At 41.2% G+C, this 72,089-nt stretch overlaps 15 non-coding genes across 15 annotated transcripts; 9 read left to right on the top strand and 6 right to left on the bottom strand.

The window, feature by feature from the left end:
* Positions 1 to 8,931: 8,931 nt before the first annotated feature.
* On the bottom strand, positions 8,932 to 9,147 carry LOC140372268 (small nucleolar RNA U3). Its single transcript, XR_011928603.1, has one exon. It is a non-coding gene; the product is annotated as a small nucleolar RNA U3 (small nucleolar RNA).
* A 654-nt stretch (positions 9,148 to 9,801) lies between these two features.
* LOC140372256 (small nucleolar RNA U3) lies at positions 9,802 to 10,016 on the top strand. The gene has a single exon (XR_011928591.1). It is a non-coding gene; the product is annotated as a small nucleolar RNA U3 (small nucleolar RNA).
* Positions 10,017 to 10,613: 597 nt separating this feature from the next.
* LOC140372244 (small nucleolar RNA U3) lies at positions 10,614 to 10,828 on the bottom strand. Its single transcript, XR_011928579.1, has one exon. It is a non-coding gene; the product is annotated as a small nucleolar RNA U3 (small nucleolar RNA).
* A 15,192-nt stretch (positions 10,829 to 26,020) lies between these two features.
* Positions 26,021 to 26,235, top strand: LOC140372277 (small nucleolar RNA U3). The gene has a single exon (XR_011928611.1). It is a non-coding gene; the product is annotated as a small nucleolar RNA U3 (small nucleolar RNA).
* Positions 26,236 to 35,175: 8,940 nt separating this feature from the next.
* Positions 35,176 to 35,390, top strand: LOC140372247 (small nucleolar RNA U3). The gene has a single exon (XR_011928582.1). It is a non-coding gene; the product is annotated as a small nucleolar RNA U3 (small nucleolar RNA).
* Positions 35,391 to 35,988: 598 nt separating this feature from the next.
* On the bottom strand, positions 35,989 to 36,203 carry LOC140372252 (small nucleolar RNA U3). Its single transcript, XR_011928587.1, has one exon. It is a non-coding gene; the product is annotated as a small nucleolar RNA U3 (small nucleolar RNA).
* A 4,651-nt stretch (positions 36,204 to 40,854) lies between these two features.
* LOC140372248 (small nucleolar RNA U3) lies at positions 40,855 to 41,069 on the top strand. The gene has a single exon (XR_011928583.1). It is a non-coding gene; the product is annotated as a small nucleolar RNA U3 (small nucleolar RNA).
* A 602-nt stretch (positions 41,070 to 41,671) lies between these two features.
* LOC140372269 (small nucleolar RNA U3) lies at positions 41,672 to 41,887 on the bottom strand. Its single transcript, XR_011928604.1, has one exon. It is a non-coding gene; the product is annotated as a small nucleolar RNA U3 (small nucleolar RNA).
* Positions 41,888 to 42,541: 654 nt separating this feature from the next.
* Positions 42,542 to 42,756, top strand: LOC140372255 (small nucleolar RNA U3). The gene has a single exon (XR_011928590.1). It is a non-coding gene; the product is annotated as a small nucleolar RNA U3 (small nucleolar RNA).
* Positions 42,757 to 45,494: 2,738 nt separating this feature from the next.
* Positions 45,495 to 45,709, top strand: LOC140372251 (small nucleolar RNA U3). Its single transcript, XR_011928586.1, has one exon. It is a non-coding gene; the product is annotated as a small nucleolar RNA U3 (small nucleolar RNA).
* A 599-nt stretch (positions 45,710 to 46,308) lies between these two features.
* LOC140372260 (small nucleolar RNA U3) lies at positions 46,309 to 46,523 on the bottom strand. The gene has a single exon (XR_011928595.1). It is a non-coding gene; the product is annotated as a small nucleolar RNA U3 (small nucleolar RNA).
* A 653-nt stretch (positions 46,524 to 47,176) lies between these two features.
* On the top strand, positions 47,177 to 47,391 carry LOC140372250 (small nucleolar RNA U3). The gene has a single exon (XR_011928585.1). It is a non-coding gene; the product is annotated as a small nucleolar RNA U3 (small nucleolar RNA).
* A 2,674-nt stretch (positions 47,392 to 50,065) lies between these two features.
* LOC140372267 (small nucleolar RNA U3) lies at positions 50,066 to 50,280 on the top strand. Its single transcript, XR_011928602.1, has one exon. It is a non-coding gene; the product is annotated as a small nucleolar RNA U3 (small nucleolar RNA).
* A 594-nt stretch (positions 50,281 to 50,874) lies between these two features.
* Positions 50,875 to 51,090, bottom strand: LOC140372259 (small nucleolar RNA U3). Its single transcript, XR_011928594.1, has one exon. It is a non-coding gene; the product is annotated as a small nucleolar RNA U3 (small nucleolar RNA).
* A 654-nt stretch (positions 51,091 to 51,744) lies between these two features.
* Positions 51,745 to 51,959, top strand: LOC140372238 (small nucleolar RNA U3). The gene has a single exon (XR_011928573.1). It is a non-coding gene; the product is annotated as a small nucleolar RNA U3 (small nucleolar RNA).
* The last annotated feature ends 20,130 nt before the right edge of the window (positions 51,960 to 72,089 follow it).

The following is a 72,089-nucleotide window of genomic DNA, read 5'->3' as shown; positions in this document are numbered from 1 at the left end:
CAGATACTTCAATAGTACTAAGACAAACTATGTCATTAATGTTGCACTAATCTCATGTTAATAATGAGAGTGTGTGTTTAAATAAAGGTGCAGGTGACTCGTGCATCTTGAAGGCGCTCGAGAGCGGGTCAGTGACTCTGGAGTGGAAGTTCTCCTCAGAAATAGCCCTCAAACCACTGACCATCCTCTGCGACCAGGACCCAGAGACAAATCAAACCTCCAGGAAGGTCTACCAGATGACGGACAGAGAGTTATCTCACTTTCAGGCCAATCACTTCAGAGGCCGGGTCCAAGTGAAGCGAGCCGCTCTGAGAGATGGACTGTTCCAGGTTTAGATCTCTGCTCTCCTGGACGACTCGGGCCTGTTCTCCTGCATCTTCTACAGCAGCGAGTGCCAGCTCTCTGTGACCAGTGAGTGACCACAACCACCTTCAAACTATAATAGACCTCTAATTATTATATCATTTTAAAACTCTAATGCAATAACACATGTTTATACAGACACAGATAGAAGATGTTTTTGTTTTCAACCATATTAAACCTGAATAACCACTGCTGATAATTAAACTGAAGCCTGTCTAACGCTTCTCTCCAGCTGCTCCTGCTAAGACCACTCTGTCCGGACCCCCACAGGGACAGGCCCCGACAGACAGCGCTCAGACCGGGAGACAGAGGCCCGGGAGACAGAGGCCCGGGAGACAGAGGCCCGGGAGACAGAGGCCCGGGAGACAGAGGCCCGGGAGACAGAGGCCCGGGAGACAGAGGCCCGGGAGACAGAGGCCCGGGAGACAGAGGCCCGGGAGACAGAGGCCCGGGAGACAGAGGCCCGGGAGACAGAGGCCCGGGAGACAGAGGCCCGGGCTGTACGCTGCACTCTTCTTCTTCCTGATGATCGTGTTCTTCCTGATGATTGTGTTGTTTTTGAGGGTCAGATTCACCTTCAACTAACTTTCAGCTCCATCTTTTGTCTCAGAAGCGTAGCCCGGTGTCATTAGGCTCATGATCCAGGTTAAATGCATTTTGTAAATCACTTAAATCCTGGACCACGGAAACTCTGACAAAGTGACACCTGAGCTTTTTAGTTTTTTATAAAACAAGCTTTTCAAATATGGATTTAGGTCATATTAAAAAACAGTCCAGGCTGTGATTTGAAACACATTTTTATGAATGTTACAGCTTGTGTAAATCAAGCAAATTATAATGTATTTAAAATGTTTCAAATTGAATAAATGACATTCTGCTTATAAAGATCTTGGGTTTAGTGTTCACTGATTCTTGAGAAGATTGAGACACAGTTCATTCTCATTTCAATATAACTTACTTAGACTTTATACTTTTTGGGCCTGTTTGATGCACGTGGACAAACACCCCGCCCAGAAGGGGGAGGGGCTTGTTGGGGTGGTTTAATGGCCCTGTACATAAGGTTTGGGGTGTCACTTGTAATAGTCCAAAAGGTTGCTTCACGTCACCAAATCTTTTACAGGCTAGTGTGTGAATCTATCCTTTCCAAGCGCCATCCTCTGGCCATAAGTATGTATAGCAGGCGGTGTAGAAAGAGGAACCACACGTCTAACTTGCAGTATAACAGAAGAATCGTGGCGTAATAGTTGAGAATGTGGTTTGTTGTGGTCTGTTCATAAAAGAGAAAACCAGCATGAATGACATTTGAATTGTGTATTGTGAAATGTATATATTTAAGAAAATGCCTTGAATATCCTTTATATGCTGTACTTGTACCGCTCCCTTCAAATTTACTGCATGTCATATTTAGATTTGAGAATTGTGTGTTTTTCTTGCCACGCTTTTGACCTTCAGTGTAAACAGCTGCTACGCAATGCTGCAATGCTGACGGACCAGATTCCCACAGAGAAGTGGTCCAGATTCCCACAGAGAGATGAGGTGGACCAGATTCCCACAGAGAAGTGGACCAGATTCCCACAGAGAGATGAGGTGGACCAGATTCCCACAGAGAGGTGGACCAGATTCCCACAGAGAGGTGAGGTGGACCAGATTTCCAGAGAGAGGTGGACCAGATTCCCACAGAGAGGTGGACCAGATTCCCACAGAGAGGTGGACCAGATTCCCACAGAGAGGTGAGGTGGACCAGATTCCCACAGAGAGGTGGACCAGATTCTCTCAGAGAGGTGAGGTGGACCAGATTCCCACGGAGAGGTGGACCAGATTCCCACAGAGAGGTGAGGTGGACCAGATTCCCACAGAGAGGTGGACCAGATTCCCACAGAGAGGTGAGGTGGACCAGATTCCCACAGAGAGGTGAGGTGGCCCAGATTCCCACAGAGAGGTGAGGTGGCCCAGATTCCCACAGAGAGGTGGACCAGATTCCCACAGAGAGGTGAGGTGGACCAGATTCCCACAGAGAGGTGGACCAGATTCCCACAGAGAGGTGAGGTGGACCAGATTCCCACAGAGAGGTGGACCAGATTCCCACAGAGAGGTGAGGTGGACCAGATTCCCACAGAGAGGTGAGGTGGACCAGATTCCCACAGAGAGGTGAGGTGGCCCAGATTCCCACAGAGAGGTGAGGTGGCCCAGATTCCCACAGAGAGGTGAGGTGGACCTTTGGCAACCAACCACTGCCACTAAAGAGAGGAACAAAGAGATTTCCCTTCTAGCTTCAGTTGAATCTTTTAGATTCTGGTTCTGAAATTTCTGACAGAAAAAATGACTTTGAAGCTGATTTATTATTACTCACCCTTATTTATTCAATTAATACATTTTATGAAGGTAAAAATGAGCATTCATCCATTTTCTACCTCTTGTTCCCTTCATGGGTCGCGGGTGACTTGAGCCTACCTCAGTGACCACGCCTTGGACAGGGCCCAGCTTGTCACGGGGTAAACATGAGCATGACAAAGATGATTAAATAAGTTGTTGTTCACCTGTTGTGACTGTTGTGAGAATTAATGTGTTTTAATATTTCTGAGTAAAAACAGCTGTAAATGAATAAGACACAAAGGTTTTATCTAGCTCCATGAAGCTTTACCCTTGTTCTAAATATATAAATTGATATTTGCGATCAATGCGACCTTCACGACGCGTAACCTTCCGAGTAAATGCAAGAGAGATACGTTTAATACGCTAGTAACCTGCTTCCGAAGAGTGCACACGCTTTTTTGCTCGCTCCGCTTGCTATCGCTGCTTTCCTTATTTATTTTGCTTTTTAATCAGTTTTTGTCTTCCAAACATTTTTGTTTTAGACTTTTTCAAGTAAACCAAGGATTTTAAGAACATTTTTCCAGTTTTAACGACCCATGACGCCAGCGACATGTCCGTGAGAAGAAGGGAGAAAGACTGTGAACGCTGTCGGAAATATCAACAAGAAATTAATGAGCTGAAAACACGGATATTTGTTTTGGAATCTGAAAAAGTTCTTCACGATACCATTCCTGTGTCAACCGACGGTAAGAAGAGCACACTTTTTACAAGAAAAACTGCTACTTTCAACCTAAACCGCAGTGACTCTGTGTCGTTTCCAAAACTGTCTAAAAACCAGAAAGACCAGGCTGTTTCTTGGAACAAACTTGGAGCAAAGCCTAAACGATACAAAGATAACGTGAAGTCACCTAAAATACAGCTCACCAACAGATTTTTACCACTTTCAGAGATGGAATTAAATGAAAAAAGGAAAGATGACGTGGCCAAAATACAGCGAGGAGGATCTGTGCCAGGAGCCAAGGTCACGCAGATTGTTTTAGTTGGGGACGGCGCGATAAGTCACGTGACGCATGAAAAGATAAACACACATTCTTTTCCAAGCGCCACTGTTTCTGAGATAACGTCACTCCTTCCAAATATTATGGCTAAGCATGGAGGAGCTAAACAGCTGATTGTGCACGTGGGTGCAGTGGACATGCGGCGGGAACAGACTGAAGTTTTGAAAAAAGACTTCTTGAAGTTATTCGACGTGCTTGATAAAATGGAAATCAAAACATTCATAAGTGGACCTCTTCCAAACATCGACAGGAGGATAAACATGTTTAGCCGGCTTCTTCAGCTGAACACATGGCTGTCCAAAGAGTGTTCCCCCGAGAGGACTACACTACATTGAGAACTTCTATCTATTCTGGAAACGAGAGGACCTGTTTAAGAGAAATGGCCCCCACCTATGCAGAGGTGGAGTGAGGGTGCTGACAGAGAACCTGCTCCACGCTCTGAGGCATTGGACTGGGCCTGGACAGGGTCCTGAGCAGATAGTTAGAGAAGAGAGGAATGAGAGAAGAATTCCTGCTCCCTCAGCCAGAGACCGAGCCAATGTTTCAACATCAAAAGCACCTCAACCTCAGCCTCCACCAAAGGATTCGTCAGCAGCTGCTCCACCACCACCAGCAAAGGATTCAGCTCCAGCTGCTCCACATTCACCTCCACCGCCTCCAGCAAAGGAACAATCTTCAAAGGCCTTGGACCCATCTGTGACAAGCCCAACAACATCCCTGTCATCGCCCCTGCCTTCACACCCGCCCCGGGGTTCCCCCTGCAACATCTACTCCCACTAAAGATTCATCATTCTCCTTCTCATCTCCACTCTCACCCATGGGCCTTCCCAGCCATTTTGAAAGTCTGATCAAATCAGGCATTAAGATGGCTCCACTCACGCCCAATATAGCAAGGGCTATGCCGACTACACCAACAAAAGCCCCACCACCCATCCCCCCTCGCCTCTCACCTGGTGGATGCACTGGGTCTCAGCGTTGCCGGGACTTATTGTCACATTAAAAATCAAACCAACCCGGGGCCCTATGTAAAAAGAGCCCCCCCTAGTGCTATTTCTGTAGTCACATCATCACACAGATGGAAAAACAAAATGTGAGTCAGGCCCAATCTGAGAAATGTGATTCATATTCCCTGTGAAAAGATAAAGCCCAGTCCCACTGAAACTAGTCTGAAACTTGCTGTGCTAAATGTCAGATCCTTATGTAACAAATCTCTCTTAATTAATAATTTTATTTCTTCTTATAATCTTGATTTTATGTTTTTAACTGAAACATGGCTTGACAAAAACACAGGAAATGTAGTTCTGATAGAATCTGCTCCACCCAACTTTAAGTTTGAATCTGAAACACGAGAAAACAAAAAAGGGGGTGGAGTCTGTGCGGTCTTTAGAGATGAAATAATTACCCGCAGGTTGTCTTTTGGGGTGTTTTCATCATTTGAGTATGTATCCTTTAAAATGGAGCTAAAACGGTCTCCATCCATTCTCTTCATTGTTTTATACAAGCCTCCCCAGCACTGCCAAAGTTTTATTGATGATTTTACTGAGATGCTTTCAGTCATATGCACAGACTTTGATGGTTTGGTCATTACAGGTGATTTCAATGTGCATGTTGATAATATTTGTGACAGAAACGCTAAAGAGCTTGATGCTGTCCTTGAAACCTTCAGTCTTACTCAGCATGTGAGAGGCCCCACCCACAGCAAAGGACACACTCTAGATCTCATAATTACAAAGGGGGTAAATATTTCAAATGTCAATGTGGTCGATGTTGCTCTGTCTGATCATTTCTGTGTCTTCTTTGACCTGTCTGTTTCTCCCAAACCTCCGGTTGGTCCTGCAGTTGTTCAGAGGAGACACATAAGTGATGGCACAGGTGCACTGTTTATGGAAATGATAAACTTTGAAAATGTCTCATGTTCTAATGTAAATGATTTGTTGAACTCTGTTACATCTAGTGTTTTGAATGTTCTGGACACCATCGCCCCTATAAAGGCTAAAATGGTTAAAAATAAGCAGAAGGCGCCGTGGAGAAATGATGATTCGGTCAGGGCACAGAAAAGGGAGTGCCGCAGGGCCGAACGGAAATGGCGCAAGTCAAAGCTCCAGGTTCAAAAAGAGATTTACAAAGAAAAGCTGAACATGAACAACCTAATCTTATGTAGAACTAGGGAAAGATATTTTTCTGAAATAATTGGAAGCTGCAGTAACAACTTGCGTGTCCTGTTTGCCACAGTAAACAGATTAACAAACCCTCCAGCTCAGCTGCCGTTAGAACTCATTTCCACATCCAAGTGTAATGAGTTTGCATTATTCTTTAATGACAAAGTTCAGGGCATTAAAAATGCTATAAATCCCACAATGCAAAAAATTACCCTAAAACCACCAAGACACTTAGAGCTAACTCACTTTGCACCAGTAACTGACAAAACTGTCCATGAGATCATCACCAGTCTGAGTTCATCTACATGCTGCCTTGATGTGTTACCCACCAGATTTCTAAAGTGTGTGCTGAACAGTTTGTTAGCACCATTCACTCACATACTTAACATGTCGCTTCAATCTGGAACATTCCCAATGTCTTTGAAAACTGCGGTCATAAAGCCTCTCCTAAAGAAGAGCAGTCTTGATGCCGCAGTACTGAGTCATTACCGGCCCATCTCTAATCTGCCATTTTTGGGCAAAGTCCGTGAAAAGGTTGTTTACCAACAGCTCACAGATTTCCTCTCAATAAACAACTCATTTGATGTTTTTCAGTCAGGTTTTAGACCTCATCACAGCACTGAGACTGCTCTTGTCAAGGTGACAAATGACATCCGCCTGAACACTGACACGGGCAAAGCCTCAGTCTTAATTATGTTAGATCTGAGTGCTGCTTTTGACACTGTCGATCATGGGATCCTCTTACAGAGACTAGAGGACTGGGTGGGTATCACTGGCACTGCCCTAAACTGGTTAAGGTCCTATCTGGAAGACAGGAAATACTTTGTTGAAATTGGTAGCTGTGTCTCAGACCACATGACCCTGACCTGTGGAGTACCCCAAGGGTCAGTCCTGGGTCCCCTTCTGTTCAACCTCTACATGCTGCCGTTAGGTCAGTTGATATGCAGTGAAAATGTGTCCTATCACAATTATGCAGACGACACTCAGATCTATGTTTCACTATCGGCAGGTGACTATGGACCAGTAGATTCACTCTGTCACTGCATCCAACAGATCAGTTTGTGGATGCAAAACAACTTTCTCCAGCTGAACTCAGACAAGACTGAAATAATCGTTTTTGGCCCACAGAAACAAAGAGAAAGTGTTAGCGGTCACCTCCAGAGTCTCGCTCTAAAACCTACAAACCAAATTAGAAATCTGGGGGTAATAATGGACTCAGACTTGAACTTTAATAGCCACGTCAAATCAATAACATCAGCAGCTTTTTACCATCTAAAAAACATTGCCAAAATCAAAAATATAGTGTCAAAACCAGATTTAGAGAGACTTATCCATGCGTTTGTCTCCAGTAGATTAGACTACTGTAACGGCCTGCTCACTGGCCTCTCCAAACGAGTTGTAAAACAGCTGCAGTACATCCAGAACGCTGCTGCTCGGGTCCTGACTAGAACCAGGAAGTATGATCACATTAGTCCTGTTCTCAGGTCTCTGCACTGGCTCCCTGTGGCTCAGAGAATAGACTTTAAAGCAGCTCTGCTTGTGTCTCTCCATGGCCTAGCACCAAAGTACATCTTGGATATGTTAGTGCCATATGAACCATCTCGGACACTGAGGACCTCAGGGACCGGCCTCTTGCTGGTGCCCAGAGTCAGGACAAAACATGGGGAATCTGCGTTTCAGTTTTATGCAGCTAAAATCTGGAACAGTCTTCCTGAAGATGTGAGACAGGCTTCTACTCTGACAATGTTCAAATCTAAGCTAAAAACAGTTTTGTTTAGCTGCGCATATGACTGAAAGGATTTTTTCTTTGCACTCTTCTCTTTTGTTTGTGATTTTATTAGTTTAGAAAATCAGTTGGATTGATAATTTTTAATTTAGTTAATTTTATTGTATTTCTGTTTCTGTAATTTCTTTGTGATTTGAATGCATTTTTTCCTGCTGTGAAGCACTTTGAATTGCCTTGTGTATGAAATGTGCTCTACAAATAAACTTGCCTTGCCTTGCCTTAATGCCATACTGTGGAGCATTTGAGGCAAAGCAACATCGTCTGTGGAGTCATGCAAGTGGCGGGACGCGCTAATGTCGAGCACGTTTTCAGATCTTGTGAATTAAAGTTAGTTAAAGCCGCGCTCCGCCTTCTCCATTGAGAAATTAGCGGCGGTGGTTGGACCGGTTCATGCTGGAGAGTTTTTTTGACGCTCCCCAATGGTCCGAATCCAGACCGAGACGCATTCTCACAGAATGTGTGCGGGGCTGGCTGGTCAGGCAACCAATAAAGAGCCTTGTGGAATCCAATTTAAGGAATTTAAGGAAATTCCCAATTAGAGATGCACGGTAACCAGATGGGTTAAAGGCCCTGTCAGAGAAACTTTGTGCTTCCTTAAGCTATTTTTCTGTTGAATGTCAGTTTGATTTGTTTGTTCTATAAATGCAGTTTGTGTTTGACTCACTGTGATCTCTGTGAATTTAAACTGTGGCTGTTTGTTGGACTGAGGTCACAGAGTATGTATTTAGTGAAGTATCTCCACAGGGTCATCAGATATCTGACCTTCAGTATTAGATGTTTGAGCCTCTGTGTTGTTCTTGTTTAGGATCTTGGTCAGTGTAAAGTACGAGCTGTTCCTCTGATTCTTCCACCAGGGAATGAAATACTCTGAGCTTTTCTCATGTCAATCACCACTTTGTTCCTAAAGCTTCTAAAGATGGAATTATCACTATTTAGTTTTGTTAAGATAGAATTTTTTTTGCAGCATCTCTTTGTTTCATGAGTTGAAATTCTTGTTAAGTAATCCAGGGAAATTACTGACGTTTTGTCCTCAAGTTAAATCACTTTGTATATTTCTGGTTGATTTAGTTGTGTTATTGTATTATTATTATTTGTCTTTGTACTGCAAAAGATTATATTTACTATTATACTACTAAGTATAAAACAATGATACTATTTTTTTATCAAGGGAATTTTCTTAGTAAACTAATATTATTTTATTTAACAAGTTAATTGAGTTATGCATCTTTATCATTTCTTTAGGTAAATCTTAGCCACTCAGATCATACTTCCTCCTCACAGTGTCAGAGGAAACAGTGAAGAATCATCAAGAGCAGAGAGCATGAGGAGTAAACCAGGTTTCTCTGTCTGCTTCATGTTCAAGAAGAAGTATCACCAACTCTTCATCGTGATTAGCGAGCCCAAACTCTTTGGGAACCACATTTCTCAAGTCACATACTATAGAAATGATCCCTGAAAGTAAAGTCTTAATGTTGGACAGCTCTGCAGCAGACACTAGAGCCTCACACTGTCACTCTGTGTCAGAAGCTAAACATGTCATCACAAGATTCTAACACTTTTGTAGGAAATGCTAAAGGAATTATGGAGTATTTTTTGCGCCAAATCTGAGTCTCATTTCCTCGTGGCGTGAACAGCTGAGTAATCCTCCCACATGTCAATCAATCCTTGGTCCTACTGCACACCTGCAGCCTCTTACGTCTCCCTGGCTGCATGAGTGGTTGATATGTCGGTGTGTGTTTAGTGAGTTCCTTCAGTGTACAGGCTGAAGGACGGCAGAGAAAGACTGTGTTCGAGCTCAGAAGAGACAGAAATCTGCGGAGACGAGAGATGTGATGGGATCTGTCGCGCTAATAAACAAACCCACGTGTAGCAGTGGAGCTGTTGAGTGCTTCTGCACGAGGGTGAGTGTGCGCATGCACACTTTACTAAAAGGGACTAACAGTCGCTTGAGTTCTCAAATCAGTGAAAAATCCTCTATTATTCCATTAACTTATAAAGTCAATCTTCACATTTTCACATGTTGAAAACAACATGGAGGACACGATATAAAAGTGTACATATTGTACTTGACACAGAGTGACAGTGTGAGGCTCTAGTGTCTGCTGCAGAGCTGTCCAACATTAAGACTTTACTTTCAGGGATCATTTTTATAGTTGGTGACTTGAGAAATGTGTTTCTAAAGAGTTTGGTCTCGCTGATCACGATGAAGAGTTGGTGATACTTCTTCCTGAACATGAAGCAGACAGAGAGACCTGGTTTACTCCTCATGCTCTCTGCTCTTGATGACTCTTCACTGTTTCCTCTGACACTGTGAGGAGGAAGTATGATCTGAGTGATGAACATTTGGTTTATTCTAGTTTTTTATTGCTTTCTTGAGGGTTTCATGAAAATTGTCCAAAAATATATCTCTGTTGTACTCTCTGAATTTTAAATGGAAAGAAATTGTGTTAAAGCAAAGTATTTGACGCAGATGTTTTCAGACAGTGAAACACGTCTCCAGAGTGACACATAGTGGTGTGTTTTAGTACTACAACATCCACAGTGGTTTGAACCACATCATATGTGCTGTGGTCACCAATAAAATAGCATCACATTTGAGTTGTATTATTGATGCATTTGTGCTTCTAGACCAGGACTGTTCAGTTTAAGTTTACAGAGGAAGGACACAACACCCACGACTGTCACTACATTTAGCACAATATCACACTTTATAATCCAGTTAATATAATAAAATATATATTTATAGATTTGTGAGAGATGCACATCTTTCTTTCTGACTATGTTGTATAAGTAAGTTGGTAAGCATTTTGTAATTTGCCTTTTACATAAGTAACAAGTCAAATTATATTTTATTGCACTCAATTTATAGACAGTGTCTATTGCACTTATTTCAAGCATTTCAAGGATTTAGATTTTTTTTTCAATCAAGTCTGCCTCACTCAGATCATACTTCTTCCTCACAGTGTCAGAGGAAACAGTGAAGAGTCATCAAGAGCAGAGAGCATGAGGAGTAAACCAGGTCTCTCTGTCTGCTTCATGTTCAGGAAGAAGTATCACCAACTCTTCATCGTGATCAGCGAGTCCAAACTCTTTAGAAACACATTTCTCAAGTCACAAACTATAGAAATGATCCCTGAAAGTAAAGTCTTAATGTTGGACAGCTCTGCAGCAGACACTAGAGCCTCACACTGTCACTCTGTGTTAGAAGGTAAACATGTCATCAACACTTTTGTAGGAAACGTTCTAATCTAACTTTATTTGTACAGAACATTTTACCAACACAAAGTCTCCAAAGAACAAACAGGTAAAATATGTTAAATTTATAAATTAATAAAACGTACAAACCAAATAAATACATATTAAAAACAATACAAAATATACAAAATTATAAAAGACAGACAGAGGACCACACAGTTCTTATGCCGGGTTAAATGCCAGTGAAAAAAGTAAGTTTTTAAACAAATGTAAATGAGGTACATTTCTAAATGTTTTGCACAATGTATTACTGCACTTTACATTGTGAAAACCTTTGTATGTTTGTTTTAAGTTCAAAAATAAATACTGGAAAAAGAGTTTTAAGCTGTCTTTGATGGAAGCACAAGGGTTATTATAATATATATATATATATATATATATATATATATATATATATATATATATATATATATATATATATATATATATATATATATATATATATATATATATATATATATATATATATATATATATATATATATATATAAAATTAGTATCAATACATTAGTTAATGCTTAAAATGATTCAAGGAGCTAAACATTGTGCAATTATTTTTGCTACATTTTGAGTAAATCATTATAAAGAGACTTACACAGCCATAAATGACATGGCCCCATCCGACCTCAAAGATGCTATAGAACAATATCATCCAAACAGAGCTCTTCACTTTCAAAATGCTGGCCTTCTGGTGGTCCCAAGAGTCTCTAAAAGCACAGTAGGAGGTAGAGCCTTCTGGTGGTCCTAAGAGTCTCTAAAAGCACAGTAGGAGGTAGAGCCTTCTGGTGGTCCCAAGAGTCTCTAAAAGCACAGTAGGAGGTAGAGCCTTCTGGTGGTCCCAAGAGTCTCTAAAAGCACAGTAGGAGGTAGAGCCTTCTGGTGGTCCCAAGAGTCTCTAAAAGCACAGTAGGAGGTAGAGCCTTCTGGTGGTCCCAAGAGTCTCTAAAAGCACAGTAGGAGGTAGAGCGTTTAACTCCCAAGCTCCTGTGTTATGGAATCAGCTCCTGTCCATGTTAAAGAGGCAGACACAGTCTCTTCATTTAAGTCCAGACTTAAAACGTTCCTCTTTGAAATCACTTATGGTCAGGCCAGTTAGGAACAGAAATATAAACACAGTTTTTTTTTACAGTTTCAGCTACGCTGCCCTAGGAGCAACTATGTTGGGGGAAGTATGGCAGCTTGAGCACTATCCTCTAGACTACTTTGATGAAGAACTGGTTTTCCTCCTGAGTGGCTCCAGCTCCACTGTCTATCTCACATCCACCTGTCGGTCTGTGAGAGTCGAATCTCTCCTTCACTCTGAAAACTGGTCGTTTTTCCTGGCCGAGAAGGAGGGTCTAAGGACTGGGGAGCTTGGGACATTTGGTTTAAAGACACTGGATGTCTGTTTTCACTGCTGCCCTTCGAGCAAACGGCTGTTGTGGATTCAGATGTTACAAAACATAACTTGAATTGAAGTAATTTAACAGTAATAATAAACATGTCGACATCATTACGTCGCTCTTCTCAGGGAAATGAAGGTTTAGTTTCAGTCGGTTCTGTAGAAATAAGATGCACACGGGTTCAGGACAGTAAACACATATGTCAGACACGTGGGAGACGTACCTTAGACATGGACACAGATGGTGCAGGAGCCACACAGAACAATACCAGAGGCCATCAGGATCATACCGGCAAACATGGAGCAAAGTAAGACTCTCTGAAACAAGCTCAACTCCCGCTCATCACCTGGAAGACATTTACAGGCAAAACAGCACCACAATGTGTCAGAACGATCCGTGAAATCGACCCATACAAGAGTGTTTTAGGCGGCGTTCACATGACAACAACATACCACACACACGACCTATTATTCAAGGAGTATTTGACTAAAGTGTTGAATATGCAAGGAGACGTATTCTGCAAAATGTCCTTTTTCTCATCATTTGTTTTACTCAAGAGTCGTATTTTGATCGATTCCCGCGTGTTCGAGTTCATCCCGTCTCCACCTACCCCCTGGCCCCGCCCACATCCCCGTACTTACCGTATCTGTAAAAAATGAAGAGCGATACACCTTTGTAACAGAAAGCCGATTTCTATTATCAAGCCGTGTTAGATCAATATTACAAGTGAAATCATTATTATGTGTTCGATCATCCAATTCTAGAACTATTTATGGAATCATTCACGAAAAGTCCAAAAGAGAAAGACATACTGACATTTTTTTACAGTGCGGCAACATAAAAAATGCATCGTTTACTTTACCGTTTTACTCGTTTATGGAAATTGCACTTTACATTTCTATAATTGTCGGTGATAGTCTTAAAACGTGAAAAATTACCGGAAGATTTATTATCATTAGTTATATTTTGTTGAGTCACTTTTTTTACCGAACCCCTGTACACTTAGGTTTGAGTAATGTGAATAATGTGTGTATATAGTGTAATAGTACTTTATGGGACGAGGACAATACAATATTTACCGTATTTTCTAGACTATAAGAGAAGGAAGGGTGTTTCTATCCCTTATGTGTCTGGCCTGTCGGAAAAACTGAAGAGAATTTTTAGACAACACAAAGTCCCTGTTTATTTTAAACCAGGAAACACTTTAAGACAAAAACTGGTTCACCCTGAGGACAAGTTGCCGACTCAAAAACAGAGCAATGTAGTTTATTCGATCCAATGCAGTGAAGAAAGCTGTAAAGAACGGTACATAGGTGAGACAAAACAGCCTCTACACAAGAGGCTCTATCAGCACAGAAGAAATACAAGTTCAGGACCACAGAGTGCCGTGCATCTCCATCTTGAAGCCTCTAATCACTCGTTTGAAGACGGTGAGGTGAAGGTTTTAAGCAGGGAGAAAAGATGGTTTGAAAGAGGAGTCAAGGAAGCTATTTTTGTTAAAAAAGAAAGACCTTCTTTAAACAGAAATGGAGGGCTAAGATTCAATCTTCCTGGTATCTATAATGGGATACTGAACCCCTGGAAAGGTAGAGGACCAGGACCAGGACATTTAGATGCTAATCAGGTACTCAGGGTGGTTGAGCCAGGGTCTCACAAAGACAAAGAGGATTCTAATAGCCCATTCAAATTCTGAATAGGCTAGCTCGGTAGATACAAGGGGGGAGTTTCTGTTTCTGTTTCAGTTTCTGGCGGGTCTTACCACAGAACAGTATTAATATCGGAGTTCTCGATCTAAATTCTCTTATTGACAATGACTCTTGGATGAGAGTCGAAACGTCTATTTTTTCTAACTGAGTCCAGATGACTACAACTGAAGCTTTTTCTACTATAGACTATAAGTCGCACTTTTTTCATTGTTTTGGCCGGGGTGCGACTTATACTCCGGAGCGACTTATATGTGATATTATTCGTTATTTTCACTGTGGCAACCGCATTTCACAAGAGGGCGCTCTAGGCTCTGAGCGACGCAAAAGAAGAACCGGCACTTCCTCTACCTCTGGAGTTTGCGGAGTTGTTTAGAAGTGACAGAGGTTGTGATTAATTCTGCAGAGTTACAAGTGCAGTAATGTATTTACAAGTAAAATCGGAACTAGTCAAAACTACTCAAAACAACGTTGAGGCTGCGTTCACACTTTCGCGAATACTGCATAAAAATGGGGCCTAAAACCGAGACTAATCCTGGAACTAAACCTGGACTGGAGCAGGACTAAACCAAAGTCTTCAACAAGGACGATGTATGAGATATGAACGCAGGGGTCTCGTCACTGAACGGAGGAAGAAGAATTCAATGGATTTAGTGATTTGGGGTAAAACTGATGCTTTGGTAAACTTGTTAGCATGTTCTTTATGCTATAGTTATCTGAATAACTGTTCATATGTTACGTTAACATAGCAGACACTTACCACAGTTCTGTCTGTGCCTCATGTAGCTGAAGGTGTTAGCGTTAGCATACGTACACCTATTCACCATGTTCTCTCATCTGTTATTATTTTAAATTGCATTTCAAGATGTTTTTGGTCTTGGATTTCATCAAATAAATTTTCCCCAAAAAATGCGACTTATACTCCAGTGCGACTTATGTTTTTTTTTCTTCTCTATTATGCATTTTTTGGCTGGTGCGATTTATACTCCGGAGCGACATAATCCGGAAAGTACGGTAAGTATCTTTTCTCATTTCCTCATGTCCAGCCTTTAAAAATCCCAGCTTTTGTACCCAATTTAATGCTCTGTCCTTCCGTTTAACCTCAAATTGCAAATGAGCCCGTCCATCTCTTGAGTACTATTGTTTTTAAGTCGTGGTTCTCTTACTTTAGTACAGTTTTGGCTTCACGACTCACCCGTGGTCGCCCGTGAAACGTGTTCTGCTCGTTTGTCTGTCGTCACGTTCAGGCGGAAGAATTCTGCAAAACAAGAACAATGCCTTAAAAAACGTTTGTTACAGTCAATTATTGATTAGTGCGTCTGAAAACACGGTGGTGCTCGTGTGTGTCGGATTAAGTTCATCCGCAGTTTTGACCGTGTTCGAGTTCCTTCACCCATGTCTTGTGTAATCCCAGTTTAGCTCTAAAATATTAACGTTTGTGTTTGTTTTTCAGGCTCACCGGAGTGCTCGGTCGCCCAGCGCTTGCTCGCCGGGTGATAGTTGGCGTACACGGAGAACCAGTAGAGCCCCTGGTCCCGGGCCGTGATCCGGGTCAGGACGATCCGGACCCGCCCCTCGCTCAGGCCCGCAAAACCCTCCCGGAAAACTGCCTGGCCGTCGAGCCGGGCAGCTGCTTCCCCTCTGCCACCTCCAGCACTGCCCTGTGAGCAAAGAGGTTTAAAGATGCACTGTGTAACTTTTACCGAGGCGAGTCCACCACCTGCTCGTTATACGCTTTGCCCGGAATGTTCATTAAACACATTCATTCAATAATTTTTTGCCAGAGAAATACTTGGCTGGTCTCATCTGCTCGTCTCCGTGGAGATGAGTTTTATGCCGTACTGAGGAGCATTCCAGGCGTAACAGTAACATCTCCGTGCAGGTCGGAAGGTTTCGGTCCGTCCACGCTGCACTTTGAACCGGTTTGATTGGGAATGTCGGTTTGGTTTTCAGACGTTTTGTCTCGTTTTTAGATGAGACAGAACTGAGTCAAGGTGTTTCTCAAGTTCTATCGCAAACCGACCTTGAAAGGACTGTTTGTGCTTTCATCAGCTCAAGAACAGACTCTTGATGCACTTTATGTCGGTGTCTCCAAGTCGCCCTCAGCCGCCTTCAGCTCGTGCAGAACGCTGCGGCGTGTTTTCTGACCAACACACCCAGACGTCAGCGCATCACCTCACTTCTTTTTGCCCCTCCCGTTTCTTTTAGAATTGACTTTAAGAGTTTACTTTTTGTTTCTAAATGGCCTGGCACCTTCGTATCTGTCTGCTCCAAACACAGGCAAGGCTGTAAGGCAGGGGTGGGCAAACTACGGCCCGCGGGCCACATCCGGCCTGCAGCGCCTTTCAATCCGGCCCGCCAAGCTTGTCCAAGTAATATTTAAAAATAAAAAAAAACTTTTTTTCTTTTCTTTTTTGCCCTCAGGCATCTGTCTGCACTTGTATCCTTAATAAATATGATGTGTACTGAATTAAATAATAGATTCAATAGCCTATATTTGACAGAAAAGTGATATTTTATTTGATATTTAATTTTTGGGATTTTTTTTTTTTCACACCAATGATCGCGGGCCGGCCCTCCGCTACTTGCCTGGATTCGAATATGGCCCTCGGAGGAAAATAATTGCCCACCCCTGCTGTAAGGTCAACAAATCAGCTTCGACATGAGCCCCCCCTGACGTGCGCCCCCCCGACGTGCGCCCCCCCGACGTGCGCCCACCCCCGACGTGCGCCCCCCGACATGAGCCCCCCCAACGTGCGCCCCCCGACATGCGCCCCCCCGACATGAGCCCCCCCGACGTGCTCACCATCACAGACTTAAGCCTTTTTAAATCTAGCCTTAAAACATATTTATTCAGTAGTGTGGTGCCCCTTTATTTTATATTGTTTGTTTTTACTTAGTTTTATGTTTTGTATTTGGTTGCCCTGAGTGTTCAAAATAAATAAAATGAATGTTGATTGATTGATTAACTTTTTTATAGCAAGAATATTATATATAATAGCAACATATTATAGTTTTGGATGAAGTAAGCTGTAGCCAAATACTATTGAGCCAAATAACTGAATTTTCACAGAATTAAATATATTTCAATCTAACGCTGAGAGGTAAAGCAGTTTATATAAAAATTAAAAGCAGCTCTCGAGCTTTGTTGGAGCCTAGAATCATAAATCATATTAAAAGGACCGCCAGGACAAGTTCCTATATCCGTGAATCCTGTTCATTGATAAATGGCAATAAACTTATTCTGAAAAGGGCAGTGTCATGACTCTTTTGCCCAACAGTTTGTCTGAAAGCCTCGTTCGCACCTCGTAGAGCCGCCGCTCGCAGACGTGTGGAAGCAGGACAGGATCAGGCCAGAGGGGGCAATGCTGCTGCCACTGTCCCACTGCAGAGTGAGGTTAGCGCCCTCTGCTGCCTGCAACTGGGACAATCCTGGGGAGAAGAGTCACCTTTTAACTTTTAATAAGCGCATGTTCAAATGACTAAAGATCAGAGGAATGTATGATGACAATGCACAACGGCACGCATATTATTACTGCATTAACGGAATCAAATACAGACTAGGGCTAAAGCTAAACGGTTTATTTCATTGTGAAGCTGTGTTGCATCATTTTAATCTACATTTTTAGTTTCTTACGTCTTTCCAATGAAACAGACATAGTTTGTAGTTAAAGCTGCTGCCAATACTACAAACTATGTGTCTTTGTGGATGGATAACTACAGCAGGATGATTCACAAATATCTTAAAATATGAAAATATACAAAAGAATATACAGGGATAGGGAACTGCCCAGATAGATGTGATTTGTTTATTGTTATGGTTTATGATTATTTAGTCTAAACTGGATTACATCAGTTTGTATACATATATTTAATCAGGCCGACCTATTTGTTACATATTATATTTAGTTTGTTTACAGAGAGCTCACCATAGACGCAGGCGATGAGAGGGAAGAAGGCCAAGACCAGAAACATCCTGTAAACACATTAAACATCTATTTTGTGCCCATCTGGGTCACAAAAAGAAACATTAGATTTTCATTTTGTGTGATTTAAAAAAAAAAACAGAGAAATGCCAATAGAATCCAACCTTTTGTCTCCATGGATATATTTTTTTACTTTGCCTAGAACGTTCCACAGTATACATGTATCTGTGATAAAATGTGAATATATGATTATATTTCTGTTATGTATTTTATCTGCATAATAGTGATATTTTATCTGCATCATTAGTCTAAGAGAAGAACGGGTGTGTGACAAACTGCATTTGTGAAGGGGTCGTAAAGATGGGCCAAAGGATGCTTACCCTAGGGGGGTGACAGCCCAGAGGAGTTCGGGTAATGTTTACCCAAGGCTTGATCTCTACGGAAAAATACCAAGTGCCTTGATGTGAGGCTGACCAATGAGAAATGTGACCCGCCTATTCCAGAATATCTAATAAAACCAACCAGCATGGGAAAAAACGGGGTGAGACGCAGGAGGATCACGCAGGCTGTGGTACCACAGCCTGCGTGATCAGTCCCCGCGTTTTCTCCCAAGCTTGCCATACAAATGTCTGATGTTTCTGTGTCGTTTCATATTCTAAGTTGAATTGTGTTCTCTATGTGTTAAGGAATAGCATCGGTGCATGTCTCATCCCAAGGACATGTTTGTCTAATTCCATGACATTTTCTGGTCCTATCGAGCAGGACGACAAGCAGCCCCTTTGCGGAGATTGACGGGTGAATCGGTGAAGTCTGTGCACAGCTAAAAGAAGTCCACTTTTTCCCGTGGCCGCCCATCGCACCTCATTCTCCGCGAGGAGAGCGCGTCGTTTCGAAGCAGCAGGAGAACACAGGCGACGAAGAAGGTCAGACAAAACTTTGTGTGTGAAAGAGTTAGCCATAAAACGTTTTATGCATTTAGTTTGATATTTACTGGAAAAATATTATAGGCTTATGCCCAGTTAGGTGTTACTGAGGAAATGCCCAGTTAGGTGTTACTGAGGAAATGCCCAGTTAGGTGTTACTGAGGAAATGCCCAGTTAGGTGTTACTGAGGAAATATTTTGGGGGTTGGCTTTGTGTAGATAAGTTTCTCACATAAGCAGGGAGTTAAATTGCTCACCACGAGTTAAGTTTCTCACCGAAAGAAAGTTATGATGCCTTATGCCGAGTTGTTACTGACATAAAGATGAGTGAATGTAAGCGCTGTGCACGAGCGAAGTAAGTAAGAGAGAAGTGTGAATGTGTGAATGAGGATTAATAAGTGATTAACTAACAAGTGTGAATCACAATTAATCATACAAGGGTCACAAGGCGTTATTCTGAGAGATCTAAAATTTGCAGTCACGGGTGAATCTTAAACACCACGTTTATGTCCGGAGGAATCTAATAGGAATTTTCTCTAGAAGTTTGACATTGACCGTGACTGTAAAGCAAGTAGCATTTCTCTCAGACGACCGAGACCACATAATGACAGAATTATCACCCCAAACTGTAAAAAGACAAAGGAAAAGTCATAAGAGGATTTTGGAGGGAGACTTCCAGTATGCTCAGATGACGTGGCAGAGAGGGGGAGATAAGGGGGGTCAACAAGGCAGGAGAATGGGAAGAAAGCAGCTCAGAGGACGCTCTGAACTGATGAAATAAGCAAAACTAAACCCAGCTGGTTTTAAATTTTAGTATTTGAGAGCTCTGTAGAACAAATTTAGGGTTTTTGTTTTGATTGACAACAATAAATTATAAAGATTGTATTAAACTTGATAAGAGATGAAGATTAATTCAGATTTTTATAGATGGCCAATATTTTGGGGAATGTGATCACAGACAGGACACTTCCTGTCCCCGACATAGAAGACAAAAGTTGTGTTTTTACGGTATCGTGGTTTTTTTGGAGTGCACAGAACTAAGCTACGTTTTGTTTTGTTTTTGTTTTATTTTTTGGACTTGACAAAAATTATCTTTTTGGACTTAATGCATGACTAGATGAAAGTACAGGACGAAAAGACAGAAGTGTTTTTAAATTTAGAATCAAATACAGGCACGGGCCTGGAAGTGATAATATGGGTAAATTAGTGACTACTGATGTTTTTGGACATAGGAGTAGAACGGGCAGTAAGTAAAGTGATAGTAAAAGTTATATCAGTAACTTATTTATTTGTATTATCATGAGGAAACCTCATATTGCATGTAGACGTAAGTGAGGGAATAAGTTAAGTAGTGATGTGCAAATGCCCTCCCAGTAAAGACATGAATGTGTTTATTAACTAAAGGCAAAGGACACCAAGTCATAAAGATAGTCAGAGATAAGGGGCTATTGACTGGCAAATACTCTGGAGGAGTGTAGAGCAGCGTAATGCAGGAGTAGAATACATTTTATGAGACCTGCAGATTACCTGAAGATAGTGAAAACTAAACAGGGGGATGGGTAATCAATACATGAGTTTAGAAGCAGAATGACAGGGATATTTTAAAGAACAGTGGAATCCCAGGGGATGCAGCGTCTGTTGTTATATCAGCAGCAAAGAGAGAACGTAAAAGCAGGTTACAAGTGAGGGTAAAGAGTAAGTGAAAAGAGAGAAAGAAAAAGCAGGTTTAGAAATTCGGATATGGGTGTTTCCTCCGTTACAAGAGGAAGACAGAGGGAAACAGAGAGGGGAAGACAGAGGAAGACGTGATGACGTGACAAAGAAAGTAGGCAACAAGGGAAAAACAGGTTGATACAATGATGTGCCTTATGGACAAGGGGAAGGGGTAGAATCATTTTGATTTTTAATACACATATAGACTTGCTAGAACAAACTAATACACAATGTTTGTAAAGCACCACATGAGCAGGTGTGAGAGATTGAGTTTGAAACTCACCTGAAGCACATATAGAAGATTAGCACATATTACATTAGATGTGTGACATTATTCAGGCCACACCCACAGAGGAGATGTGAAATTTGATGTTAATACTCTAAGTTGTGAACTGACCCTTAAGGTCAGCTCAACGGGGGAATTATTGAGATAATTATTATTGTTTGATGTATTTGAATACATACATACATACACACACACACACATACGCGTGCACACGTGGACACCAGACAGAGTTTGAGACATTTATAGTTTGAGACTTAGAGTTTGAGACATTTAGAGTTTGAAACATTTAGAGTTTGAAACAAAATTTGGTGGTAAAACAGATTTACAAGTTACAGATTTGGGAAGTGTAGGATTACACACAGACTGATTGACCCACACAGGTGGGGGCCCAGCGCCTTGGAAGGAGGGGCTCAGCCAGGGATGTGACCACTGAACTGTGAAAGGTCAAGAGGTGACATTGCGGAGTGGAAGACAGACGCAATCCATCTCTTCCTTGATTACATCTTGGATTAGTGAATGTTGTAAACTATCTGGATTATTGAATTTAGTTTAAATGTAGTAGTTTGACAAATGGGCAAGGCCATTTATCAAAAGGGGGGATGTACGTGTAAACAAATATTCCGAATCAATAATTACAACAAAAAAAAAAAAATTGTAAACAAGAAAACTGTTTGAAATACACTGAACTGTCAAAGACTTTGTTTATCACCGCAGCAGAGAACGTGTTGGAGATGTGGTATTGACAGAGACGAGCCAAGTGGACGAGCAAAGTGGACGGAGCCACACCGTGTCGTCCTCACACCGACCATTGGAGGGACGAGAACATGGGTGCTCTCATGGGAAAGTGAGAGAAATGTCTGGACAACACAGCGGCAGATCCATAACATCGCAGACGCAGGACTTCGTTTGTATGAGTTTTGTCCAGAGTCTACGGTAGAGTACAATACTTTGCTACAATGGACGGGAGACAGATTCTACAGTACGCAAAGTACTATACTCTGCTACGATGAACGAGAGCCAGAGGCTACGGGGCGCAGAGTACCATACTCTGTGGAAAAATAATCAACAGTTATCATCATCACAAGTGATGACGGTAATATGGGTGCTGAACACCTGTATTATGCAATCGAGACAATCGGGACAATCGATCAACATACACAACTGTGTATACTGGTAAATGAAACATACACAGACCTAAAATAAAGGGAAAAAAATAAGTGATCAACTTGAAAGGTTATGAAATGCACGATGTGAAATGTACAATGTACAATTGACATGATAGTAGCTGAAGAAACACAATGGCATATTACACCACAGCCACTGTTGTTTGCACTACCTAAGAGAGTTTTTTATCTGCTACAACATAACTACATGGAATGTTAATGAGATTATGAATTGAGATGGGAAATGTACCAGTTCATATGTGTCATAGGTGTGACCGAAGCGAGCAGCGGGACAAGGTCTCTTAAGAAACCAAGCGAGGACGTATGGTGATGTGGACACACAGTGCTGAGAAGGCACTTGGAGGCAAAGGGTGTAGGACATTGTGCCTATGTATCCCTTTTGTGGCCAGCCATGGTCATAACAAAGACCAGCATCACCCAGAACCATACCGCAGGGTCAAGGTCGAGAGGTTAGTGGACAATCTGGACCCAGTTGCACCTGATACTACGTATTTGATTCTAATGGGGTGTCCAGAGAGGTCCCTGACGAGTCAAACTGACTGACCACAGAGCAGCGGGTTTAAGGGCTTTCCGCTTGTACATCTATATTTCCCATCACACCGCACAAATTATGGACAAGATAAATTGTCTGTTTGTCAAATTACAGAGATTGACCAATCTGACTCAAAATTTAGGACAGTAATGCTGTAGACATGTTGTGGGCCGAGAGAAAAGGAGTGTGTTCAATGTTGAGAACTGTGCATAAACTTTTTGAGTGTAAAAGTGTCATTTTAACACCTAAATGAAAGACATGTTGAAAACTGAAAAGAGTAATGTGTTTGGCATATGATACAGTAGACTAATGCTTTGATAAACAGGAGGGAAATGTGATAAAATGTGAATATTATAATAGTGATATTTTATCTGCATCATTAGTCTAAGAGAAGAACGGGTGTGTGACAAACTGCATTTGTGAAGGGGTCGTAAAGATGGGCCAAAGGATGTTTACCCTAGGGGGGTGACAGCCCAGAGGAGTTTGGGTAATGTTTACCCAAGGCTTGATCTCTACGGAAAAATACCAAGTGCCTTGATGTGAGGCTGACCAATGAGAAATGTGACCCGCCTATTCCAGAATATCTAATAAAACCAACCAGCATGGGAAAAAACAGGGTGAGACGCAGGAGGATAACGCAGGCTGCTTACCCCAGCTTGCGTGATCAGTCCCCGCGTTTTCTCCCATGCATGCCATACAAATGTCTGATATTTCTGTGTCGTTTCATATTCTAAGTTGAATTGTGTTCTCTATGTGTTACGGAATAGCATCTGGTGTATGTCTGATTCCATGACATTTTCCACCTCCATGACCGAGTTACAGGTCAGAGCTGTGGTGAGGCGAGCACGCTCACTTTAAAAATGCATGTTTTTTCCTCTTTCAGCTCATCCACCTCGCTGTGGAACATTCCAGGCAAAGCTATCACATCGCCACGGAGACAAGAAAGTATCAAGGCCGTACAAAAAAAGTTACATAGAGAAGCTTTCTCTTATTTTAATTCAGACCTTATAATTCTCTGTTTGTTTACCTGTGCTCGTTCTTGTGGCTAAGATGCTAATATGCTAGTTGCTAATTGCTAGCTGGAGCCGCTGCCGTGTCCCTTCTGAAACAGGAAGTGTTCAAACATGCGTCACGTGTCCAGAGTAATCGCAGCGATATCTGCAACACATAAAAATATGAATGAGACTTAGTTAAATCTATTGTAGAAAACATTTGACCTTATTTTTTGAGTTGATGTGCAGCTCACATCGAGGTCAAATATCTCTACGGTAATTTCACCACGTTCATAGCACCATGGAGACAGAGGCAAACATCTCAATGTAAGAATGCGTGTTTTGCAAGTTTTTTTGTAAGTGAATAAATGCAAAATTATTAACTTTAAATGCCATACTGGGGACTATTTCAGACAAAGCCACAACATCTCTATGGAAACAAGAGGTTACAGTGTGACTCATGCGCTGAGATGTAATCGTCTTACAACATCTGAAAACATCTAAAACTCGTCCAAAATATCTTCAACTAAGCTGCTTTTCTACAAAAAAAACAGAAACGAATCAAAACTACAGATATCACGACTCATGAGAAATAGAAATACTAAAACCAAAGCTGAATTATTTGACTGTGGTCCTTTGACCTCTTACACAATCTTGAACAATAAAACACACAATAACACACAGGCACATGCTTTTCTGGTGTTTTCATTGACCTACATTCATTTCGTGACTGATCCTAACCTTAACCGTAGTTACGTTGGTTAACCTCAGCCTAAACTGTAGCCACGACCTCTGTCAAGTCTCATTTGAACTTTAAATCACGCCGTTGCTCGAATATTAAAGGGTTTACATCACGATTCTAGGTCCCCGTAAGTAAAGCGGGGTCACAAACACACACACAGATCTGCAATAAGTTTAAACGGCTCCATTTCCTGTTGTGAACACATCTAAACTAGTCGTGATGTACGTTCTAGATTAAAGGAGTTTTGGATTGTGCGGTGCCAGATCAAAGTAGCCGACTGTTATTGACCTCACTATTACAAAACAGCCACTACTATAGGATTTCTACCACTCCAAATACTTAAAGTGGTCCTGCTGATGGATCAACAAAGCAGGAAAAGAACATCTTGTCCTGCAGAACGTTGGAAACTCAATATTTCCCGCAAAATGTTATATAGAAACGTGCTATTTGTCTTTACAATTCAAATATGTATCAGACAACGTGTAAGTTAACGGCGTTCTAGTGAGAATTGCAGTACTTACAGGTATTCTCAGCTCACTCGGCTCCGTGACGCAGTTCAGTAGCAAATGTGACCTGAAATGAAGTTCTTGCAGATGTTTAAAGCTTCCTGCAGCACATGATCAGTGGCGTGAGCGAGAAGGGGGCAGGTCCAAACAACAACAAGGCTGAAAGTGAACATGAAAGTAAAAGTTGACACTCCAAGGAAAAAAGAATCAAATCATTATGAACAAAATGCGTGTGATAAAGGTGTAAAAAGTGGATGATACTGCACATGGTTATGATAAAAGTGGTGCAAACTTGAGTCGGCTTCAAGTCCACGGAAGGTTGCGCCTGGTGCGACTTCTTAAAGGTTACTGGAGTTCACTGTTTATTTTTAGACACAGGCAACAGATGATTTTGCCTCAGTTTTGTTCCACGTTTTGGACCTGATTCTGTCCAACAAGTTCTGGTTCAGTCTGAGGCCAAAATACTGTGGTGTTTTTAATGTCTCTTTTGATAAATGGCTTTGCAGTATTGTTGAAAAAATACACGTGTCAAGTGTGTGTTTTGAAGGCTGGGGGCGGGGCCGTGAGATAAGGGCAAACGGAGCATTTCAAATTCAGCACAGTATACAGTAGAATTAATTAGGACTAAATCTCTTCTCCATCCGTGTCTACAAACCCCGAAAAAGAGACCATATCCACAACATGCTCAATTAGCCTGCTGTTATTTTGTATATTGCAATATTGGACTTAAGACTTTTTAGATGTATTTGATTGGCCAAAAAAGATTGTTGAGTGTTAAGTCTTGTTAAAGTTGGATGCACTTTGTCCATTTCACGCAATGATCTGGGAAACCGCTAAAATCCCCTCACGAGCCAAACTTTTAGGAATGTTTTGACTTGAAATGGTTCCAATGGTTCACTTCCAACGCTATAAATCACACTCTACTTCATTTCAAAAGGCAAATTCAACTTCACAAATGTTCAGATTGAAATATTTGCCACAATCACAGATCCTGATCTACTTATGTGAGGATTTCTTCTGCCGTAAAGTGTCAAAGTTTAGGTTTCAAACTCAAAAGCCGCATCTACAAACATGTCGTTTTAAGAAGAATTCTGAACATTTCCTACAAAAGTGTTAGAATCTTGTGATGACATGTTTACCTTCTGACACAGAGTGACAGTGTGAGGCTCTAGTGTCTGCTGCAGAGCTGTCCAACATTAAGACTTTACTTTCAGGGATCATTTCTATAGTTTGTGATTTGAGAAATGCGTTTCTAAAGAGTTTGGTCTCGTTGATCACGATGAAGAGTTGGTGATACTTCTTCCTGAACATGAAGCAGACAGAGAGACCTGTTTTACTCCTCATGCTCTCTGCTCTTGATGACTCTTCACTGTTTCCTCTGACACTGTGAGGAAGATGTATGCTCTTTACGGCAGAAGAAATCCTCACATAAGTAGATCAGGATCTGTGATTGTGGCAAATATTTCAATCTGAACATTTGTGAAGTTGAATTTGCCTTTTGAAATGAAGTAGAGTGTGATTTATAGCGTTGGAAGTGAACCATTGGAACCATTTCAAGTCAAAACATTCCTAAAAGTTTGGCTCGTGAGCGGATTTTAGCGGTTTCCCAGATCATTGCGTGAAATGGACAAAGTGCATCCAACTTTAACAAGACTTAACACTCAACAATCTTTTTTGGCCAATCAAATACATCTAAAAAGTCTTAAGTCCAATATTGCAATATACAAAATAACAGCAGGCTAATTGAGCATGTTGTGGATATGGTCTCTTTTTCGGGCTTTGTAGACACGGATGGAGAAGAGATTTAGTCCTAATTTATTTTACTGTATACTGTGCTGAATTTGAAATGCTCCGTTTGCCCTTATCTCACGGCCCCGCCCCCAGCCTTCAAAACACACACTTGACACGTGTATTTTTTCAACAATACTGCAAAGCCATTTATCAAAAGAGACATTAAAAACACCACAGTATTTTGGCCTCAGACTGAACCAGAACTTGTTGGACAGAATCAGGTCCAAAACGTGGAACAAAACTGAGGCAAAATCATCTGTTTCCTGTGTCTAAAAATAAACAGTGAACTCCAGTAACCTTTAAGAAGTCGCACCAGGCGCAACCTTCCGTGGACTTGAAGCCGACTCAAGTTTGCACCACTTTTATCATAACCATGTGCAGTATCATCCACTTTTTACACCTTTATCACACGCATTTTGTTCATAATGATTTGATTCTTTTTTCCTTGGAGTGTCAACTTTTACTTTCATGTTCACTTTCAGCCTTGTTGTTGTTTGGACCTGCCCCCTTCTCGCTCACGCCACTGATCATGTGCTGCAGGAAGCTTTAAACATCTGCAAGAACTTCATTTCAGGTCACATTTGCTACTGATCTGCGTCACGGAGCCGAGTGAGCTGAGAATACCTGTAAGTACTGCAATTCTCACTAGAACGCCGTTAACTTACACGTTGTCTGATACATATTTGAATTGTAAAGACAAATAGCACGTTTCTGTATAACATTTTGCGGGAAATATTGAGTTTCCAACGTTCTGCAGGACAAGATGTTCTTTTCCTGCTTTGTTGATCCATCAGCAGGACCACTTTAAGTATTTGGAGTGGTAGAAATCCTATAGTAGTGGCTGTTTTGTAATAGTGAGGTCAATAACAGTCGGCTACTTTGATCTGGCACCGCACAATCCAAAACTCCTTTAATCTAGAACGTACATCACGACTAGTTTAGATGTGTTCACAACAGGAAATGGAGCCGTTTAAACTTATTGCAGATCTGTGTGTGTGTTTGTGACCCCGCTTTACTTACGGGGACCTAGAATCGTGATGTAAACCCTTTAATATTCGAGCAACGGCGTGATTTAAAGTTCAAATGAGAGTTGACAGAGGTCGTGGCTACAGTTTAGGCTGAGGTTAACCAACGTAACTACGGTTAAGGTTAGGATCAGTCACGAAATGAATGTAGGTCAATGAAAACACCAGAAAAGCATGTGCCTGTGTGTTATTGTGTGTTTTATTGTGCAAGATTGTGTAAGAGGTCAAAGGACCACAGTCAAATAATTCAGCTTTGGTTTTAGTATTTCTATTTCTCATGAGTCGTGATATCTGTAGTTTTGATTCGTTTCTGTTTTTTTTTGTAGAAAAGCAGCTTAGTTGAAGATATTTTGGACGAGTTTTAGATGTTTTCAGATGTTGTAAGACGATTACATCTCAGCGCATGAGTCACACTGTAACCTCTTGTTTCCATAGAGATGTTGTGGCTTTGTCTGAAATAGTCCCCAGTATGGCATTTAAAGTTAATAATTTTGCATTTATTCACTTACAAAAAAAACTTGCAAAACACGCATTCTTACATTGAGATGTTTGCCTCTGTCTCCATGGTGCTATGAACGTGGTGAAATTGCCGTAGAGATATTTGACCTCGATGTGAGCTGCACATCAACTCAAAAAATAAGGTCAAATGTTTTCTACAATAGATTTAACTAAGTCTCATTCATATTTTTATGTGTTGCAGATATCGCTGCGATTACTCTGGACACGTGACGCATGTTTGAACACTTCCTGTTTCAGAAGGGACACGGCAGCGGCTCCAGCTAGCAATTAGCAACTAGCATATTAGCATCTTAGCCACAAGAACGAGGTAAACAAACAGAGAATTATAAGGTCTGAATTAAAATAAGAGAAGCTTCTCTATGTAACCTTTTTTATACGGCCTTGATACTTCGAGATGTGATAGCTTTGCCTGGAATGTTCCACAGCGAGGTATTAAAGTTCATCTATCTAGAATGAGCTGAAAGAGGAAAAACATGCATTTTTAAAGTGAGCGTGCTCGCCTCACCACAGCTCTGACCTGTAACTCGGTCATGGATACTGTGGAACGTTCTAGGCAAAGTAAAAAATATATCCATGGAGACAAAAGGTTGGATTCTATTGGCATTTCTCTGTTTTTTTTTTAAATCACACAAAATGAAAATCTAATGTTTCTTTTAGTGACCCAGATTGGCACAAAATAGATGTTTAATGTGTTTACAGGATGTTTCTGGTCTTGGCCTTCTTCCCTCTCATCGCCTGCGTCTATGGTGAGCTCTCTGTAAACAAACTAAATATAATATGTAACAAATAGGTCGGCCTGATTAAATATATGTATACAAACTGATGTAATCCAGTTTAGACTAAATAATCATAAACCATAACAATAAACAAATCACATCTATCTGGGCAGTTCCCTATCCCTGTATATTCTTTTGTATATTTTCATATTTTAAGGTATTTGTGAATCATCCTGCTGTAGTTATCCATCCACAAAGACACATAGTTTGTAGTATTGGCAGCAGCTTTAACTACAAACTATGTCTGTTTCATTAGAAAGACGTAAGAAACTAAAAATGTAGATTAAAATGATGCAACACAGCTTCAAACTAAATAAACCGTTTAGCTTTAGCCCTAGTCTGTATTTGATTCCGTTAATGCAGTAATAATATGCGTGCCGTTGTGCATTGTCATCATACATTCCTCTGATCTTTAGTCATTTGAACATGCGCTTATTAAAAGTTAAAAGGTGACTCTTCTCCCCAGGATTGTCCCAGTTGCAGGCAGCAGAGGGCGCTAACCTCACTCTGCAGTGGGACAGTGGCAGCAGCATTGCCCCCTCTGGCCTGATCCTGTCCTGCTTCCACACGTCTGCGAGCGGCGGCTCTACGAGGTGCGAACGAGGCTTTCAGACAAACTGTTGGGCAAAAGAGTCATGACACTGCCCTTTTCAGAATAAGTTTATTGCCATTTATCAATGAACAGGATTCACGGATATAGGAACTTGTCCTGGCGGTCCTTTTAATATGATTTATGATTCTAGGCTCCAACAAAGCTCGAGAGCTGCTTTTAATTTTTATATAAACTGCTTTACCTCTCAGCGTTAGATTGAAATACATTTAATTCTGTGAAAATTCAGTTATTTGGCTCAATAGTATTTGGCTACAGCTTACTTCATCCAAAACTATAATATGTTGCTATTATATATAATATTCTTGCTATAAAAAAGTAAATCAATCAATCAACATTCATTTTATTTATTTTGAACACTCAGGGCAACCAAATACAAAACATAAAACTAAGTAAAAACAAACAATATAAAATAAAGGGGCACCACACTACTGAATAAATATGTTTTAAGGCTAGATTTAAAAAGGCTTAAGTCTGTGATGGTGAGCACGTCGGGGGGGCTCATGTCGGGGGGGGCGCATGTCGGGGGGCGCACGTTGGGGGGGCTCATGTCGGGGGGCGCACGTCGGGGGTGGGCGCACGTTGGGGGGGCGCACGTCGGGGGGGCGCACGTCAGGGGGGGCTCATGTCGAAGCTGATTTGTTGACCTTACAGCAGGGGTGGGCAATTATTTTCCTCCGAGGGCCATATTCGAATCCAGGCAAGTAGCGGAGGGCCGGCCCGCGATCATTGGTGTGAAAAAAAAAAAATCCCAAAAATTAAATATCAAATAAAATATCACTTTTCTGTCAAATATAGGCTATTGAATCTATTATTTAATTCAGTACACGTCATATTTATTAAGGATACAAGTGCAGACAGATGCCTGAGGGCAAAAAAGAAAAGAAAAAAAGTTTTTTTTTATTTTTAAATATTATTTGGACAAGCTTGGCGGGCCGGATTGAAAGGCGCTGCAGGCCGGATGTGGCCCGCGGGCCGTAGTTTGCCCACCCCTGCCTTACAGCCTTGCCTGTGTTTGGAGCAGACAGATACGAAGGTGCCAGGCCATTTAGAAACAAAAAGTAAACTCTTAAAGTCAATTCTAAAAGAAACGGGAGGGGCAAAAAGAAGTGAGGTGATGCGCTGACGTCTGGGTGTGTTGGTCAGAAAACACGTCGCAGCGTTCTGCACGAGCTGAAGGCGGCTGAGGGCGACTTGGAGACACCGACATAAAGTGCATCAAGAGTCTGTTCTTGAGCTGATGAAAGCACAAACAGTCCTTTCAAGGTCGGTTTGCGATAGAACTTGAGAAACACCTTGACTCAGTTCTGTCTCATCTAAAGACAAAACGTCTGAAAACCAAACCGACATTCCCAATCAAACCGGTTCAAAGTGCAGCGTGGACGGACCGAAACCTTCCGACCTGCACGGAGATGTTACTGTTACGCCTGGAATGCTCCTCAGTACGGCATAAAACTCATCTCCACGGAGACGAGCAGATGAGACCAGCCAAGTATTTCTCTGGCAAAAAATTATTGAATGAATGTGTTTAATGAACATTCCGGGCAAAGCGTATAACGAGCAGGTGGTGGACTCGCCTCGGTAAAAGTTACACAGTGCATCTTTAAACCTCTTTGCTCACAGGGCAGTGCTGGAGGTGGCAGAGGGGAAGCAGCTGCCCGGCTCGACGGCCAGGCAGTTTTGCGGGAGGGTTTTGTGGGACAGCGGGGTCCTGAGCGAGGGGCGGGTCCGGATCGTCCTGACCCGGATCACGGCCCGGGACCAGGGGCTCTACTGGTTCTCCGTGTACGCCAACTATCACCCGGCGAGCAAGCGCTGGGCGACCGAGCACTCCGGTGAGCATGAAAAACAAACACAAACGTTAATATTTTAGAGCTAAACTGGGATTACACAAGACATGGGTGAAGGAACTCGAACACGGTCAAAACTGCGGATCAACTTAATCCGACACACACGAGTACCACCGTGTTTTCAGACGCACTAATCAATAATTGACTGTAACAAACGTTTTTTAAGGCATTGTTCTTGTTTTGCAGAATACTTCTGCCTGAACGTGACGACAGACAAACGAGCAGAACACGTTTCACGGGCGACCACGGGTGAGTCGTGAAGCCAAAACTGTACTAAAGTAAGAGAACCACGACTTAAAAACAATAGTACTCAAGAGATGGACGGGCTCATTTGCAATTTAAGGTTAAACGGAAGGACAGAGCATTAAATTGGGTACAAAAGCTGGGATTTTTAAAGGCTGGACATGAGGAAAAGATACTTACCGTACTTTCCGGATTATGTCGCTCCGGAGTATAAATCGCACCAGCCAAAAAATGCATAATAGAGAAGAAAAAAAACATATATAAGTCGCACTGGAGTATAAGTCACATTTTTTGGGGAAAATTTATTTGATGAAATCCAAGACCAAAACATCTTGAAATGCAATTTAAAATAATAACAGATGAGAGAACATGGTGAATAGGTGTACGTATGCTAACGCTAACACCTTCAGCTACATGACGTATGCTAATGCTAACACCTTCAGCTACATGAGGCACAGACAGAACTATGGTAAGTGTCTGGTATGTTAACGTAACATATGAACAGTTATTCAGATAACTATAGCATAAAGAACATGCTAACAAGTTTACCAAAGCATCAGTTTTACCCCAAATCACTAAATCCATTGAATTCTTCTTCCTCGGTTCAGTGACGAGACCCCTGCGTTCATATCTCATACATCGTCCTTGTTGAAGACTTTGGTTTAGTCCTGCTCCAGTCCAGGTTTAGTTCCAGGATTAGTCTCGGTTTTAGGCCCCATTTTTATGCAGTATTCGCGAAAGTGTGAACGCAGCCTCAACGTTGTTTTGAGTAGTTTTGACTAGTTCCGATTTTACTTGTAAATACATTACTGCACTTGTTACTCTGCAGAATTAATCACAACCTCTGTCACTTCTAAACAACTCCGCAAACTCCAGAGGTAGAGGAAGTGCCGGTTCTTCTTCTGCGTCGCTCAGAGCCTAGAGCGCCCTCTTGTGAAATGCGGTTGCCACAGTGAAAATAACGAATAATATCACATATAAGTCGGCCAAAACAATGAAAAAAGTGCGACTTATAGTCTAGAAAATACGGTAAATATTGTATTGTCCTCGTCCCATAAAGTACTATTACACTATATACACACATTATTCACACTACTCAAACCTAAGTGTACAGGGGTTCGGTAAAAAAAGTGACTCAACAAAATATAACTAATGATAATAAATCTTCCGGTAATTTTCACGTTTTAAGACTATCACCGACAATTATAGAAATGTAAAGTGCGATTTCCATAAACGAGTAAAACGGTAAAGTAAACGATGCATTTTTTATGTTGCCGCACTGTAAACAAATGTCAGTATGTCTTTCTCTTTTGGACTTTTCCTGAATGATTCCATAAATAGTTCTAGAATTGGATGATCGAACACATAATAATGATTTCACTTGTAATATTGATCTAACACGGCTTGATAATAGAAATCGGCTTTCTGTTACAAAGGTGTATCGCTCTTCATTTTTTACAGATACGGTAAGTACGGGGATGTGGGCGGGGCCAGGGGGTAGGTGGAGACGGGATGAACTCGAACACGCGGGAATCGATCAAAATACGACTCTTGAGTAAAACAAATGATGAGAAAAAGTACATTTTGCAGAATACGTCTCCTTGCATATTCAACACTTTAGTCAAATACTCCTTGAATAATAGGTCGTGTGTGTGGTATGTTGTTGTCATGTGAACGCCGCCCAAAACACTCTTGTATGGGTCGATTTCACGGATCGTTCTGACACATTGTGGTGCTGTTTTGCCTGTAAATGTCTTCCAGGTGATGAGCGGGAGTTGAGCTTGTTTCAGAGAGTCTTACTTTGCTCCATGTTTGCCGGTATGATCCTGATGGCCTCTGGTATTGTTCTGTGTGGCTCCTGCACCATCTGTGTCCATGTCTAAGGTACGTCTCCCACGTGTCTGACATATGTGTTTACTGTCCTGAACCCGTGTGCATCTTATTTCTACAGAACCGACTGAAACTAAACCTTCATTTCCCTGAGAAGAGCGACGTAATGATGTCGACATGTTTATTATTACTGTTAAATTACTTCAATTCAAGTTATGTTTTGTAACATCTGAATCCACAACAGCCGTTTGCTCGAAGGGCAGCAGTGAAAACAGACATCCAGTGTCCTTAAACAAATGTCCCAAGCTCCCCTGTCCTTAGACCCTCCTTCTCGGCCAGGAAAAACTACCAGTTTTCAGAGTGAAGGAGAGATTCGACTCTCACAGACCGACAGGTGGATGTGAGATAGACAGTGGAGCTGGAGCCACTCAGGAGGAGAACCAGTTCTTCATCAAAGTAGTCTAGAGGATAGTGCTCAAGCTGCCATACTTCCCCCAACATAGTTGCTCCTAGGGCAGCGTAGCTGAAACTGTAAAAAAAAACTGTGTTTATATTTCTGTTCCTAACTGGCCTGACCATAAGTGATTTCAAAGAGGAACGTTTTAAGTCTGGACTTAAATGAAGAGACTGTGTCGGCCTCTTTAACATGGACAGGAGCTGATTCCATAATACAGGAGCTTGGGAGCTAAACGCTCGACCTCCTACTGTGCTTTTAGAGACTCTTGGGACCACCAGAAGGCTCTATCTCCTACTGTGCTTATAGAGACTCTTGGGACCACCAGAAGGCTCTACCTCCTACTGTGCTTTTAGAGACTCTTGGGACCACCAGAAGGCTCTACCTCCTACTGTGCTTTTAGAGACTCTTGGGACCACCAGAAGGCTCTACCTCCTACTGTGCTTTTAGACACTCTTGGGACCACCAGAAGGCTCTACCTCCTACTGTGCTTTTAGAGACTCTTGGGACCACCAGAAGGCTCTACCTCCTACTGTGCTTTTAGAGACTCTTGGGACCACCAGAAGGCCAGCATTTTGAAAGTGACGAGCTCTGTTTGGATGATATTGTTCTATAGCATCTTTGAGGTCGGATGGGGCCATGTCATTTATGGCTGTGTAAGTCTCTTTATAATGATTTACTCAAAATGTAGCAAAATAATTGCATAATGTTTAGCTCCTTGAATCATTTTAAACATTAACTAATGTATTGATACTAATTTTATATATATATATATATATATATATATATATTTATAATAACCCTTGTGCTTCCATCAAAGACAGCTTAAAACTCTTTTTCCAGTATTTATTTTTGAACTTAAAACAAACATACAAAGGTTTTCACAATGTAAAGTGCAGTAATACATTGTGCAAAACATTTAGAAATGTACCTCATTTACATTTGTTTAAAAACTTACTTTTTTCACTGGCATTTAACCCGGCATAAGAACTGTGTGGTCCTCTGTCTGTCTTTTATAATTTTGTATATTTTGTGTTGTTTTTAATATGTATTTATTTGGTTTGTACGTTTTATTAATTTATAAATTTAACATATTTTACCTGTTTGTTCTTTGGAGACTTTGTGTTGGTAAAATGTTCTGTACAAATAAAGTTAGATTAGAACGTTTCCTACAAAAGTGTTGATGACATGTTTACCTTCTGACACAGAGTGACAGTGTGAGGCTCTAGTATCTGCTGCAGAGCTGTCCAACATTAAGACTTTACTTTCAGGGATCATTTCTATAGTTTGTGACTTGAGAAATGTGTTTCTAAAGAGTTTGGTCTCGCTGATCACGATGAAGAGTTGGTGATACTTCTTCCTGAACATGAAGCAGACAGAGAGACCTGGTTTACTCCTCATGCTCTCTGCTCTTGATGACTCTTCACTGTTTCCTCTGACACTGTGAGGAGGAAGTATGATCTGAGTGACATAGATTTTGTTTATTCCAATTTTTTATTGCTTTCTTGAGGGTTTCATTAAAATTGTCCAAAATTTTTTATCTGTTGTACTTTCTGAACTTTAAATGTAAAGAAATTAGAGAAAAAGCAAAGTATTTGACCCAGATGTTTCCAGACAGTGAAACACGTCTCCAGAGTGACAAATAGTGGTGTGTTTTAGTACTACAACATCCACAGTGGTTTGAACCACATCATATGTGCTGTGGTCACCAATAAAATAGCATCACATTTGAGTTGTATTATTGATGCATTTGTGCTTCTAGACCAGGACTGTTCAGTTTAAGTTTACAGAGGAAGGACACAACACCCACGACTGTCTCTACATTTAGAGAGCACAATATCACACTTTATAATCCAGTTAATATAATAAAATATCTATTTATAGATTTGTGAGAGATGCACGTTTTTCTTTCTGACTATGTTGTATAGGTAAGTTGCTAAGCATTTTGTAATTTGCCTTTTACATAAGTAACACGTCAAATTATATTTTGCTGCACTCAATTTATAGAGTATATTGCACTTATTTCAAGCATCTCAAAGATTTCAATTTTTTCTTTGATCAAATCTTCATCACTCAGATCATACTCCTTCCTCAGAGTGTCAGAGGAAACAGTGAAGAGTCATCAAGAGCAGAGAGCATGAGGAGTAAACCAGGTCTCTCTGTCTGCTTCATGTTCAGGAAGAAGTATCACCAACTCTTCATCGTGATCAGCGAGACCAAACTCTTTAGAAACACATTTCTCAAGTCACAAACTATAGAAATGATCCCTGAAAGTAAAGTCTTAATGTTGGACAGCTCTGCAGCAGACACTATAGCCTCACACTGACACTCTGTGTCAAGTACAATATGTACACTTTTATATCATGTCCTCCATGTTGTTTTCAACATGTGAAAATGTGAAGATTGACTTTATCAGTTAAAGGAGAAAATGTACCAAAAAGTGCTAATTGAAAATAAAACAATGAAACCAAGTGATGTTGTTAACATTTAAATCTGATAATTAAACCTGAACTAACATTTATCAAGACATGTTTTAACACATTTCTGTTGGATTGACATAATATTCTCTGGATATCGTTATTGGGAGACTCCACACTGCCCTCGTGTGACGAGGAGGGAAAGTACAAGGCAAATTCAACATCACAAATGGTCAGATTGAAATATTTGCCACAATCACAGATTCTGATCACATATTATGTGAGGATTTCTTCTGCCGTAACCACAAGTGTTAAAGTTTTGGATTCAAGCCGCACCTACAAACATGTAGTTTTAAGAGGAATTCTGAACATTTCCTACAAAAGCGTTAGAATATAAAGGGGCCGGTGCAGAGTGATCTGGGCGGCAGTCGACGGCAGTAGTCTTGATGAACAGAGCTCCAGACACAGAGACTAACTGTGGGGACATGGAACGTCACCTCGCTGGGGGGGAAAGACCCTGCGCTTGTGCGGGAGGTTGAGCGATTCCGACTAGATATAGTCGGCCTCACCTCCACGCACAGTTTGGGGTCTGGAACCATCTCCTCGAGAGGGGCTGGACGCTCCACTTCTCTGGTGTTGCCCGTGGGGAGAGGCGGTGTGCTGGTGTGGGCTTATAGCCCCTCAGCTCAGCCGCCACGTGTTGAAGTTCACCCTAGTGATGGCCAAATGAACTTGACTCATTAATCACTGTTGAAAAATGAGTGTCTATTATGCAAAAAAAACCTATAATATGAGGGAATCATCACACATTGACATAATTGGAGCGTGAGTGAAGCAACGCTTTGGTACTCATTCTTTGGCAGGATCTGTAATAATCACCTTAATAAACATTTCTTCTATAATGTGCCTTTTAGATATAAAATTATTAAGGCTAAGTATTTCCTGTTTGAATCATCTAGTGAGCATTTGTAATGTAAAGAAGCATTAGGAATGTACAGATACTTGCTAGGTGCTTGTGCTGTTGGATATAATCAGCAGCTTCCTGTGCTTGTGAAATACAAACCTGAGTAATGAACCTGAAATACTGAACTGAACTGTCATTGTAACTCAACCACTATCTGACACTGACTCACCCACGACACCCACGACGCACCGCGAGAGATTGCGCGCTTCTATTTGAAAGTGACATGTATCCTGAACCAGTCACGTGACCAAAAGCAAAAGTGAAGCCTCGCTTTTGCCGATCACGTGTTTTTAAGCAAAATGACACAAGCCTCAAAGCAGGGCTTCATTTGACACGCCCCTTTTTACTCGGTACAAGCCTCGAAGCCTCGGCTTCAAATGACCCATCACTAGTTCACCCCGGTGGACGAGAAGGTCGCCTCCCTTTGCCTTCGGGTGGGGGACAGGTCTCTCACTGTTGTGGCGGCCTACGGGCCGAACAGCAGTGAAGAGCACCCGGCCTTCTTGAAGTCCTTGGGAGGGGTACTGGACAGTGCACCAACCAAGGACTCTGTTGTTCTACTGGGGGTCTTCAACGCCCATGTGGACAATGACAGTAACATCTGTAGAGGGGTGATCGGGAAGAAGAGCTTCCCCGATCTGAACCTGAGCGGTGTTTAGTTATTGGACTTCTGTGCTTCTATACCCTCCATCGGGTGCTCGAGGGTTCATGGGAGTTTGCCCAACCAGTCCACATGTGCTTTTTGGATCTGGAGAAGGCTTTCGACCGTGTCCCTCGGGGTGTGAAGAAGAAGGAAGAGGAAGATTTCAAGCAGGAGGAGGTCCAACATTGAGCAATGAAATTCGCGCAACTCTTGTGGACCATGTTGTGAACCATGGATTGACGCTGAGGGAGGCTGGACTGAGAGTCCAGCCAAAACTCAGCAGATTCACCCTGGCATCTGTCATAAGGACATTCAGACCGTAAAACAGGTAAAAACAACAACTTATTTACAGCTTCTTATTGTATGCACCTCATTTCAGTACTTTTGATAACCCTTTCTGTGACATTGTACAGTTGGTTGCATGTATTTTGTTCTATATAGGATTGAGGGTCGAGGACAATGAGCAGGAAGGGCTCCCCTTTTCACACCACTGCAGGAGAGGGAGATTGTTAATATGGTTTTGGCAAATAATGCCATCAGGCTTCGTGAAATCCAGGCCAAAATTATTGAAGACCAAATGAGTTTTCATAGTGTGAATCAGGTCTCTCTGTCCACCATAGCTCGTATCCTGAAAGCAAATCGGGTACAAATGAAACAAATGTACCGAGTGCCTTTAGTCAAACAGCTGCGGCATGAGTATGTGGAGGTATGTATTGTTCACTTTAGCACTCTGATGTTGCATACTGCACACAGAACCTTTTTTTTTACATGTAAATTTACTGTACACTAAATATATGCTAAACTACACAATCTTTTCTTTCACTGTATTTTAGAGAGTTTTACAAATGGATGCTGAGGCCAATCAGCATGAGTATATCTATATTGACGAGGCGGGGTTCAATCTCTCAAAGGTGAGAAGGAGAGGAAGAAATGTCATTGGCCCGAGGGCAATTATCATTGTCCCCGGGCCATCGTGGGGGTAACATCACCCTTTGCGCTGCAATCACCCAGAATGGGGTCCTCCACCGCCATGCCAACATGGGTCCATACAAAACACTTCACATTCTTACATTTTTAGACAGAGTATACAACCTCACCATCATAAATAACATGGAACAAATGCAATACATTGTCACCTGGGACAATGTCTCATTCCACCGCTCTGCTCTGGTTCAGAACTGGTTCACGCAGCACCCACATTTCACAGTCCTTTTCCTGCCACCATATTCTCCATTTCTGAACCCAATTGAAGATTTTTTCTCGGCATGGCGGTGGAAGGTTTACGATCTGCACCCCCTGACTCGGGTACCCCTCATCCAGGCCATGGAGGAGGCCTGTGGCCAGATTGAGGCCACAGCCATACAGGGGTGGATTCGACATTCACGGCGATTCTTTCCACGCTGCTTTGGGAATGAGGATATCGCCTGTGATGTGGAGGAAATTCTCTGGCCAGATCCAGCTGGGAGAAGAGACGAACAATAGCAATTTCTGTTCTGTTTTCTTTTTGGGGGGGATTCTTTTTTGTCCTGGATCAAATGTTATGTTCATTAAAAACTGGGATATTTCTTTTTTTTTCAAAATGTTGGTTTGAGTATATTATGGAAAAAAATAAATGACGTTGTCAACAGCATTAGTCTTGTGTCCTGTGTGCTGTTTACAGTAAAGCATCCAAGTGTGTGTAGTGTTCACTGTGTGTGTTGTTTTGCAAAGTGTGAGCAGACATTGTGTTTACAGTTGTGCAAATCCGAGCCATGTTTTGCAAATTCACGGTGTACTTCACCCACACGACTCTGTGCACTTAGGAACAGGATTAGCCGAAGCAGTGTGTAACTGGTGTGTAACTGGTGTGTAACTGGTGTGTAACTGGTGTGTAACTGGTGTGTAACTGGTGCAAACATAGTGAAGTCACATGCAACGTGTGTGTTTCACATGGTAAAAAAATATGTTTTTGATCAATTAGTGTGTCGTTTTTACAAGAGTGTTTCATTTTGCAAAGGAGCTAAAGTGTTTTGATAATTGGGTTTGTGGTTGTGCTAATTGTGTGTAGGGTTTTGCTAAATAAAACAAAACCATCAAAATTGTGTTTATTCAATCGTAAAAAATTGTAATAGTTTTTATGGATAGTATTTCTAGGCGCAGTCGGGTCGGAGGGTGTCCGGTTTGAGGACCACAGGATCTCATCTCTGCTGTTTGCAGACGATGTTGTCCTGATGGCTCCATCAAACCCGGACCTGCAACATGCACTGGGACGGTTTGCAGCCGAGTGTGAAGCGGCTGGGATGAGAATCAGCACCTCCAAATCCGAGGCCATGGTTCTCGACCGGAAAAAGGTGGCTTGCCCTCTTCAGGTGGGTGGGGTGTCCTTGCCCCAAGTGGAGGAGTTCAAGTATCTCGGGGTCTTGTTCACGAGTGAGGGAAGGATAGAGCGTGAGATCGACAGGCGGATCGGTGCAGCGGCTGCAGTGATGCCGGGGGGCTGGGCGCTCCCTTAGAGATAGGGTGCGGAGCTCGGCCACACGGGGGGAGCTTGGAGTAGAGCAGCTGCTCCTCCACATCGAGAGGAGCCAGCTGCGGTGGCCCGGATGCCTCCTGGGCTCCTCCCTGGGGAGGTGTTTCGGACATATTCCACCGGGAAGAGGCCAAGGGGAAGACCCAGGACACACTGGAGGGACTATGTCTCTCGGCTGGCCTGGGAACGCCCCGGGATCCCCCCGTAGGAGTTGGAGAAAGTGTCTGGGGAGGAGGAGGTCTGGGAGTCCCTGCTTGGACTGCTGCCCCCACGACCCGGCCCCGGATAAAGCTGAAGAAGATGGATAGATGGAGTGTTAGAATCTTGTGACGACATGTTTACCTTCTGACACAGAGTGACAGTGTGAGGCTCTAGTGTCTGCTGCAGAGCTGTCCAACATTAAGACTTTACTTTCAGGGATCATTTCTATAGTTTGTGACTTGAGAAATGTGTTTCTAAAGAGTTTGGTCTCGCTGATCACGATGAAGAGTTGGTGATACTTCTTCCTGAACATGAAGCAGACAGAGAGACCTGGTTTACTCCTCATGCTCTCTGCTCTTGATGACTCTTCACTGTTTCCTCTGACACTGTGAGGAGGAAGTATGATCTGAGTGAGGCAGATTTTGTTTATTCAAAGGTTTTATTGCTTTCTTGAGGGTTTCATGAAAATTGTCGAAAAATGTATCTCTGTTGTACTCTCTAAACTTTAAATGCAAAGAAATTAGAGAAAAAGCAAAGTATTTGACCCAGATGTTTCCAGACAGTGAAACATGTCTCCAGAGTGACACATAGTGGTGTGTTTTAGTACTACAACATCCACAGTGGTTTGAACCACATCATATGTGCTGTGGTCACCAATAAAATAGCTTCACATTTGAGTTGTATTATTGATGCATTTGTGCTTCTAGACCAGGACTGTTCAGTTTAAGTTTACAGAGGAAGGACACAACACCCACGACTGTCTCTACATTTAGAGAGCACAATATCACACTTTATAATCCAGTTAATATAATAAAATCACTATTTATAGATTTGTGAGAGATGCACATCTTTCTTTCTGACAATGTTGTATAGGTAAGTTGGTAAGCATTTTGTAATTTGCCTTTTACATAAGTAACACGTCAAATTATATTTTGCTGCACTCAATTTATAGACAGTGTCTATTGCACTTATTTCAAGCATCTCAATGATTTAGATATTTTCTCTGATCAAATCTATGTCACTCAGATCATACTTCTCCCGTCACAGTGTCGGAGGAAACAGTGAAGAGTCATCAAGAGCAGAGAGCATGAGGAGTAAACCAGGTCTCTCTGTCTGCTTCATGTTCAGGAAGAAGTATCACCAGCTCTTCATCGTGATCAGCGAGACCAAACTCTTTAGAAACACATTTCTCAAGTCACAAACTATAGAAATGATCCCTGAAAGTAAAGTCTAAATGTTGGACAGCTCTGCAGCAGACACTAGAGCCTCACACTGACACTCTGTGTCCAGTACAATATGTACACTTTTATATCATGTCCTCAATGTTGTTTTCAACATGTGAAAATGTGAAGATTGACTTTATAAGTTAAAGGAATAATAGAGGTTTTTTCACTCATTTGAGAACTTAAGCGACTGTTAGTCCCTTTTAGAAAAGTGCGCATGCCCACACTCACCCTCGTGCAGAAGCACTCAACAGCTCCACTGCTACACGTGGGTTTGTTTATTAGCGCGACAGATCCCATCACATCTCTCGTCTCCGCAGATTTCTGTCTCTTCTGAGCTCGAACACAGTCTTTCTCTGCCGTCCTTCAGCCTGTTCACTGAAGGAACTCACTAAACACACACCGACATATCAACCACTCATGCAGCCAGGGAGACGTAAGAGGCTGCAGGTGTGCAGTAGGACCAGGGAATGATTGACATGTGGGAGGATTACTCAGCTGTTCACGCCACGAGGAAATGAGACTCAGATTTGGCGCAAAAAATACTCCATAATTCCTTTAGCATTTCCTACAAAAGTGTTAGAATCTTGTGATGACATGTTTAGCTTCTGACACAGAGTGACAGTGTGAGGCTCTAGTGTCTGCTGCAGAGCTGTCCAACATTAAGACTTTACTTTCAGGGATCATTTCTATAGTTTGTGACTTGAGAAATGTGTTTCTAAAGAGTTTGGTCTCGCTGATCACGATGAAGAGTTGGTGATACTTCTTCCTGAACATGAAGCAGACAGAGAGACCTGGTTTACTCCTCATGCTCTCTGCTCTTGATGACTCTTCACTGTTTCCTCTGACACTGTGAGGAGGAAGTATGATCTGAGTGGCTAAGATTTTCCTAAAGAAATGATAAAGATGCATAACTCAATTAACTTGTTAAATAAAATAATATTAGTTTATTAAGAAAATTCCCTTGATAAAAAATAGTATCATTATTTTATACTTTGGTGAGAAAAAAACAATATCTTTTTTGCTCTGCAAAAAAAAAGTAAATATAATCTTTTGCAGTATAATGACAAATAATAATAATACAATAACACAACTAAATCAACCAGAAATATACAAAGTGATTTAACTTGAGGACAAAATGTCAGTCATTTCCCTGGATTATTTAACAAGAATTTCAACTCATGAAACAAAAAGATGCTGCAAAAAAAAATTCTATCTTAACAAAACTAAATAGTGATAATTCCATCTTTAGAAGCTTTAGGAACAAAGTGGTGAGTGACATGAGAAAAGCTCAGAGTATTTCATTCCCTGGTGGAAGAATCAGATGAACAGCTCGTACTTTACACTGACCAAGATCCTAAACAAGAACAACACAGAGGCTCAAACATCTAATACTGAAGGTCAGATATCTGATGACCCTGTGGAGATACTTCACTAAATACATACTCTGTGACCTCAGTCCAACAAACAGCCACAGTTTAAATCCACAGAGATCACAGTGAGTCAAACACAAACTGCATTTATAGAACAAACAAATCAAACTGACATTCAACAGAAAAATAGCTTAAGGAAGCACAAAGTTTCTCTGACAGGGCCTTTAACCCATCTGGTTACCGTGCATCTCTAATTGGGAATTTCCTTAAATTCCTTAAATTGGATTCCACAAGGCTCTTTATTGGTTGCCTGACCAGCCAGCCCCGCACACATTCTGTGAGAATGCGTCTCGGTCTGGATTCGGACCATTGGGGAGCGTCAAAAAAACTCTCCAGCATGAACCGGTCCAACCACCGCCGCTAATTTCTCAATGGAGAAGGCGGAGCGCGGCTTTAACTAACTTTAATTCACAAGATCTGAAAACGTGCTCGACATTAGCGCGTCCCGCCACTTGCATGACTCCACAGACGATGTTGCTTTGCCTCAAATGCTCCACAGTATGGCATTAAACGTATCTCTCTTGCATTTACTCGGAAGGTTACGTGTCGTGAAGGTCGCATTGATCGCAAATATCAATTTATATATTTAGAACAAGGGTAAAGCTTCATGGAGCTAGAAGCAGTCGTTAAATGTAGTTATAAAAGAGAAGAGGAAATACAAAAAACAAGACATTTTATTATAATTTAAAATGCCTTAACATTGACCACAAATAATAATAATATCAATGATGCGAGAAGAGTTTTACTTTGGATATTTTAGATTTGAACAGATTATGACGTATTGTAAAAGTTCTTTGTTTGCATTAACAGTATATTCAATATTACATTCTAATCTTCTACTTATCATAAATCATCAAATTATTTAAGCCCCTTTTACATTTATGTATTAATTGAATAAATAAGGGTGAGTACAAATGAATCACCTTCACAGTCCAGTCCTTTTATCTGTCAGAAACTTCAGAAGTACAATCCAGAAGCATAAACTGCAGTGAAAAGTGGCTGAGTAAACGCTGTCTTGGAATTTATCCAAAACTGTGACATTTTTGGACGTTTCTTGCACTACACCGCCATCTCATCTTCCTCAGACTGGAATAGCCGTCTGTGCGCTCGGTTTGTTGGACTCTCAGGACAGTAAACAGAATTTAAACATCACTTGGAGCCTTGCCACATGTTGTGACTCATTATGACTCTCAATTCGACTTAAAGACTTCTGGATCAACATCGTCTGTGTCGTGAAGGAAACATAAAGAGAAGAAAGCCAAAGAGATGGTTAGCTTGCTGAAAGGCTGAGTCTTATACAAAACGGTAATAAAATAGACCAATTAAATGTCCAGTCAACATAAATACAGACTTTTCTCGTGTGTAGGTGGATTATAACGTTAAACTCAGATCTAAAAGTGTCTTGTCCTGTATCTTTAGGCCACGAATCAAAGTAGTTTAACCATTTAAGACACGACTAAAGCACACTTGAAAAACTCACATGAACTCTTTGTTTTACGTGTTGTGTGCACTTTTCAGCTGTTCTTCAGAAACAGCTATGCAAAGGAATAACATCATCATACAGTAGCTCATTGCACCAACACGTTTTGCTTTTAGGCCTCTCTTTATTTAGACTTTTATTTTGAAATGACCTATTAGAGGCGTCAATTTGCTATTCAAATGTTCCCCATGTTTCCACAGAAGGAGCATGTTTTCTCTCCTGATCTTCATGTTTGGGAGCTGTGTCAGGGGTGAGTCCAGTCTCTGTTACAAACAACAAACAAACAAACAAACAAACAAACAAACAAACTGCACACGCTTTTACAGCTTCTCTTTTTGGACTTCGACAGTCACTAATGCATCACAATTGAATCTTAGTTACAGTTTGATGAGCTGTTGTCGAATCGAGATGGCTACGACAAACCATATTTGTCTTTTAATAACAACTAAATCCTGTGTTTTTAATTTAGACCTCACAAACCAGTGGTGAGGGCCCTGATCTACATAATGTGAGGATTTATTCTGCCGTAACAAGTGTCAAAGTTTAGGATTCAAACTCAAAAGCCGCATCTACAAACATGTCGTTTTAAGAAGAATTCTGAACATTTCCTACAAAAGTGTTAGAATCTTGTGACGACATGTTTACCTTCTGACACAGAGTGACAGTGTGAGGCTCTAGTGTCTGCTGCAGAGCTGTCCAACATTAAGACTTTACTTTCAGGGATCATTTCTATAGTTTGTGACTTGAGAAATGTGTTTCTAAAGAGTTTGGTCTCGCTGATCACGATGAAGAGTTGGTGATACTTCTTCCTGAACATGAAGCAGACAGAGAGACCTGGTTTACTCCTCATGCTCTCTGCTCTTGATGACTCTTCACTGTTTCCTCTGACACCGTGAGGAAGAAGTATGATCTGAGTGACATAGATTTGATCAAAGAAAAAATTGAAATCATTAAGATGCTTGAAATAAGCGCAACATCCCACTGAGCGAGTGCAGTAAAATGTAATTTTACACATAATACTTGTGTAAAAGGCAAAATACAAAATGTTTACAAACATAACTTTATAAAAAAGCCAGGAAGAAAAACGTGCATCTCTCACAAATCTATATATAGATATTTTATTACATTAACTGGATTATAAAGTGTTATATTGTGCTCTCTAAATGTAGAGACAGTCGTGGGTGTTGTGTCCTTCCTCTGTAAACTTAAACTGAACAGTCCTGGTCTAGATGCACAAATGCATCAATAATACAACTCAAATGTGAAGCTATTTTATTGGTGACCACAGCACATATGATGTGGTTCAAACCACTGTGGATGTTGTAGTACTAAAACACACCACTATGTGTCACTCTGGAGACGTGTTTCACTGTCTGGAAACATCTGGGTCAAATATTTTGCTTTTTCTCTAATTTCTTTCCATTTAAAGTTTAGAGAGTACAACAGAGATAGATTTTTGGACAATTTTCATGAAACCCTCAAGAAAGCAATAAAAAAATTAGAATAAACCAAATCTTAGTCACTCAGATCATACTTCTTCCTCACAGTGTCAGAGGAAACAGTGAAGAGTCATCAAGAGCAGAGAGCATGAGGAGTAAACCAGGTCTCTCTGTCTGCTTCATGTTCAGGAAGAAGTATCACCAACTCTTCATCGTGATCAGCGAGACCAAACTCTTTAGAAACACATTTCTCAAGTCACCAACTATAAAAATGATCCCTGAAAGTAAAGTCTTAATGTTGGACAGCTCTGCAGCAGACACTAGAGCCTCACACTGTCACTCTGTGTCAAGTACAATATGTACACTTTATATCATGTCCTCCATGTTGTTTTCAACATGTGAAAATGTGAAGATTGACTTTATAAGTTAATGGAATAATAGAGGATTTTTCACTGATTTGAGAACTCAAGCGACTGTTAGTCCCTTTTAGAAAAGTGCGCATGCGCACACTCACCCTCGTGCAGAAGCACTCAACAGCTCCACTGCTACACGTGGGTTTGTTTATTAGCGCGACAGATCCCATCACATCTCTCGTCTCCGCAGATTTCTGTCTCTTCTGAGCTCGAACACAGTCTTTCTCTGCCGTCCTTCAGCCTGTTCACTGAAGGAACTCACTAAACACACACCGACATATCAACCACTCATGCAGCCAGGGAGACGTAAGAGGCTGCAGGTGTGCAGTAGGACCAGGGAATGATTGACATGTGCGAGGATTACTCAGCTGTTCACGCCACGAGGAAATGAGACTCAGATTTGGCGCAAAAAATACTCCATAATTCCTTTAGCATTTCCTACAAAAGTGTTAGAATCTTGTGATGACATGTTTAGCTTCTGACACAGAGTGACAGTGTGAGGCTCTAGTGTCTGCTGCAGAGCTGTCCAACATTAAGACTTTACTTTCAGGGATCATTTCTATAGTTTGTGACTTGAGAAATGTGTTTCTAAAGAGTTTGGTCTCGCTGATCACGATGAAGAGTTGGTGATACTTCTTCCTGAACATGAAGCAGACAGAGAGACCTGGTTTACTCCTCATGCTCTCTGCTCTTGATGACTCTTCACTGTTTCCTCTGACACTGTGAGGGAGAAGTATGATCTGAGTGACTAAGATTTGCCTAAAGAAATGATAAAGATGCATAACTCAATTAACTTGTTAAATAAAATAATATTAGTATTAAGAAAATTCTCTTGATAAAAAATAGTATCATTGTTTTATACTTTGGTGAGAAAAAACACAATATCTTTTTTGCTCTGCAAAAAAAAAGTAAATATAATCTTTTGCAGCAAATGACAAATAATAATAATACAATAACACAACTAAATCAACCAGAAATATACAAAGTGATTTAACTTGAGGACAAAACGTCAGTCATTTCCCTGGATTACTTAACAAGAATTTCAACTCATGAAACAAAAAGATGCTGCAAAAAAAAATTCTATCTTAACAAAACTAAATAGTGATAATTCCATCTTTAGAAGCTTTAGGAACAAAGTGGTGATTGACATGAGAAAAGCTCAGAGTATTTCATTCCCTGGTGGAAGAATCAGATGAACAGCTCGTACTTTACACTGACCAAGATCCTAAACAAGAACAACACAGAGGCTCAAACATCTAATACTGAAGGTCAGATATCTGATGACCCTGTGGAGATACTTCACTAAATACATACTCTGTGACCTCAGTCCAACAAACAGCCACAGTTTAAATCCACAGAGATCACAGTGAGTCAAACACAAACTGCATTTATAGAACAAACAAATCAAACTGACATTCAACAGAAAAATAGCTTAAGGAAGCACAAAGTTTCTCTGACAGGGCCTTTAACCCATCTGGTTACCGTGCATCTCTAATTGGGAATTTCCTTAAATTCCTTAAATTGGATTCCACAAGGCTCTTTATTGGTTGCCTGACCAGCCAGCCCCGCACACATTCTGTGAGAATGCGTCTCGGTCTGGATTCGGACCATTGGGGAGCGTCAAAAAAACTCTCCAGCATGAACCGGTCCAACCACCGCCGCTAATTTCTCAATGGAGAATGTGGAGCGCGGCTTTAACTGACTTTAATTCACAAGATCTGAAAACGTGCTCGACATTAGCGCGTCCCGCCACTTGCATGACTCCACAGACGATGTTGCTTTGCCTCAAATGCTCCACAGTATGGCATTAAACGTATCTCTCTTGCATTTACTCGGAAGGTTACGTGTCGTGAAGGTCGCATTGATCGCAAATATCAATTTATATATTTAGAACAAGGGTAAAGCTTCATGGAGCTAGAAGCAGTCGTTAAATGTAGTTATAAAAGAGAAGAGGAAATACAAAAAACAAGACATTTTATTATAATTTAAAATGCCTTAACATTGACCACAAATAATAATAATATCAATGATGCGAGAAGAGTTTTACTTTGCATATTTTAGATTTGAACAGATTATGACGTATTGTAAAAGTTCTTTGTTTGCATAAACAGTATATTCAATATTACATTCTAATCTTCTACTTATCATAAATCATCAAATTATTTAAGCCCCTTTTACATTTATGTATTAATTGAATAAATAAGGGTGAGTAAAAATGAATCACCTTCACAGTCCAGTCCTTTTATCTGTCAGAAACTTCAGAAGTACAATCCAGAAGCATAAACTGCAGTGAAAAGTGGCTGAGTAAACGCTGTCTTGGAATTTATCCAAAACTGTGACATTTTTGGACGTTTCTTGCACTACACCGCCATCTCATCTTTCTCAGACTGGAATAGCCGTCTGTGCGCTCGGTTTGTTGGACTCTCAGGACAGTAAACAGAATTTAAACATCACTTGGAGCCTTGCCACATGTTGTGACTCATTATGACTCTCAATTCGACTTAAAGACTTCTGGATCAACATCGTCTGTGTCGTGAAGGAAACATAAAGAGAAGAAAGCCAAAGAGATGGTTAGCTTGCTGAAAGGCTGAGTCTTAAACAAAACGGTAATAAAATAGACCAATTAAATGTCCAGTCAACATAAATACAGACTTTTCTCGTGTGTAGGTGGATTATAACGTTAAACTCAGATCTAAAAGTGTCTTGTCCTGTATCTTTAGGCCACGAATCAAAGTAGTTTAACCATTTAAGACACGACTAAAGCACACTTGAAAAACTCACATGAACTCTTTGTTTTACGTGTTGTGTGCACTTTTCAGCTGTTCTTCAGAAACAGCTATGCAAAGGAATAACATCATCATACAGTAGCTCATTGCACCAACACGTTTTGCTTTTAGGCCTCTCTTTATTTAGACTTTTATTTTGAAATGACCTATTAGAGGCGTCAATTTGCTATTCAAATGTTCCCCATGTTTCCACAGAAAGAGCATGTTTTCTCTCCTGATCTTCGTGTTTGGGAGCTGTGTCAGGGGTGAGTCCAGTCTCTGTTACAAACAACAAACAAACAAACAAACAAACAAACTGCACACGCTTTTACAGCTTCTCTTTTTGGACTTCGACAGTCACTAATGCATCACAATTGAATCTTAGTTACAGTTTGATGAGCTGTTGTCGAATCGAGATGGCTACGACAAACCATATTTGTCTTTTAATAACAACTAAATCCTGTGCTTTTAATTTAGACCTCACAAACCAGTGGTGAGGGCCCTGATCTACATAATGTGAGGATTTATTCTGCCGTAACAAGTGTCAAAGTTTAGGATTAGAATCTAGTAGTGTTAGAATCTTGTGATGACATGTTTAGCTTCTGACACAGAGTGACAGTGTGAGGCTCTAGTGTCTGCTGCAGAGCTGTCCAACATTAAGACTTTACTTTCAGGGATCATTTCTATAGTTTGTGACTTGAGAAATGTGTTTCTAAAGAGTTTGGTCTCGCTGATCATGATGAAGAGTTGGTGATACTTCTTCCTGAACATGAAGCAGACAGAGAGACCTGGTTTACTCCTCATGCTCTCTGCTCTTGATGACTCTTCACTGTTTCCTCTGACACTGTGAGGATGAAGTATGATCTGAGTGACAGATTTGATCAAAGAAAAAATTGAAATCATTGAGATGCTTGAAATAAGCGCAACATCCCACTGAGCGAGTGCAGTAAAATGTAATTTTACACATAATACTTGTGTAAAAGGCAAAATACAAAATGTTTACAAACGTAACTTTACAAAAAAGCCAGGAAGAAAAACGTGCATCTCTCACAAATCTATAAATAGTGATTTTATTATATTAACTGGATTATAAAGTGTGATATTGTGCTCTCTAAATGTAGTGACAGTCGTGGGTGTTGTGTCCTTCCTCTGTAAACTTAAACTGAACAGTCCTGGTCTAGAAGCACAAATGCATCAATAATACAACTCAAATGTGATGCTATTTTATTGGTGACCACAGCACATATGATGTGGTTCAAACCACTGTGGATGTTGTAGTACTAAAACACACCACTATGTGTCACTCTGGAGACGTGTTTCACTGTCTGGAAATATCTGGGTCAAATACTTTGCATTTTCTCTAATTTCTTTACATTTAAAGTTTAGAGAGTACAACAGAGATACATTACGACAATTTTCTCGAAACCCTCAAGAAAGCAATAAAAAATTAGAATAAATCAAATCTTAGTCACTCAGATCATACTTCTCCCGTCACAGTGTCAGAGGAAACAGTGAAGAGTCATCAAGAGCAGAGAGCATGAGGAGTAAACCAGGTCTCTCTGTCTGCTTCATGTTCAGGAAGAAGTATCACCAACTCTTCATCGTGATCAGCGAGACCAAACTCTTTAGAAACACATTTCTCAAGTCACAAACTATAGAAATGATCCCTGAAAGTAAAGTCTTAATGTTGGACAGCTCTGCAGCAGACACTAGAGCCTCACACTGTCACTCTGTGTCAAGTACAATATGTACACTTTTATATCGTGTCCTCCATGTTGTTTTCAACATGTGAAAATGTGAAGATTGACTTTATAAGTTAATGGAATAATAGAGGATTTTTCACTGATTTGAGAACTCAAGCGACTGTTAGTCCCTTTTAGAAAAGTGCGCATGCGCACACTCACCCTCGTGCGGAAGCACTCAACAGCTCCACTGCTACACGTGGGTTTGTTTATTAGCGCGACAGATCCCATCACATCTCTCGTCTCCGCAGATTTCTGTCTCTTCTGAGCTCGAACACAGTCTTTCTCTGCCGTCCTTCAGCCTGTACACTGAAGGAACTCACTAAACACACACCGACATATCAACCACTCATGCAGCCAGGGAGACATAAGAGGCTGCAGGTGTGCAGTAGGACCAAGGAATGATTGACATGTGGGAGGATTACTCAGCTGTTCACGCCACGAGGAAATGAGACTCAGATTTGGCGCAAAAAATACTCCATAATTCCTTTAGCATTTCCTACAAAAGTGTTAGAATCTTGTGATGACATGTTTACCTTCTGACACAGAGTGACAGTGTGAGGCTCTAGTGTCTGCTGCAGAGCTGTCCAACATTAAGACTTTACTTTCAGGGATCATTTCTATAGTTTGTGACTTGAGAAATGTGTTTCTAAAGAGTTTGGTCTCGCTGATCACGATGAAGAGTTGGTGATACTTCTTCCTGAACATGAAGCAGACAGAGAGACCTGGTTTACTCCTCATGCTCTCTGCTCTTGATGACTCTTCACTGTTTCCTCTGACACTGTGAGGGAGAAGTATGATCTGAGTGATGAAGATTTATTGGATAAAATATATATTTGATCATGTTGTAGGTTAAATCATGAAATGAAAGCTGTTAGTATTTGTAGGCAAATTGTCTGAAACAAAGAATTATATAATTTTTTTCTATCTCTGTTCAACACTGTGGCCTTTGACAGTTTTTTACGATTGAATAAACACAATTATGATGGTTTTGTTTTATTTAGCAAAACCCTACACACAATTAGCACAACCACAAACCCAATTATCAAAACACTTTAGCTCCTTTGGAAAATGAAACACTCTTGTAAGAACTATAAACTAATGGATCAAAACCATATTTTTTTACCATATGAAACACACATGTTGCATATGACTTCACTATGTTTGCACCAGTTACACACCAGTTACACACCAGTTACACACCAGTTACACACCAGTTACACACCAGTTACACTGCTGTGGAAAACCTTCAACACTTTGGGCTAATCCTGCGTCTAAGTGCACAGAGTCGTGTGGGTGAAGTACACAGAGAATTTGCAAAACATGGCTCGGATTTGCACAACTAGAAACACAATGTCTGCTCACACTTTGTGCACAACAACACACACAGTGAACACTACACACACTTGTGCATCACTGTAGACACCACACAGGACACAAGACTAATGCTGTTGACAATGTCATTTAGTTTTTTCCATAAACTCAAGCCAACATGGCTAAAAAGAAAACATTTCCCAGCTTTCATGAACATTACATTTTATCCAGTACAAAAAACAACCCTCCCAAACTCCTCCCCCTCTTCCTCCTGCTTGAAGTCTTCCTCTTCCTCTACCTTTACCCCTACCTCGACCTCGACCTCCGGCACCTCCTCCTCTTCCTCCTTCTCATCCTCACTCTTCCTCTTCCTTCCATTGTGGTTCAGTTTGATGAACTCACCTGCTGCATTTTTATAATGCTTGAATTGGTGCGTCTACAATTAAGCGATCTTGTGTTTGGTCACCTGATGACAGTGTTCAATGAGCTGGCACATGGGTGTGGTCATTTGGCACATGGGTGTGGTCATTTGGCAGTCAGTGCTTTAGAATTGCAGAAGTGACATCTTGATATACTTCTGTGTGTAAATGCACAAGTGTGTTCAGTGTTGTAAATCACTGTGTGTGTTGTTTTGCACAAAGTGTGAACTGACTTATTGTGTTACAGTGGAGCAGATCTGAGGCCGAGTTTTGCTCCTGGAGTGTAAGGTTTTGATAATTGGGCAAAACTTTAGATTTTAGTGTTTATTCAATCGTAAAAAACTGTAAATGTAAAAAAGTAGAACCGTTTGTTTCCAGGCTTCTTAACACATTTCAAACACGTCTCCAGAGTGACACATAGTGGTGTATTTTAGTACTACAACATCATATGTGCTGTGGTCACTAATAAAATAACGTCACATTTATTCAGTGGCGTGCGGTCAAGACAATCAAGGCCAGCAGTGATTGACCTGTAAAATCTGAAATGACCGTGTGCCACAACTACATATAAATAGTTCTGAAATATATGCAAAACAGCCCGTTTTCCCCTCACTTCTTTGCCCGACCGGCCACTCCCAACACGTTTTGAGAGACTACTTTACAAAACCGTGAGGGTCTTGGATCCAACCCAGTCGCTCCGTTTTCCAAAGTTAGTGATTGACAGGTGGATTAACCAATCAGACAAACACATTGTCCGTTCCTGTCCAAACAAACATGGTGGATTACCAGGAAAGGAAAAAAATAACACCAACAAATAAATCTGAGCTAAGGCCTTAGTTATTTTATTACTTGGTTTACGGATCCGCCGCACTTAGATTATTGATTTCTGCAATATAAATAAAATACATTATTATCATTTTTTTTTTTTATAAAGTACCGCCGTCAACGCAAAATAGCGTTAAATGAAATATAAAAAGCGATATTAAGTCAAAAGACAAGAACGCGTGAAGCAATTTTTCGTCAAAATCCTGCGTGAGTGAGAGACAGAGCGAGTCCGTCCCTGCGCGCGGCCCCGGGAGAGAATGCGAAGACGCGCACCCATCCTTGTCTGCTACGTGCAAATACACACATTTAGGCTGCACTCTTAGAAGCGTCAGTTCTACCGATGCAAAACACTCTAAATCTACTTTTACACACTCCTGCGCGCTGCGTCTTGGAGTATTTTTTCATGGACCCCAATGGTCTAAATCCAGCCTCTACAGGCCCCTGAGGAGTACTGCGCAGTACAGCAGCTCAGTCTGTGAGGCTGTTCATGCTCTAATATGAGCTTTAAAGCCACGTCCAGAATGCGGCGTCCAAAGCGTCCAGTTTACATTCAAAGTCTTTGTGGACGCGCGTCTTGGGCGTCCTGCGTTTTTTGCAGGGCAAATCCTGCGCCCAGAGCATCGGATGCAGCACGCCGGGGGCGTTAGAGCCTCAGACGCTTTGGACGGGCGTTCAGAGCGTCCGACGCAGAAAAGTTGAACAAAGCTCAACTTTTCTGCGTTGGATGCGGCGCAGCAGCCGATCAGAGATGACTTTTCAGTGACGTGCTACGCATGACCCGGAAAAAGACCATAAACAAACTCCACAACAATGTAGTAATGACATTTACTAAACTCTGCTCACCTCTGGAGTATCTGCGGGTCCTAGACGGGCCCCGGGGCCCATCGCCTCTGTTTTTGGACTTTGTAAAGTTAATGCACCAAAGCCACTTTCTCCACCTGTTCTTCCATCGCATAGCTACAGAGGGAAACACAGCATCCCCTCCACTGAGCATGTGCACTGGACGCCTCGGACACGTGTCTGAAAGTGAGTTTATTTTTCGGACGAGCGTCTGGGGCTTCTGCCTTTAAATGTACAGGCATCCAACTTGGACGCAGCGGTCTGAACGCAGCTTTTAGAAGCAGAAAGCAGCATCTTTTAGAGCTCTTTCACATAAACGTTCTCTTTTCCCCTGTGCTGTAAATACACCCGTGCAGTCTCACTCTCCTGTTCCCCTCAGGGCTCTCTCATGAGGCAGAAGAGGGCCAAGACGTACAACTGCAGTGGAAGAGTCCCCGACAGCTGGACCTGTCCAATCTCGACATCGACTGCACACTCAGGTCCACTTCCACCAAAATGATGCTTTACATGAGGAGTGGGAGACAGAGAACAGAGCACGAGGACGCACAGTTTTCTGGTCGAGTCGAGTGCGACAGAAAGGCTCTCAAACAGGGGCACGTGCTGCTCCACCTCCGCCGCCTCACAGCTCTCGACTCGGGGGAATATCGCTGTGACATGAGAGCTGCTGGCATGGAGGACGATTCATGGAATTTTGTGTATTATGGTGAGCCACCACAAGACTTTAGATGTAAAAAATACAATAAAGTATGAGTTGTGGCCTAAATTTAGCCTTTTTTACCTTGTTTTAGCTTGGCAAGTCTGGAAATTGGGTTTGAAATTGAGCCTAATGACTCTTTTTGCTTTTCCAACAGAGCGGTTTGTAATAAGAGTATTGCACTCTCTGACTCCAGGGGCAAAACCCAAACCCAGTGAAGAACAACCTGGTGATGGTGAGTTCTTCTTCTTCTTGGTTTTGTTTTATGGCAAATGGCACTCAGCATTTAGGTGCATTTACGCCACCTACTGTATTGGAATATGAACCAGAGGTCTCTCCTTCCCAACCCCCAAAACATTTTAAAAAAAAATAACAATAACTAAATTCTATTGATTAGGCTCGACTCCTTCAAGGACCTAATTAATGTCTTCTGCTTAACCCATTTGAATATGTTTTGAATACTGACTTCCACATGCCCCTGGTTGCTCAACTCATTGATAATACACTGCTTTTCTTCTCTGTACTTGTCACACTGAATGATGGCATGCTCGATTGACTCTTCTTCACCGCAGTGAGGTCATGTCTGGACATTTCTTGTGTGAAGAAGACTCTTTCATTACTCTTTCTGGTTGTTCATTCACATTGTTTAAACACAATATAACCTATGTTTCCTCTTTTCTTGTAGCTGTCACCAAAAACGCAGAAAATAATAAAGTTTCCCAAATAATAATTGCAGTAATAATTGCAGTTGTGGCTACCCTTGCCATTGTCCTTCTGATCTTTTTCTGTTCTTGGAAATATTGCAGGTACTGTACGTTTACTTCTTAATTGATTGGTAAAATTCGACATTACTATTTGTTATCTTTTACACAGAAGCACAGACGACAGAGAGGATGTTCCTACAGAGGAGCTACCTTTTTGATACATCTATTCAGGTATGCAGTATTTATTATTCATCCCTGTGGCGTCCTCTGCATTGATTTATTTACCTTTGTTTCACCAGGTAAAAACCCATTGGGGCCGACGCCTCTTTTCCCGGGCGCTCCCAGTGGAACTAAAGCTGTCAGGAGCACATGTGCACCAGCAGCGCTCCGCTCGTGACACAGGAAGAAAGATGTAAACTCCACACAGGAAACCGGGGACCTTCTCTCTCACTGTGAGGTGCAGGTGTTTGCGCCACATCGGGCCACGTCACTTCATCACCAAATGTGCCAAAACAGTCTTTTCACACAACACGGTCTCTTCACAAATGTATAAGTGAACTGCGGAATCTTTGCCTGGAATGTTCCAAAGTAAGGCATTAAACTTGCAGTATTCGGCAGAAAGCAGGGCGGGGCCAGGGTTGGGTGGGGGCTTTGGGGAGGAGAATAAAGTCTTAAGAATAAAGGGCCGCTCACACCGCCGTGTCAAAGCGTCGAGTTTACGTTCAAAGTCTATGTGGTTTGTGTATAATTTTTTTTTTTTCATGTCATTGACAGAGAATGTTGCTAAATCGTGACTAAAACCTGTTTTCAATCAATCTAAAGGGATCTCTCTGCTCTGAAAACTCAAATTCTCATATTTTTGCTGTATGTCTCACTCCACTCATCAGGAAAGACCCTCCACCAATGAACCACAACCAAACTGTGGGCGTGTTCAAATCGAAACCGAAGACATTTATTTAGAAAAGGAAAATGTTATATAAAATCAATGACACACCAACCCTGAAGGACTGTTATTTCATGTGTGTGAAAGAATAATACAGCGTAAAGACTGATAGTGTTTCAGCTGCAGCAGCACTGACGGCGTTTAAAGGATCAGAACCAGCCCTGGGTTTAATAGTCACAGAAACCTTTAAAATATTGCCAAATTGTATATATTAAAATGTGAATAATAATAAATGGAGCTATGTTTACATTGATAAATGTTTATGCTTGACCAGGAAGCGATCTCACTTTCTACACTAAAGTAATGGACCTTATTGCGAACCACTCTGAGGGAACCCTTATCTGTGGCGGCGACTGGAACATACACGTTCAGCCGACATTAGATGTCTCAAACTCACCAAGTGCTGGTAGATTGATAAATAATACATTTAGTAAATGAATAAACAACATTGGGCTAATTGACATCTGGAGAGAGATGAATCCTAACGTACGCCAATATACACACTTCTCTAACCCACATAAGAAATACACTAGAATAGAATATTTTCTCATTTTTAACAAAGAAAGGTCAAAAATCACAGAGGCGGACATTGGTACAATAGATTTAAGTGATCATGCCCCTATCTACCTCACAATAGAGCTGGACCAGAAACAGAAAAAAACACTCAGTGATCCTCACTTTAAAAAAAAAAATTGTCGAAAAACATTGAGACTTATGTAAAGGAAAACGATAGCTGAGGCAAAGGCAATTGCTTTGCCCCTCAGAACAGCCTTTGATGCTTCCCAAATGATGGGAACCGGGGCCCCATCCTGGAGCTGGCCTGGGAACGCCTCGGGATCCCCCCGGAGGAGTTGGAGGAAGTGTTTGGGGAGGACAAAGTCAGGGAGTCCCTGCTTTGACTGCTGCCCCCGCGACCCGGCCCCGGATAAGGCGGTAGAAGATGGATGGATGGATGGATGAACTTGAAAATGGATAAATTCGACATAAACTGGACGAAATGGGCAAAATGGGACTCACATTATGGATCTGGTGTGCTTCAACCTTGTATTTTTTTTTCTTCTGGATGCATTATTCTAAAAACAGTCATCTCAATCAACACACACTTTGTATTTTCCCTGGTACCGCCCACTCCGCACTTATTTTTCTCCCTGCCGTGGCTGTTGTTGACAATGTTACTGGACTGTATCTTTATTTACACACACGTTTTGATTGGTCTGTGTTTATTCTATGTTCTAAAAAGAAAATAATCAACACGTGACATGCGGTTGCCAGTGTGAAAATAACCACATACAAGTCGCTCTGGAGTATAAGTCACACCCCGGCCAAAACTATGACAAAAGGTGCCACTTATAGTCTGGAAAATACGGTATATCTTTCCATGGTTTAAACGACTTTGAGTGGACTAGATTAGATATAATTGCTGGAGCTGAGACATTTTCGCCGCTCGTCGCCTTTGAGGAAAGTGAAGTTCAGGTCCTGGCAAAGCAGAAGAGGAGGCTTGAGAGAAGAGTCGAAGAGGCTGTAACTGTCAGGAACGACCATCCATCTGAAGAGAAATGGAGGTCTAAGGTGCAATTCGTCACCAATTTACACCAGGGCCAGGGTCTATAGCGGTGCAAAAGGGTGCGTTGTGACCTCATTTAAATGTGTTTGCACCCTCATTTCAGTTCAACAGAAGAGTATCATCTTTGCACCCGTTTGAAACTCGGACGCACCCTCAGCCAGTTTGGTCTAGACCCGGCCTTTATTTACACCTCTTCAAACCAAAGTAGGATTCATCAGAGTGCGCTAAAAAGATAGCGTGAGGTAGGGACATAACTAATAGTTGGTTGAGTTATTTTCCGTGTACTCAGCTTCAGACTGACATCTTGCTGGCGTAGTGCCCTTTTTGGACAGCTTCCAAGATAATTGAGCTGCAAATATGAATGTGCCGCAGGTTCAGGTCCAGGTCTCAACATTTGCCGACTGTTTTCCCTTCTCTCCCCTTTCACGCCTCGACTGTCCTGTAAGATAAAGCTTTGGCACAAAACATGATAATCTAGATCTATAATCCATCAGGTAAATAGATATTGCCCTGTCTAAACTACTGAAATCAAGATAACTATTCTCCTTTCAAATATTGGCCACACTTCTGGTTTGAGAAATTAACACGGCACTGAAGAGAGTATATTAAGCATTAGTCAAATGTTTTTGGGAATAAAACCTTCTGCTCCTTCTTTGTACAGAACCATGAGACTTTGTTTTAACTAGTATAAGGCCCTATAATGGCTCATTTTCTGTTTTTAAATGTCATTCTATTGTATCAAACTGAGTGTTGTTTTAATCATTATTATTGTATCGGCTTCAAAATAACTATTTAAAAAATCAAGCTTTTTTTTGTCGCTTAACCTACTGTGCAAAGATTTCATGTTTATTGCAATAATATTAATCAAAATACAGTAGCTTGAAATTCCTTGTAAATGAAACTTGTGATGCGTCTTTGAAAGTGTTGGAACTTTTGTACATGAAATGCTTAATCTTTACAAATAAATAAAATGAAATGTAATATTTTAAGTCTGTTTTTGTGTGTGTTTTTTTAGGTTTTAAGAGCTTGATCTTATCTTTTTGGTCATGTGTTCTCCTGCCAAATAAACAACAGATGAACTCAGCGACCTGTTACGAGATCACGGAACCACACGTTACTTCCTCATGACACACATTCCTCACGCTCCAAAGGCTCCACCACATCCTCAAATGCAAAAACCATGCACAAGATTAAATCGATTCAAAGTACTTAGCTGTTATTTAAACTTTGTCAGACACAACATCTTTGGTGAGGCGAGTTTCTCTGTCGCTGCTTTTGCAATATCTGGGCGGATTTTGTATTTAGTTAACCCGATCAACCTAAAGAAATGCACGTTAAGGCAAAATACTCCAACTAATATACACTCCTGATTTGTCCTGATGTGGGAAATTGAAGGATTGGTTGAATGGAGGTTCATGTATTCAGCGTGCAAGTACTTCTGGCAGTAATTGTGTCGTCAAATGTGACAAGATGCAGGAGATAACAGTGTAAAACCAGATAATCCAGTTCATAGATCCGTGTGTTCACATCCCAAAAAGAAATGTGAAAAACACCTGTGACCTGTGTTCTGTTGATAAGTGGATTACTGTACCTGTAATACTGGATGTGTCATCGGCCATCTCATGTACGCGGAGGACTTTTTGATTTTTCCTTTATATGACAGGATATATCTGCTCTCAATACGGCTTTCATAATGACTTTATTGTAACGTTTGTAAAAGTGATGTTATGATTGGTGCCCTTAATGTCTGTGATGAGGTGAAGTACGCTGGGGATTATGCTCTGAGCGACCTCACGTGTGACAATAAACTGCAGACAATTCAAATGTGCTGATCAGGGGGATTAATGCTTTGCAAGTGTCGAATAGTTTTATATGAAGCATTTAACTTCCATTTTGTCTTCTCAAGATGTGCACAAGGACCTGGACAGTCAGCAGAAGATTTTATGACCCTTGTTGACATGTTTCGGCTGCTTAACTGCGAGCCGTCTTCAGAGCTGTCACGCCGTCGGTGTCGTGTCATTTATCAGCCGATGTTACTTCCCGAGAAGAGAACGACAGCCTGAACGACCGGGCGGGTCTGTCAGGCTGACCACGCCTCGTGATCGCTCTCTCTGTCCCATAAGTGGAAGGCCCAGTCTCACCACGGTTGATTCTGTCAGTGCCTCGTTTTCTGATTTCACCTCCTCGATCCAGAGTTTGAACTTGTTGCTCTCAGATCCAACGACCCGTCCCAGTCCCCAATAACACATTCAGACCTCAGACTGACACAAATAGTATAAGAGAGTCACAGCTTCGTTGCAACAGGAGACTGAACTGTACTTCTCCTGTACTTTTAACATACTGTGAATATTACGTAACCTCTTTGCAGTATATGAACTTTGTCTTAGTTATGAAACCTGTGTCTTTAATAATGATGAAATAAAATGGCAGTTGTAATTTAAAGAAAAACTACCATCATCTTTTTTTTTTAAACATTTCTTTCAACATTTAACTTCATTTGCATAGTTTTCCTTGCCACACAGTAAAGTTCTGTAGTGCAGCTTCAAATACCTCATGGGATAATAATTCTGGAGAACTTGTCTGCAGCGTCTCCAGGAAATAGAAAACGCTTGAATTTTTTCGAAAGAATGTAACTTGACAATGACGATGGAAATTAGTTTATTTCCTTGTCAGTGTCATACATAATATGTAAGACAGTGACATCCTGCTCTTAAAACCTCGCTGGTGCATATGCTTCATCAGTCGCCATGGAGCACCTGTCCGTCCTCCTGCTCGCGCTGCTTCTACTGCTACTGCCGGTCTTTAGTTATCAGAATGACTACACTGGAACTGTGAGCACGTACTACCCCAAACTCAACACGAACGGCTCTGTGACGGTGTGTATATTATGTATATTTGTGTATATTTACTGGAGGAAGTGGGCTCTACAATGCATATAAAATAGCCTAGAGAAGTAATTTAATTGGATATTCCTCTTTGGGCTTTGTTTAATTCAAAGTGCTGTTCTTAAGACAGGCTTAAATCTAAATAAAAATGTATTAAATTCCAGCTCATGTGAGGGTGAGTGACGGACAAAAGGTCATTAACATTTGAAGTGTTCACAATGTGAAGCCTTTCAAAACAGATCTTTAACTGAAGAACTACAAGTTACAAAAATAATGTATCATGTTGTTTATTGTCATGGACATTTAAGCCATATTTAACGACATATTACACAAAATGTACTTTTAATGAGCTTTCAATCATGTTATTATGGTTTTTACTTAAGCTAGACATTTTCATGCATGTTTGAAGAATCCTGCATTGTCCAGGCTTGAGTGCTCTAAAAATGTCAGTTTCTACCTATCCCCCATCCCCGCCCACAGCACTGTGCTTACTTGCGATTACTATAAAACGTACTCTTCCCCGTCCACGCCCGCTCTCCGTACGGACACGCCCTTAAAGCAGACGGGAGACTGTCTGCCCCTAAAATATAAAACCTGGAGAGTAGAACATGAGGCTAACATTAAGATGAATTAATTCAATTCAATTCAAATCAATTTATTTTTGTAAGGCCCAAAATCACAACAACAGTTGCCTCTGAGGGCCACAGGGAGAAATGAATCAACAATGTCTGTGGTGGCGATGGAGTCAGACAATGTCTGTGGTGGCGAGGGACGATGTCCCAGGGTCCTCTGTCCTTAGACTCTCCTTCTCGGCCAGGAAAAACTACAAAAAAACCTCTTTGGGAAAAAAGCGTAGAAACCTGGAGGAGTTCCAGTGAAGGAGAGATCCGACTCTCACAGACGGACAGACGGACACGAGGGAGACTGGAGCTGGACCCACTCTTCAAGCAGATGAGGGACCGACTGAGGCGAACTGGACCCACTCTTCAGGCAGATGAGGGACCGACTGAGGCGAACTGGAGCCACCCTTCAGGCAGATGAGGGACCGACTGAGGCGAACTGGAGCCACTCTTCAGGCAGATGAGGGACCGACTGAGGCGAACTGGACCCACTCCTCAGGCAGATGAGGGACCGTCGGAGGCGAGCTGGACCCACTCCTCAGGCAGATGAGGGACCGTCCACACAGGGCAGGGACCACTTCACCAGGAGAGGGACATCTGGGTCCACAGGTCCTCAGGAGTGAGAGAAAGAAAAGAAGGCGGTGAACAGTTTGCAAGTGGAATTAAAAAATAAATATTGTTTGATAGCATAAGTAGTCAGAAGAAGAGGATAGTGCTCAAGCTGTCATACTTTCCCCAGCATAGTTACTGTGGGTTTATGTTTCTGTTCCTAACTACTCTGACCATAAGCGATTTCGAAGAGGAACGTTTTAAGCCTGGACTTAAATGAAGAGACTGTGTCAGCATATTTAACATGGGTCGGGAGCTGATTCCATAACACAGGAGCTTGGTAGCTAAACGCTCTACCTCCTACAGTACTTTTAGAGACTCTTGGGACCACCAGGAGGCTCTACCTCCTGCTGTGCTTTTAGAGACTCTTGGGACCACCAGGAGGCTCTACCTCCTACAGTACTTTTAGAGACTCTTGGGACCACCAGGAGGCTCTACCTCCTGCTGTGCTTTTCTGGACCACCAGAAGGCCAGCATTCTGAGAGCGAAGAGCTCTGTTTGGATGATATGGTTCAATAGCATCTTTGAGGTAGGATGGGGCCATGTCATTTATGGCTTTGTAGGTCAAGAGTAGAATTTTGAATTTGATTCTAAACTCGACGGGGAGCCAGTGAAGAGACTTCAGCAATTACTGTGTTAACTGTGTGATGCAGTGAAGTGGGACACACAAGAGGCTTTGATGATGTTTGGCTGCATTGTTTGTTTGCAGGTAGAAGTTCGCGTTAAGATGAGCAGTGATCCGTGTAAAGACCCTTCCTGGAGCTGCATCAGTGGAAACTGTGGGACGACTGTGTCGTCACAAACAAGCACTATTGATGATTTTATTTTTTGTCAGTCAGAGAATGTTGTGGTCAAACAGGTTCCGACCAATGCACCGTTTATGTTTCGAGTCCCAGAGTAAGTCGTGTCATTTAAAGGGCCTGCGCACCACTTTTTTTTTTTAGCATTTTAGCTTTAACCATGTTACAATATTCTTTCAAATGCATCAGAATGTAATGAATCCTGAAAGGAGACAACAGGAGACAAAATTAAGTAAAGCAAAACGTATTGTCATTGATTAACTGACATCAGAAAGTATTGATTCTCATTGAATTTGAATTGAAATACATTGTTTAGAATTATTAGTTCTTTTTGAATCCATGTGAAACGTGACAATGTTGTACAAAAATAAAACACCAACTTGTCAATGCCTGATCTTGTCAGATCTCTTAAGCTAAGCAGGGACGTGCCACAGGGGGGCGGTAGTGCACACTGCCATTGTGTCCTTGGGCAAGACATTTGACCCAGCTTTCACACTGGGAATGTGGGGGTTTTAATGCTCTGAAATGCAGTAACTTATAGACAAGTAATATTATAACATGTTGGTACACTTATACTTAGCTCTATAAAGGGAAAAGGTGGAAGGACAAACAAGTCAGTGCAGGGGTCAAAACCAGCTGTTTTCATCTGAGGCAAAACTAAAGCCGTACTTACCTGCCAAGGACGATGAAAGAGTGATTCACTCATTTATTACAACACAACTAGATTACTGCAACTTTCTTTATTTGGTCTGGATCTGACCTCTCTTAAACACATGCGGCCCGGCTGCTCACAGGTACAAGGCGTCACCAACACATGACTCCAGTCCTGGCATCAATGCAAATGTTGATCATGGTTTTTAAGTACAGTTTAAAGTTCATGTTAACAGATGAGCAGTATCACAATTAATTGTTCTTATTCTGAAGTTTTCTGGCAGACAACAACATGTTTTGGTATTCGACGGTGAGTGGTGTGACTGACGTCAGAGCTCTGACTGTGGTGGAGCTCAGAACGCGGTCGGACTCTGGGCAAATCAACAGACCTCCTCACACAACCATGGTGCCCTTTATCATGTAAGAAGAGTTCATTACCAATAGCCAAAATGTTAAACTTAAAGAAACAGTAAACTCCATTGTAAAATTCCCCTCTATTATAACTCACTTGATAAGGATCCGTGGTTGTGTTTCAGAGTCCCTCACAACTGTCAGAGAAGTGTTCGTCTGGTGACCTTTGACCCGGATGGAGACCAGGTCCAGTGCAGATTTGCAGATAACAGTCGACACCCAGAGGAGTGTGCCCAGTGCAGCCCACCATCTGTGCTCCGCCTGCACCCAGTGAGAACCATCAGGCTTCAAATGAATGAACAGGATCTTTATGATTTACTCTTTAATAAGACAAGAGAATACCACATCAGCACATAGTTTGGCTTGTATTATTTACTATCAAGTCATTTTACAAACAAGTCTATGCAGTCATTTCTTTTTGTTCTGAATGGAAACTTTTACTCGTAGTAATCCACATTCTAGATGTTGTAGACGTGTATAACCTGAGCTGTTTCCCCTCCACAGAACTGCACTCTGGACTTCAGCCCGACCACCAGCACGGGCTACTACGCTGTGCAGCTGATGATGGAGGACTTTGCCTCATCAAATATCTCCTTGACATTAAGTAATGGGACACAGGAAACAAGGACGAGCTCTCAAGCCATCAGCCAAATCCCTGTGCAGTTTGTGTTTTATGGTAAAAACCAATCACACGATTTACACAGCACAGTTCAATAACAGAAAGCTAGAATAGAGAAGACACTGTGTGGAATAGATGTAAACACTTTAGCACCATTTACAGAGGAGAGAAGTTTATCACCAAACACTGACAAATAAACAGATCCAGAGTCAAAATGCAGCTGAACTATTAAAGTGCAGGAAACAGCAGCACAATCAGAACTGCTTTTATTATTTCAGTTTTTATATTAAAACATATTTCCAGTGCTGAACGCAGCAACCAAACTCAAAGTATTTGTGACTTATTACCTTATGATTAAATCTATTTTACAGGTACAAATCATGTCTATAATATTATTTTAATTAATATTAAAACACAGTGACGGCTGGTGATACAAACTATGGAGAGATTATTTGACATCACTGTGTTTTGTTTTGTGTTATTTTATAACTTAGAGGAAGAAACCATTTGTGAGAAAATACATTTGACATAAATTTAGATTTTATGCTTTATAAAATATCAGATTGTAAAGAGTAAATCTTAAACCTCAGTGATACTGTAACTTATAGTGCACAGTAGCAATTACTACATGAAGAGGAAAACAAACACAAACATTAGTTTCATAAAACAGACAGTTGTCCATATGCATTTTTGTGTTTTTGTGTTTTCTCAGTCAGATGTTTCATGTCCTGGACACTATTTTCACCCCGAGCCCGGTCTGTAGATGCAGTTATAAAACAGTAAACATGGAACGAGCTAAAGCCTCTGGTATAAGAAGATCCACTTTGGTCCTTTTAAAACTCCTCTCTGACCTCATTAGGAGGCTGGTCTGGTCCACTTTCCTTTATTTGTTTCTTTCAAAATGTTTCTGAAGCAGAGATCGCACAGTTGTGAATGTGAGAGAAATGTGTTTTAGAGTGAAGAGTTTTGTAAATCTGATTTGTTTATGGCCTCTACAGTTTATTCAGCAGCTCCCTCCTGTGAAGAAGGGTTGTACCTGCCCAAGTTTGTCAGTCCCACTCCAGAACATGGAGCTCATCTGTTTTTTACTGCAAATACAACGACTGAAGTTCCTGTAAAAGTCGAAGCAAATCTGACGTAGGTGATAATCAGTGATATTGTTCTGTTGCTGAGTTTAAGTTTGTACTTCTTTGATAAGCATAGCACATAATACAAGACATATATTGGAAAAAATAAAAAGACATAATTAACACATTTTACTCTCATTTGCTTTTGTGAAGGATTATTGGCATGGAGTTTAGCGGGCCGTCCGGATCAAGCTCGCGGTCTTTAAATGAGAGCGAGTTTCTCTGGAGCTGGAAACCATCAGATGAATCTATTGGACAAAGTTATCCAGTCTGCTTTGTGGCTTATACCAGGTACTGTGGACCAGCTAAAGATGCAAAAACTACTATATCAACTTATACTTTCTTCAATAAGTTACTATTTACACATCACATGTATCAAGTTACATTTTAAATCTAAATACACCAACGGCCATAAAGTTGCAAAATGATGATTTGAATAATGTATCTTACAGTGGGTTTTATCAGTCAGACCTTCGCTGTTTCATGGTGGATGTTGTTGGTAAGTTATTTATTCTGTAACTGATATTTCTGGAGCTAAAACATTTATTAACAGAGAAAATAAACTCTAAACCAGTGTTTCTCAAACTCACGGCCCTCTGCAGTTTGCATATTTGTTTTAATGAGGCTAATTAATCAATATTTAGACATATTTTATTCTCATTTTAGTTTAGCTGATAAAGTCCAGGTTTAGATCTGGTTGTTGTTGTTGTTGTTGTTGTTGTTATTTACTCTTCCTCCACAAGTACATCCATTTTTCACGTTTAAAACAAGTCTGAAAGTTATTTTATCAACCCTAATATTGATGAGAGTCAGATTTAATAGTTTTATGTCTAATGTTTGTAACTTTATCTTATTAGTCTGTTATTTAAAGACTTGTTGAGTTTCATTAAACAGGCTCCAACTGTTTTACTGACAATTATAGAAGCACTTTTCTTCAGTCTGTAACTTGTTTTGTTGTTTTCCACAGCATCGCTGACAACAACTACTCCTCCTACTACTACTACTCCTACTACTACAACTTCTACTGCTACTACTCCTACTCCTCCTACTACTACTACTCCTACTCCTCCTACTACTACTACTCCTACTCCTCCTACTACTACTCCTCCTACTACTACTACTACTCCTACTACTACTACTACTACTCCTACTACTACTCCTATTACTACTACTGCTACTCCTACTACTACTACTCCTACAACTCCTCCTACTACTCCTACTACTCCTACTACTCCTACTACTACTCCTACTACTCCTACTACTACTCCTACTACTACTCCTACTACTCCTACTCCTACTACTCCTACTACTCCTTCTACTACTCCTACTACTACTACTCCTCCTCCTCCTCCTACTACTACTCCTACTACTACTACTACTCCTACTACTACTACTCCTACAACTCCTACTACTACTACTACTACTCCTACTACTACTACTCCTACTACTACTACTACTCCTACTACTACTCCTACTACTACTACTACTCCTACTACTACTACTGCTACTCCTACTACTACTACTCCTACAACTCCTCCTCCTACTACTACTACTACTCCTACTACTCCTCCTACCACTACTACTACTCCTACTACTCCTACTACTACTCCTACTACTACTACTCCTCCTCCTACTACTACTCCTCCTACTACTACTACTCCTACTACTCCTACTACCACTACTACAACTACTACTCCTACTACTACTAGTACTAGTACTACTACTACTACTCCTTCTACTACTACTACTACTACTACTTCTACTACTCCTCCTCCTACTACCACCACTACTACAACTACTACTCCTCCTACTACTACTACTAGTACTAGTACTACTACTACTACTCCTACTACTCCTACTACTACTCCTACTACTCCTACTACTCCTACTACTACTACTCCTACTACTCCTCCTACTACCACCACTACTACAACTACTACTCCTCATCCTACTACTACTACTACTACTACTACTACTCCTCCTACTACTACTACTAGTACTACTACTACTACTACTCCTACTACTACTACTACTACTCCTACTACTACTCCTACTACTACTACTACTACTCCTACTACTCCTACTACTACTCCTACTCCTACTACTACTACTCCTACTACTACTCCTACTACTCCTACTACTACTCCTACTACTACTCCTACTACTCCTCCTACTACTACTCCTCCTACTACTACTACTACTCCTACTACTACTACTCCTACTACTACTACTACTACTCCTACTACTCCTACTACTCCTACTACTACTCCTACTACTACTACTCCTACTACTACTACTACTCCTACTACTCCTCCTCCTACTATTACTCCTCCTACTACTACTACTACTACTACTAGTACTACTACTACTACTCCTTCTACTACTACTACTACTACTACTCCTACTACTACTCCTACTACTCCTCCTCCTACTACTACTATTACTACTACTTCTACTACTACAACTACTACTACTATGACTACTCCTACTACCACCACTACTACAACTACTACTCCTCATCCTACTACTACAACTACTACTCCTCCTCCTACTACTACTCCTCCTACTACTACTATTACTACTACTTCTACTACTACAACTACTACTACTATGTCTACTCCTACTACCACCACTACTACTACAACTACTACTCCTCATCCTACTACTCCTCCTACTACAACTACTACTCCTACTACTACTACTACTAGTACTACTACTACTACTACTTCTCCTACTGCTACTCCTCCTCCTGTCACTGGCCCTGAGAATTCAGCTACAACGCAGAAGGTCAGACTAAGCACCATGGTAACATTTATGTGTCTGCTGCACGTCTTTTATCAATGACTCTTGTTACTGTCGCTCATAAAGGAACTGCTGGATTCACTACCACAAAAAATCGGTGTAGAAATTGTGAAAATTACGCCTGTTGATTGAATACATTTGATTTCAATCAACAGGCGTAATTTTCACAATTTCATGTTATTAAAAGGAGACATATTCTGCTAAATCGACTTAACTGGACTTTTAACCTGGTTAGAACTGTGTTTTCCTGATCATTTGTTTACTCAAAGTTATATTTTCATTCCTGCATGTTCGAGCAATTTTAATTTGTCCTAAAACTGGGGCTGGAGTGCTCAGAAAATTCCTGTTTTCACCTGTCCCCTGTCCCCGCCCACACCCCTGTACTTAGCCAGGATGATCTGAAAAACAAAGACTAAGTGACACATGCAGCTGCTAAAATGTCACATCAGAACTTTAAAAAAACTAAAAACATGTTTTAGTAAATGTGAAATGTTAGGAGGCGGGGCTTGTCAGTTCTGCAGTTTTTAGCAGGAAGTCAAAGGGATTTGTTTCTATTACTAAGCCGTTTTACATTAATGTTGAATTTTACAATGAACAAAATGTAAAATAATGATTTACTGATGTTATGGTTTAATATTAAGAACTTGAAAATAAGCACGTTATGTCTCCTTTAATGTGTGATTTGTTTTCATTACATCACCACATTCTACACTTTAATAACAATCAACTCTGAATAAAAACACTCTCATTATATATGAGTAAATCTTCCTTTTACTGTATTAAAAGAACAGACAGGGCCCATTGTATCTTTGAACTGTTCTGATATTTACCTGTTTCAATTGTAAAGAAATTAAACTGTACTTTTGTCATTTCCCGAGCCTTGTCCTGCCATCATTTTTATTGAAAAGCAATACATTTTTCCGTCCGACAGTGGTGGTTTGAAAAGAAATAAGACAGAACTTTATTTCTGTGAGTTTTAAGTTATAAAAGGATACAAAGAACAAGAAAGTGCAATGTTTGAATTATGTGAAATCTATATGTGAGCTCAGTTTAATGCCATATTGTGGAACATTCCAGGCAAAGATATAACATCTCCATAAAGACAAGCAGATGGTGAACCTTCTTGTAGAAAAGTTACATCGTGCATCCTTTTCAAACCATGAAGCTGTAGATAATTATTGAATAGCTTCCCTTGTTTGCTTTGGTGTTTTGGGACGTGACAAAATTACGGGTTTCATCTTCCTGTTATGTGCAACACTTTCAGAACCTTTCACCATTCAAAGGATGTGATATTTTCGTTCGACGACAGAAGCCTGAAGATAGCACAAGGACAACAAGTCTTGAGCTCACTGGTTCAAACTTCTCCCTGATACTTCACCAGTAGTGATCCTTTGGGCGTGGCTCACAAAAAGTCAGTTGAATTGACAGGAGAACATAAGTAAATGTTTATGGACAGCAGTAAAACGTAGTGTGTCAGTTGTGTGTTTAAATGCGTTACAATTTGTATTAGTGCGCCCCCTGCTGGTGTTTTGGAGTGAGTGCAAGGGAAAGCTGCGGCCAAATGTCACTGACCGTGGATAAACCAGTTACAAGTCTACCGGGAGACATTTTGAGTTATTCACAGGAAAGTGTGAAAGTGTGAATTCAAAGCTATGCAATGATGTCTCACTCATGTAGATCTGATAATATTTGAGTAAGTTGTGGTCATTTCAATGTATACAACTCTGAATTCCTCTTACTGAGAAAACTGCCTCTAAAGATTCTCACCTGAGAGCCCAGAGTCACAGGGGGGCTCATTTGCATCTCATTGAGATAAGCCCTCCCCCCTGTCACACTGACACCGCCTCCCCCTACAGCTGTCACTAAAGACTCAAGAGGAGTGTTGTTGCTGATGTGAACTGGACTTGAATCAGATTTAGAAGTTACTATATTAAAATGGAAATATTTGAGGCTATTCAGGGCCTTTTATAATCCAAGAATCAGAATCAGAATCGGAATAGGGTTTATTGCCATTTGTCGATAAACAGAATTCACAGGTGATTCAGTGCAACAAAAACAGCAAAACATTGAACACTGAGCACTAAACGGCATATGTACATAATGAAATATAAGGTATAAAGTTATGTAGTGCAATAGGAAGTGGTGATATGTACATAATAAAAATGTATTAATCCTAGAGTCCAGAGATCACATCCGCATCCTCTTCTGCATATTATTCTGTGCATTCCTCTGTGCTGTGACCCTTGGCGCAGGGCATGTGATGTATTTTGCCACGTCAGCACAGAAAGGCCCAATTTTTTCATGCAGATAGGTCTGCCTGTCAATGTACAGTCCAGGTGGGACCAGGACATGCATAGTAGCTGAAATTCCACAGGTTCTGCTTCACCACCACACCTGATCTCTTGGTATCAAAGCTGTAAGCAAATAACAGGACATTTTAAAAACTGGCTAAATATTTTGCATAAAACACCATCATCATTAACCAATTATTATTTTTTTTAACACAATGTGAAAGTTTCAATATAAATACCTGAAGTGCTGTTAACTCTTGATCTTCGGAAGCCTTCTGAAGTAGGGACTCAGATGCTTCTGCCAATCGAAGTTCTTGACAAACATCCGCCGTTCCAACAAGCTGTGGGATATTGAGGTGACTCTCAGGAGAGCTGCTTTCCACTACCTGATGACAAGGGCGGCAAATAGTACCTGCTGTGCAAAGTCGAAGCTGTAATGCATCCTGATCTTTGCTTGATGACGGTGAGGGTCCGAAAGACACCACATTAGATTCAGTTGTCTGTCTGCAGGCAGCAATCATAGTGTTGCAGAAAGTCCTCTCATTTTGCACAAGGGCAAGATGATGCAATTGCTTCTGGACCACTTCAGTATGTGGGAGAAGCTGTTTCTACAGTGATCTGAAGCTTGATTTACAAATTGCAGGCTCACCTGAAAAACAGATGTTGCTTATGGTTAATTATACTTTAATTGCTAATCATTAAATTATGAAAATCACCAAAATAATATTTTACACTCACCAAGCTCCTTAGCAGACTTCACGTAGAGACGCCAAACTGAGGTCTTAGTCACATGGGTTGCCAGTCCAATCTACAATAACAAAA

Source organism: Eucyclogobius newberryi, unplaced genomic scaffold, assembly GCF_026437365.1.
Source record: "Eucyclogobius newberryi isolate DKJ021-1_F unplaced genomic scaffold, fEucNew1.0.hap1 SCAF_22, whole genome shotgun sequence".
Lineage (NCBI taxonomy): Eukaryota > Metazoa > Chordata > Actinopteri > Gobiiformes > Gobiidae > Eucyclogobius > Eucyclogobius newberryi.
This window is presented reverse-complemented; position numbering and strand designations above follow the sequence as displayed.